Below are 60,948 nucleotides of genomic sequence, written 5' to 3' on the forward strand. Positions count from 1 at the left end.
GCAATTAGAGTTAGAGCAGATCACACATTTTTCCAACAAATCATTTTGTTGTTGTTTTTGCTGAAAAATGCAATTCCTTAAAACCAAAAGCGTTCATGAAACAGGGTGGGTTTTGAAGAATCTCCTGACTTGAAAATTTTTTTGGCTAAAAAGGTTAAAAATCATCAAGTCCAGAAGGTGGCGCTCTCTACCATGCTCCGTCAAACAGTCTGGTGATGAGACTTTTGTTATTAACCTGAAAAAACAACAACCCGCCATGCTGATCTCAAAGCCCTGAATCAACATTCAATAACAGATTTAAAAGTAGCCATCCTTCAACAAAAAAACTTCAATTACAGACTTCAAAGAGAAACTACAGAACTACAATTCCTTTGCAAATTTAACATCATTAATTTTGGCTTCAATAGGGACTGGCTGACTCACTACAAAAGCAATTTTCCCTCTCTTGGTATTGACACCTCATCAATTACTGGGGGTGGACCACATCCACCCTGACTAAATTGGCTTTGTCAACACTGGTTCTCCACTTGTAAGGTAACTCCCTTTTCTTCATGTGCCAGTATAGTTATGCCTGTATCTGTAATTTTCACTCCATGCATCTGAAGAGGTGGTTTTTTACTCACAAAAGTTTATGCCCAAATAAATCTGTTAGTCTTTAAGTCATTACCAGAGTCCTCGTTGTTTTTGTGGATACAGACTAACACAGCTACCCCTCTGATACTTGAATCAACTCAGTCTCTCCACACATGAGATGTTTGACGACCAAGCCAAGTTGTAAGGAACAAACAAGCATTGAACAAACCAACACAAAGCAGTAAAAATTAAGCTGAGCACATGCAATATAAAAAAAACACCACATACACACACAGAAACTCACCAGTTTTAATGGGAATACCAGTATCAAAACAACATTATATAACTGCAAAAACAGAGCTCATCACATAAAATCCTGGCCCTCTGTAGCCTCGGGTCGATCCATCAGACACGCTGCTACAAAAATTATCTGTTGCCCTCTGATCACATCCAGTCCCTCTTCAAATCCCCTCACTGGTTCCCCTCAGCCAAGGCCCTGCTCAGTCTCATGCCAGGTCTCAGATACCAACCCTCATTTAAGCTAGGCCACGTTACTATGGCTGGGTATTACGGTACAACATACAGGCCCCAATTGGGCTAAGGGTTCCACCAACTCCTACTAACAGGCAGTTCCTGCCCTGAGGAGCTTACAGTCTAAGCAGATAAGACAGACAAATAGTGGCAGGGAAAAGAGAGGAGAAGCAACCCGCCCAGCGTGAATCCAGCAGGCCAGTGGCAGAGCTAAGACCACAACCCAGCTCTCCTAACTCCCAGGCCACTGCCATAGGCATTAGACCACATTGCCACTCAACTAAATAAACGCCCCCTTCATTCCTTCCTCTCAGCTCTGTCCATGCCTTTTTCCCATGCAGCCGTTTCCTTTCTACTCTCCCCTGGCCCTGGGTCTCTCTCCTATATTGGGCCCTCCATGCTTCCTCCTTACAGCACTTCCTTGAAACATGCTTCTCCTGTGAACCCGACGCAAGAAAATAAAAATTCCAGAGGAGCCTAGCAAGACAGGTGCTAACCCTTCTCTCTCAGTCACCTGCTTTTTGTTGCATACCCCTGTGCATACCCCTGTCTGTGCCTTTTAAGAGCTGAGCATCCCGGACGGACAGAGAGTCTGGGTGGGTCGCTGTGAAGCTCTTGTAATGCACAACTAGTTGGAATGGGACACAGAATAAAGAAGGGCACTGAGTGATCACTGAATATCACATAATACCAGGAGTCAAAAGGAACCAGGAAATAGCCTGATTGGAAGAATGGAGTAGTTAAAAGCCCCATCAGAGCTGAAACTCTCTGGAAATATGGAAAATGTGCAAACAGTGTGATCACTGAACACCACTATTCCCCCTCCCCCAACTTATATCTGATCTCAAAGTACATTACAAAGGAGGAGGTATCATTAACCTCATTTTACAGATGGGGAAACTGAGGCACAGAGGGATGACGTGACTTGCCCAAGGCCACCCAGCAGGCAGAGACAGGGAGAGACTGCAGCTTTGCTGAATCTGAGTCCAGTGAGCAATCCACAAGGCCACACTGGTCCTTCTCTCCATGTGCAGCTGATAGTGGTATTAGGGCCTAGCATTGTAAAAATCTTGAGAAACAGAAAGTTGTCTTCAGACCACTTCTCCATAAAGCACCCACCTGACTTAGCGGAGCTATGTCAAATAATAAGTAAAATAGGACACATTATTTATATTACAATAGTGCCCAGAAGCCTGAGTTAGATATTAAGGCCCCATTATGCTAGACACTGTACATACATGTAATGACAAGACAGTCCCTGTCCAGAGAGTTTACAATCTAATTGTAAGACAAGAGACGATAGACAGATGGGGGAGTACAAGGTAACAATGAGACAGTTATAAATAATGTAATAGGAACTAATGGGCTAGATCTAATAATAACATCCACATATCGCAAAGGACATCAGTATGATTATCTCATTTTACAGATGGGGAAACTGAGGCACAGAGTTATTAGGCTTCATTACCTAGAATAGAGAAGTTAGATTAAAACATAGAATACTCTTGCTGGCAGGTTGGAATGTAACACTACTTATTTCTTAGAATTCATAATGATAACACATGTAAGAACTCAAAAAGAGAGAGAGACAAAGCAGGCTGCTCTCTAAAAACTGAGCTGCACAACTCATCCCAGCTTACTCTAGACTGGCTGTCTACTAACTGACCACTTCTAGGCCAAAGCAGGGGCCTGCTTTCCTACAAAGCCCCCTAGCCTGAGAGCAGGACCAGGAACCCCCCTGAAATTTAAAATGACAAACCTCGAATTTTAAAATAGGGAAGCAGATTTTACCCTGGACTTTCTCTGCCCTGTGCTGATTGGCTGCTTATGCCAATCCTCATCCAGAGTCTCTTCTCCTCAGATTCACTCCACACCTGTCCCCCTGACCCATTGCTCCCCAGCCCTGTCCCCTCAACTTCCTTGCCTTCAGTGTCCCCTCTCCCTCTAAAATAACCCGACCAGAAATATATCTTTAAAGTCATGGCACTACATGCCATTTACTGCCACCACATTGATCACTTCTGCAGGTGTGTTCTACCCCTCTCTCTTCCCTGTGTGTGGCTGGTCTATTTAGATTGTAAGTGCTGCAGGGCAAGGATTGTATATTATTCTGTTTCAGAGTAGCAGCCGTGTTAGTCTGTATTCGCAAAAAGAAAAGGAGTACTTGTGGCAACTTAGAGACTAACAAATTTATTTGAGCATAAGCTTTCGTGAGCTACTGCTCACTTCATCGGATGCATTCAGTGCACAACAGGGCCTCATTCTTGGCTGGCCCTTAGGCATTACAGTAATAAATATGATTAGCAATAACAACATAAAATGGGTCTCATTATATTTACCTACCGCGTGGGAGCTGAGGAGCTAAGTTCATTAATGTTTATAAAGTGTTTTTTTAGATCCTTTGTAGAAGATACATAGGGATCCTTTCTATTGACTTCAGTGGGCTTTGGATCAGGCTCTACAGAAATGTACAAAATGTTATTCTATAGAGTAATAACACACGGAGGAAAGAACTGCTCAGCCTCTCAGTTTGGTACATCTGTCAGTTCATGTACCCAGTTCTCTGGTTTGCACTCACTCACTGGCTCAAGCCTGGTGTCAAAGGTTTCTTTTTCAGCGTACACATTTCTGGGTAATGATTTTCCAGCTCAAAGAATCTTTTGATGATAAATGTGGCAATTCTTGGCCATTATAAACTGCCCTTTGCAAATTCAGTATTCACTGTCCTTATTTAAGCACTGACTTTGTTGTTTGTTGATCTCTCCAGACTGAGCAGAATAAACCCACAGAAAGGCCTTCACAGAATGTCATTTATATTTTGGGACCAAGGCCCACTGTATTCATGATTATATGAGATCCCATCTTGCTTCTTGGAAGAGCAGAGATGTTACAATTTACAAATTCTGACTTCAGTAGTTATATTTTGTCTATGGTTCCCCACGTGAGAGCCAACTGGAGAGACCACTGCCCTTCCTAAAAGCCCCCACAATTAGTGGATCATTTCAATTAATTCTTTTTGGGCCCAGCCTATTCATAAGGCCTGGTCATCGTTTTGTTTTAAACCTGCAAGAGCAATCTATTCACAAGAGTATTTTGCATCATCAAGAGTGGCTCTTCACTGCTGTGCAAAATCTTTCCAGAGAAGCAACAGACCTTGATGCTGTTCACGACGTTGGGAAAACTGGCTGGTTTGGGGCAGGACTGTTCTTGTTGTGTCTCTACTCTTGCAGTACCACAGGGCAGCCGGAGTGATGGCAGGCTTTGAAGGCCTTGCAAGACATGCCCACTTTTGAACTTCTGCTTGGTGCACTCTGCTCAAAACTGGGCACTGAACTAACCTGGTGCCTATTCCTGCGGCATATGGCAATAAATCCAAGAGAGGGAGATCGCTTCTTTGGGCAGCTCAGCAAGCTAGCTATCAAAGAATCAAAGTGAATTTTAAATGCTGCTTGCTGCAATTTCTAGTTAGTTGCAATTCGGTGAGCTATTAAGAGTTACACAACCAGTGAACCCAGCAGGTGGAACTCTGCCCTTGATAAGCTTGAGCAGCTCTGAGCAGCCCATCATCTCTGCTCTCACCCTGGCCTCCCCTCCCCTGACCCTTCCATTTCTCACTCACCCAGCTTCTCTCCTCTAAGCTTCTCACCCTCAAATCTCAACTTCCCCCGACACTTAAACTATAAGGCCAGAAGGAACCATCGTGATCATCTAGTCTGACCTCCTGCACATTGCAGGCCACAGACCTCACCCACCCACTCCTGCTACAGCCCCTAACCTCTGGCTGAGTTACTGGAGCCCTCAAATCCTGATTTAAAGACTTCAGGTTACAGAGAATCCGCCATTTACTCTGGTTCAAACCAGCAAGTGACCCGTGCCCCACGCTGCAGAGAAAGACGAACACTTGTGTTATTTCTGGAGGCTAGACAAAGAGCAGTTTTCCCAAGTGCCATAGCTTGTCCTTAGCAGATCACTTCCCGCACAAGTACACAGCCAGGTAAGTCTTGTATGCAGACCTGAGAAGAAGGATGGTCGTGTGTGTCATGTATTTCTGTACCACATAAGGACTGGCTACAAAGCTTGCTTACACACACCAGATGTGTTCATCATAAGATCTTTTAATGCTCTGCTAGGTACAGCTGAGGTTCATTTAAATAAGGTATCTTACACACAGTGCCAGTTAGTGGCTGAATGGTACAATACAGTTTAGCACTCCCTTACAATGGGTTTAAGACACTAGACTGGGACTCAGGAGATGTGGGTTTAAGTCCTGAGTTAGCCACAAATTTCTTGTGCAGCCATGGGCAGGTCACTCCATCTCTTTGTGCCTCATGTCCCAATCTGTAAAATGGAGATAATGATATTGATCGCCTTTGTAAAGCAGTTTGAGATATACTGATGAAAAGGGCTATATAAGAGCTGGGTGTTATCTGTAAAATGGGGATAATATTTCTTCCTTTTCTCCCACAATCTGTCTGTCTTGCCTAGACTGCAAGTTCTTCTGGGCAGGAACTATCTCGTTTGTACGCTAGATACACTACAGCAGCACAGCTACAGTGTGGCAGTTGAACTGCTGTGGAGTAGGCGATTACTACATGATGGAAGGAAGAGGTTCTTCTGTCGCTGTAGTAAATCCACCTCTCTGATTCTTCCGTCAACCTAGCGGTGTCTATTCTGGGGCTTATGTCGGCTTAATTACATTGCTCAGGGCATGAACCCTAACTTTGTACTCTATACCAGCCCTTACTATGTCTATATATAATACAGAGCACTATAGAGGTTCTGATTCCGAGTGGATCCTTAAGTTGGTACTTGTTTCAGAGTAGCAGCTGTGTTAGTCTGTATTCGCAAAAAAGAAAAGGAGGACTTGTGGCACCTTAGAGACTAACAAATTTATTTGAGCATAAGCTTTCGTGAGCTACAGCTCACTTCCTTGCTACTGTAAACAATGGCCAGCGGTTTATTCCCTCCTCATAATCTTTTTAAGACTCTTTCTTTGCTTTGTATGGCAGAGAAAATATCTGTCACCCTCTGGATCAGCCTGTTCTCGGTGCTTTTGTTCCTCCAATAATAAGCCACCTCTCTTCCATATGCAATTCGGTACACAGCATGTACTCTAGCCACCAGCCTCTAGAGTGGCTGAGTGTATGGCTCTGATGCTCAGACTGATACATGGCTGCAAAATGCTTTAATAAAACAGCACGTTTTGGTGAAAATGTTCCAACCAGCTCTGCTGAAATCTGGATTAGCCCCAGTGTTTTTCTAAGTAAAAAGACTTTCTGAGGGGGAAACAGCCTCACAAGGACTGGTGGGAGCCATGCTCCACTCTGCTCATTGATGCCAGCTGTCTGAGTCGTGGTGACCCTGTTCTCACCACTTACTTTTAATATTTAATTGGAGTCCTGCTGGGGGACTTTGCCCACCTAAGTTCCTAGCACCAAAGCGAGTGGACAGGAATAAGGAATCAGCTGCATGGTATCAAGGAACATCAAGGAACAAATTATATGGCAGAGTCATATCCCGGGCTCAGACCAGCATTCTAGCAAGTAAGTGACTTAACTCTGAATTCTCCCGAGAACTATTATTCTGTGCTGTGATGGATTGCAGAAAGCTGAATGCACTCAGCCTAGAAATTACTGTGTACTCTTGTCAGCCGGGGGGTGCAATGCTCATATGGGAAATGTTTAGGGTGTTCTAGAAAGGTAAGTAAAGTAGGAGTAATGGGTTGAAATTAAGAAAAGGGAAATATCAGCTGAATCTCAGGAAACATGTCCCTGATGGTGGGATCCAGCTGTAGAATAATCTTCTAAAGGACCAACACTGTGAGTCATTTAAAACTAGACACAATGCTCTGCAGCAGTATACAATATGGCCTAACCCCAGACTGGCCCACAGCAGATGGGACTAGATGATCTGTTAAGTCTTTTCCTTCTCTAATGTCTATGATTTTTAATTGAAACATCCTTGCCTGTGAAACAGAAAATGTCGTGGCCAAAGGTTTCAAAAGTGACCAGTGCTTTGGGTGCCCCAGTCCTTGGGGGCCCAGTTTGAGGGGGACAGATTTTCAGAAAGTGCTGCGCCACCAAAATCAGGTCCTTTAACGAGTCTTCAGTTGGGCACCCAAAATCACTAGTTTCTTTTGAAAATCTTGGCCAGGCTATTCTTTTGTAGAATGCAAATGGCTACTGAAATACAGTTTGCAAACAAAGTGGGGAGTTTTAATGTGAAAATCTAATGTAGGAATGGTTTCAGTTTTTCCACAGTCTCGTATTGTGAATTTTCATTGTAAATAAATAACTTACACACAACTGCAGCCAGTTATTGTTTCTGAGAGGGCAATGTCTAGAGGACCCATTCAAAAACCAGGGCCCAGAAGGTTCAGTACATATTGAAATATCAGTTTAATGATCTATAGACCAGTGCCTGATACTTTTGCTACTTATTCTTGGGGCTTGAATACAGCCATATCTAGTTAACAGACATTAAACTAGATAGACATATTTATGGCAGCAGAGGTATACAAATGCTAAATATCACCTCCTCCATTTACCACCTCAGTTAAGGAGAGGCAGTTGGAAGTTCACATAACACTGGCAGTAAAGGATCCATTGGTACTAGACCAAATTGTGCCCTCAGATACAGACACAAAACTTCCATTAAAGTAGTTTATTTTTGTAATGATAAAGAACTCTCTGTCTCTGGTATGTCTTCATTAGGGGCTCTCTACCCTACTTTGGCAGAGGGATGGACATGAAGATCCAATAGGGTTCCAGTAGCGAGAGACTGAAAAGACCTAACTCCTGCATCAGACTTAAATTTGATGTAAAGAGCACCTTTGAGCTGGATTTTACTTTTTAAAAGTTAATGTCGCAAAGAATGAAAAAAGCAAGACTGTCCTAGTTTAATCAATGTTGCCTCTAGCCCTTGCCGTGCCTAGCACACTAGTAGGTACTGTACAAATACTATATTTTTTATTAGTAACATTTCCCAAAATTTGAAAAACCTTTCCCAAAAGGTTTCAAGAGAGACAGACATAAAGGGGAAAATCCTGGTTCCACTGAAGTCAATGGAGTTTTGCCACTGACTTCAATATGGCCAGGACCAGAATTTCAACCCAAATATCTCCTGGTGGAGAAAACTCCAAGGGTGAGTTATTTTTACTTTCTCCCTGTAATTTACTTTGTAATTTACAAGCAGGCAGCCCGGATAGAGTATGCACAATATCCCAGCCTTTGCCAGCTCTTTCCCTTCTCTGTCAATTCCCTGCTCCCTTTAATCTGATTTAAAGTGTAGCTGTTTCTAGCAACTCTAAACACCAGCGGTTGGATGAGGATTCACACTTCGGGGTGCATAGCCAAGTTGGGCAGAGGAACTTTTGTATTTTCCTCCTCATTTCCATGCATCTATAGCCCCCTCAGTCTGTGCACTGAGGCCCCAGTTCAGAAAATCATCCTTCACCCAGGCAGAATTTAAGCAGGCGGAATTAATTTGAAGCATGTGCTTAAGTCATGCTGACCTGCTTTCCTGAATCAGAACTGTAAGCCTGTGATGGGGTGTACAAACCCCATTCTGGGGAAGAGGGGGTTAAGGAGTAGATCTGGTCACAGGAAGCTCCACCCAGCGGCGCCTGGTGGGAGTGCTCTCGCTGGAGGTGGGTTTAAAAGGCGCAGCACACTCAGTCAGGGTGGTCATGCAAGCAAGGAGCCCTGCACCACCCTCCACTCAAAGCCACTAGCCACTGCAGAAGAGACAGTGGAGTAGCTCTTCGTGAGTGGGGAAGGGAATCTCTTAACCCTCACCTGGGGGGATGCTGTAAGCCAGGCCTGCAGTGGGCCTCAGGAGAGGCCAGGACATGGTAGAAAGTAGCCAAGGGAGTAGGCTGGGTGATACCTTAGCCCAGGTCACATACCTGAACTGCCTGCCCCAGGCTCTGGGTTGGAACCTGCAGGAGTGAGAGGGCCCAGGTTCCCCTACCATCAACTCCCTGGACTTGAACCACTGAGCACTACTGCCAACTATGGCTAGCCAGTGCTCTGACCACTAGCGGACTGGGTCTAACAAGATGGTCCCCATCACAAGCTGCACATACCGTGGTAGTATCAGAGAGCACTTGATTTTTCCTATGATGTTTCTGCCCTGTGACTGGGGTCCCGGGGGGAGTTAGCTGAGGTCGCTCAATTAGGGTGAACTGCAAAGAATGAGGCAGACAATCCCCCAAAACTGGTGGATAGTCCAATACTTAGATATACCAAGCCAGCATTAAACAGATTCTTTATTACCCCACTGGTTACTCAGAAGTCAACAACACAGTTCCCTTAAAGTAACCAAGCCTTAGGCTTCCACCTAGTTACCCAAGTCAGATATGATGAGGATTAATGAAAATCTTATTCATCATAGAAAAATGTTCTAATCCCAAAGGATCAGACACATTAAACCAGATTAATGAATATTCCATATCTTACCCAAATACACGCTTACAGCCAATTCTTATTAACTAAACTAAAAAAGACAAGAGAGAGAGCATGGTTAAAAGATCAATATACATACAGACATGAGTTCAGTTCTTGAGCTTGAGATTCATAGCAGAGATGGTGAGTTTTGTAGTTGCAAAGAATTCTTTTAGAATTTAGTCCATAGGTTATAGTCCAATGTCCAATATCATATTCAGGGTGTTCGATCTTAAGACTGGGATCTCAATCCTTATAGTTTAGGCTTCCCCTGTATGAAACCTTAAGCAGATCTGAGATGACAGGATCAGGACCCAAGGATCTCTTTTACAGTTTTGCTTGACCACACAGTCCTAGCTAAACAACAGGCTTTTGATGTAACCCTCTGTTTTCTAAACCTCACGGTAATTAACTACATGGATTAACATAAGATAATTTATCCATTAAGCAGTCTATCACAAACTTCAAAGAGATATATAGACAATGACATTATTTCACCCAAGATTCATCTAAATGTTAATATTCCCTTTTGATCTCTGAATCAATAGCTATGGAGACAGACAGAAACTGTCTGTTTACATGGCTAACATTTAACAAGATTAATAAGTAAACACATAATTAGTATCACCTTTAATTTTTAACAATATAGGTTTGCATTTCAAGGTTCTAGCCTATCTAACATTGAATGGCCCTAATTACCATTCACATACTTTCTAACATGTCTTTAAAGGTCGGCTTTGGGTAAGTTAGCCTGCAAGTTGTTTAATCCTTTCTGGCCGTGTGTTATACTTTGTATATGATTCGTTGCAATTATATAATAGTGGTAGCAACAATGGTTTGCATGATTATATTTTAATTAGATAACATTACAGGCCCCATCAGATGCCAGAGTTTCTATAGAGCCCCATGTTTGACCTTCCGCTGCCTCCATTCAATCCCTCTGACATAAGGAGTTTGCAGAGGTGTCATGGAAGGTAGAGCTTGGCCCACACAATATACACTGCTGCACGGTATAAATGGACTGGAGAGACTTTCAAAGGCTTTCCCCAGACTCACAGTGCATTGAGTTTGCTTCTTTTCTCTGCTGCCAGCAGGTAGAGAGTTGGAGCAGGTACGGAGAGCATGGAAAGGGATGACAAGCCAAGACAGCCTCAGTCCTTTCTCGCGGCCTTTGGCTCTCCAGGGAGCAGGTCAGCCCATCGAGCAGTGGCTCTAAGAAGAAACTCTGTCTCAGCATTAGTGGCCAGGTAAGCAGCTGACTTCCAAATGCCACTAACCATTCCGTATTATTGACGTATTGAGATCCGGACTAAATGCGGCAAAAAACCTCCAGTCCACCCTCAGGGAGCTCTTGGCAAACTCTTAAACACACAGTTCATATGCAGCAGACTAACCAACAGGGCCAGTTACAACCTATCAAGCCCTAACTGGACACGAGGGCCTCCTACCTCTCTCCCCTGCTGTACTGTCATAGCTAAGGTCAGCGGGGCATGTGAGCTGGGTATCCTCATGAGGTGGCAGCTAACAGGGCATGTTCTGTGAGGACTCTGGGATTCTGGCACTTGCTCCGTGCCTTGATCTGAAATAGCCCGGTTTGGTGACTTTCCAGGCACACTGCAAAAGCCCCTTGGTGGAGAGGGTTTTTGGAGAGGATTAACCATGCGCTTCCCACAAAGAGGAAGGGTGTCTAGGTGACTGGCAGGCCGAGGTCCTGTTAAAATGATCACCATGATGCTGCTGGGATTGTACTAACAATATGCCAGGGCAGCTAGAGCCTTGGACAGGCATCTGTTTATTATTTCAAAATTAAATAAATCCTACAATAACACTTGCCCACTCGGAGCACAACCTCAGCAGCAACACAAACCCATTGTAATAAGCCAACCCCACCCTAGAGAACCACCAGCAGAGTCCCCACTCAATTAGCAAGGGGCGTGTGTCCCGGAGACCCCCCTGCCTTCACCTCAGACAGTGGAGCAGAGGGTTGTCTCTTAAATGATAGGACGTTGAACTAAATCAGACCAGGACCTTCTCTTTGAAGGTTCATTTTAAGATCTCTGGTGTCTACTATAAGTTTTCAGAGTCAGACTCTGCCTTCTGACATGCATGGGCAACTCCCAGTGAAGTCAAGCGCATCCCTGAGACTGAAATCAGGTCCCCTGGTTCATCTCGTGCAGCCTTCACCACAAAAGTGTTCCTCCACCCTCTTTCTACAAGGCTCTGTCTGCACATTTTCCTGCAAGATTTCTCCATTTCTCCAGGGGCATTGTATTAGTTCTTCACATTGGTGTGTGCTTGAGCTATTGAAAGTGCTCTCCTAAGGAGGATGGTGCATTCTCCTGATGCTAGTTCTCTTCTCTGCTGCAGTTTCACTGAAATCAGTAGATTATCAGTACCTACCTGCTAGAGCTTGATGACATTTTTCCACTGAAACTTTTTTTCACCACACACAAAAAAAAAATGCAGATTTGGCAACTCTGAAACATTTCACAAATTCATATGGATGTCACCAGATTGCTTTGGTAGAGGGGGAAAAAAGCCAAACCTAAATAACGTTCCAAAAAAAAAAACACACTTCATTTCAACATTTTTTAAATGAAACATTCTGACTTTTCAATTAAAAATTTCCTTTCACTGTATTTAATGTTTTAAAATGCTCAAACTCAAAACAAAGCATTATGTTTTGGGTCAAACAAAACATGTTCTCTGACCACTGATTTTTTTTCCAGTTTTTCGATTTGCTGAAAATTTCAAAAACTTTTGTTTTCAGCTCAACCCGAAACAATTACAAAAAAATTCAGAATTGCCTGAGAACCAAACAAATCCATTATTCTCACAGATCTACTACCTGGTACCTTCAGCGATAGGTGTCCATCCTTTCTCAATGTTCCTGGGAGCATTTAGTCACACACACCCTTAGGAGAATCAGAGCAGAAGCCAGAGAAAGAAGGAGAAGAGACTAAAGAGAGTGAAAACTGTGAGGAAAGACTATACGTTATTTGGCTAACAGGTACAGAGAAAACTACACTGAGGAGTAGCTGGCGAGCTGCAGTTCTCTGCCCTATTGTTCTACTGTTTGTGTGTTCCTGGACACCACAGCCTTAGTAAGCTAACAATGATCTGCTGCCATTAGTATTTGGATTACAGGAAATCAAAACACATTGACTATTACATTTATCTTGCTTATAATGTACATATAGATGTGCAGTATTTAATTTTAGGATGTCAACAGGGAGATGCCGTAACTGAGAAAATGAAGGTGCTCAATCTATTTAGCACATTGAAGAGAAGCTCAAGAGGTGACTTGATGCAGTCTATGAGTGAGAAGACGTCTGGTAGTAGATGACTCTAATTTAGCAGACAAAGGCATAGCAAGCGCCAGTGGCTGGAAAGTGAAGTTAATTACAACTGGAAACTAGGCTTAATTTTTTTAACAGCCAGGGTAGTTAGCCATTGGGAAAGCTTATTGAGGGGTGGCGTGGATTCACCATCTCTTCAAATCTTTAAATCAAGACTGGATCTCTTTCCAAAAGATGTGCTCTATCTAGTTCAACCACAAGTTGCTTTGTTCATTGCAGGAATCCCTAGGGGAAGTTGTCTGGCCTCTGTTATATATGAGGTTAGACTAGATGATCACAGTGGCTCCTCCTGCCTGTAAAACCTATGAGATCCCATTTCTCCGTACCTCAAATATCAAAATCTCCAAGTCATCCCTGTGATGTTTCCCGTGGTACTCAGAGTTGTGAGGCACCTTGCTACCACCTGCCCTTAGCATGAGGAAGCCTTGTCTGTGCCTGCCAGGGGTCAGTTCCCTCTCACCACCAGCCTAGAGGTAACACAGGCACTGCCTTCTGAGCCTAAGCAGGTTCCACTGTCCCTCTGCAGGTAAGGCACACTCCAACCTCCAAGCCCTTCAAACATCCCCCCTGAGTGTCCAGCCTGTGTTCCACTGGGCACTCGCAGAATTCACAGATCCACTGTTCCCAAAGGAATAGTGTCTCCCAGCTTACCGCGCCACCCAACTCACTGCACTTAGATTTGTTTACAGGGAAAACAAGTCAAAGTTTGTTTAACAAAGTCTAGAGATTCTAGAAGTAGCATGCAAAAGATTTGGAAATAGAGGCTTACATGTAAAGTAAAATCATACCCCGCTTTCTAGAGCCTAAACTTAAGACATCCTCCTGTCTCACAAAAGTTAGCTCACCCAAAGTTTTTCTCACGGGGTTAAACAGCCAGACCAGCTGTGATCATCCATTCATAAGATAAGCCAGCTGGCAGCTTGTCCCCTACATGAAGGATATCTGGGTGTACCTCTGCACTCTCAGATATAGTTCCAGCAATCCATTGTGTTCACTTGTAAACAGGGTACCCCTTGCTGCTTGTTTTTACTGGAAAGACTCTTCCCTGGAGACTTCACAAGCTCATGATTAGCGTTTGCTCAGTCTTTAAATAGGTGTTCATTGTGAAGTATAGGTTTCAGAGTAGCAGCCGTGTTAGTCTGTATTCGCAAAAAGAAAAGGAGTACTTGTGGCACCTTAGAGACTAACAAATGTATTAGAGCATAAGCTTTCGTGAGCTACAGCTCACTTCATCGGATGCATTTGGTGGAAAAAACAGAGGAGAGATTTATATACACACACACAGAGAACATGAAACAATGGGTTTATCATACACACTGTAAGGAGAGTGATCACTTAAGATAAGCCATCACCAACAGCAGGGGGGGGAAAGGAGGAAAACCTTTCATGGTGACAAGCAGGTAGGCTAATTCCAGCAGTTAACAAGAATATCAGAGGAACAGTGGGGGGTGGGGTGGGAGGGAGAAATACCATGGGGAAATAGTTTTACTTTGTGTAATGACTCATCCATTCCCAGTCTCTATTCAAGCCTAAGTTAATTGTATCCAGTTTGCAAATTAATTCCAATTCAGCAGTCTCTCGTTGGAGTCTGTTTTTGAAGCTTTTTTGTTGAAGTATAGCCACTCTTAGGTCTGTGATCGAGTGACCAGAGAGATTGAAGTGTTCTCCAACTGGTTTTTGAATGTTATAATTCTTGACGTCTGATTTGTGTCCATTCATTCTTTTACGTAGAGACTGTCCAGTTTGGCCAATGTACATGGCAGAGGGGCATTGCTGGCACATGATGGCATATATCACATTGGTAGATGCGCAGGTGAACGAGCCTCTGATAGTGTGGCTGATGTGATTAGGCCCTATGATGGTATCCCCTGAATAGTTATGTGGACAGAGTTGGCAACGGGCTTTGTTGCAAGGATAGGTTCCTGGGTTAGTGGTTCTGTTGTGTGGTGTGTGGTTGCTGGTGAGTATTTGCTTCAGATTGGGGGGCTGTCTGTAAGCAAGGACTGGTCTGTCTCCCAAGATCTGAGAGAGCGATGGCTCGTCCTTCAGGATAGGTTGTAGATCCTTGATGATGCGTTGGAGGGGTTTTAGTTGGGGGCTGAAGGTGATGGCTAGTGGCGTTCTGTTGTTTTCTTTGTTGGGCCTGTCCTGTAGTAGGTGACTTCTGGGTACTCTTCTGGCTCTGTCAATCTGTTTCTTCACTTCAGCAGGTGGGTACTGTAGTTGTAGGAATGCATGATAGAGATCTTGTAGGTGTTTGTCTCTGTCTGAGGGGTTGGAGCAAATGCGGTTATATCGTAGCGCTTGGCTGTAGACAATGGATCGAGTGGTATGATCTGGATGAAAGCTAGAGGCATGTAGGTAGGAATAGCGGTCAGTAGGTTTCCGATATAGGGTGGTGTTTATGTGACCATCGCTTATTAGCACCGTAGTGTCCAGGAAGTGGATCTCTTGTGTGGACTGGTCCAGGCTGAGGTTGATGGTGGGATGGAAATTGTTGAAATCATGGTGGAATTCCTCAAGAGCTTCTTTTCCATGGGTCCAGATGATGAAGATGTCATCAATGTAGCGCAAGTAGAGTAGGGGCATTAGGGAACGAGAGCTGAGGAAGCGTTGTTCTAAGTCAGCCATAAAAATGTTGGCATACTGTGGGGCCATGCGGGTACCCATCGCAGTGCCGCTGATTTGAAGGTATACATTGTCACCAAATGTGAAATAGTTATGGGTCAGGACAAAGTCACAAAGTTCTGCCACCAGGTTAGCCGTGACAGTATCGGGGATACTGTTCCTGACGGCTTGTAGTCCATCTTTGTGTGGAATGTTGGTGTAGAGGGCTTCTACATCCATAGTGGCTAGGATGGTGTTTTTAGGAAGATCACCAATAACCGCATTTGCTCCAACCCCTCAGACAGAGACAAACACCTACAAGATCTCTATCATGCATTCCTACAACGACAGTACCCACCTGCTGAAGTGAAGAAACAGATTGACAGAGCCAGAAGAGTACCCAGAAGTCACCTACTACAGGACAGGCCCAACAAAGAAAACAACAGAACGCCACTAGCCATCACCTTCAGCCCCCAACTAAAACCCCTCCAACGCATCATCAAGGATCTACAACCTATCCTGAAGGACGAGCCATCGCTCTCTCAGATCTTGGGAGACAGACCAGTCCTTGCTTACAGACAGCCCCCCAATCTGAAGCAAATACTCACCAGCAACCACACACCACACAACAGAACCACTAACCCAGGAACCTATCCTTGCAACAAAGCCCGTTGCCAACTCTGTCCACATATCTATTCAGGGGATACCATCATAGGGCCTAATCACATCAGCCACACTATCAGAGGCTCGTTCACCTGCGCATCTACCAATGTGATATATGCCATCATGTGCCAGCAATGCCCCTCTGCCATGTACATTGGCCAAACTGGACAGTCTCTACGTAAAAGAATGAATGGACACAAATCAGACGTCAAGAATTATAACATTCAAAAACCAGTTGGAGAACACTTCAATCTCTCTGGTCACTCGATCACAGACCTAAGAGTGGCTATACTTCAACAAAAAAGCTTCAAAAACAGACTCCAACGAGAGACTGCTGAATTGGAATTAATTTGCAAACTGGATACAATTAACTTAGGCTTGAATAGAGACTGGGAATGGATGAGTCATTACACAAAGTAAAACTATTTCCCCATGGTATTTCTCCCTCCCACCCCACCCCCCACTGTTCCTCTGATATTCTTGTTAACTGCTGGAATTAGCCTACCTGCTTGTCACCATGAAAGGTTTTCCTCCTTCCCCCCCCTGCTGTTGGTGATGGCTTATCTTAAGTGATCACTCTCCTTACAGTGTGTATGATAAACCCATTGTTTCATGTTCTCTGTGTGTGTATATATAAATCTCTCCTCTGTTTTTTCCACCAAATGCATCCGATGAAGTGAGCTGTAGCTCACGAAAGCTTATGCTCTAATAAATTTGTTAGTCTCTAAGGTGCCACAAGTACTCCTTTTCTTTTTGCGAATACAGACTAACACGGCTGCTACTCTGAAACCTGTCATTATTTCCCCATGGTATTTCTCCCTCCCACCCCACCCCCCACTGTTCCTCTGATATTCTTGTTAACTGCTGGAATTAGCCTACCTGCTTGTCACCATGAAAGGTTTTCCTCCTTCCCCCCCCCCCCCGCTGTTGGTGATGGCTTATCTTAAGTGATCACTCTCCTTACAGTGTGTATGATAAACCCATTGTTTCATGTTCTCTGTGTGTGTGTATATAAATCTCTCCTCTGTTTTTTCCACCAAATGCATCCGATGAAGTGAGCTGTAGCTCACGAAAGCTTATGCTCTAATAAATTTGTTAGTCTCTAAGGTGCCACAAGTACTCCTTTTCTTATTGTGAAGTATGTAGTACTCAGTTTACATATTGCCAGGCAGGTATATAAGCATCTCCCAACTGAAAGAAACTGGTTTATCACCTTTTGGTGCTCAGCCCCAACTCAGACCTTAAGAACATATAGATACACGACTCCTTATGAATTATCTGCACATACATTTCACAGTGATTGTGATGACCAGTGTGACACAAGCTTTCAGTAGAGACTTTACATGATACCCGTTGAGGAATTATTATGTCAATACCAGACCCGGGGATCCCTATAACTCTATGCACCCCTCTGCCTTTTGGCACCAGGAGGTTGCTGGGTCGCAATCCCAAATTCAGACCCATCCCTTTATCCAAAATTCATATCAAAGCCAGAATTAGTTTTTCATGAAACCTGAGTTTCGAAGGTTTCAGAGCCCCTCTGCCCCACCAAGACCTTTGAAAAACTGGGAATTTCCTGTATAAGAAAAAAAATGTATTCAATGCAGTGTATAGAAAGGAAGTAAAGTGCCACATTCTGTCTTTTGTGTAGGTATCAGAACATACTGGATTGTGAAAGTGCCTCAAAGCAAGACAACTGCAAGGTGAGCTACAGGCAAACTGGTTACTATACGAGGGATAGAATAGAGTACAGGCTGACACAGTGTATTGTCCCAATGAGTGAAAATCAAGCAGTTCATAGGAGCTGGCTAGTGCCCTTCTCACGAGGGTTCAGTTCAGTCACATCATTGGTATGGCCACAGAGAATCAGACACAGGAAAGGGCACATTCGGTACATCTACACCTGAAATGCTACAGCGGCACAACTGCAACACTGTAGTGTTTCTAGTGTAGATGCTTACCGTAGCGTCACTGTAGTAAATCCTGCTCTCCAAAAAGCAATAGGTAGCTCGATGGAAGAAGTCTTCTGTTGATCTGGTGGTATCTAACCCCGGGCTTAGATTGGCTTAATTATATCACACCAGTAGTGAAATTTTTCAGTCTTAAGTGATGTAGTTAAGTCAGCCTAATTTTCTAGTGTAGACCAGCCCCTATTATTCTCTATCTATAACATTTTTAAAGTTTCCTTTAATAAAATTCAGTTGATTTTTATTTAATATATAACAGGCTTTAGGACCTTGCAGAATCCTAAAACTATTAGCAGAATTTCCCACTGGCTAGACTACTGCTTATCATGCTGTGATGAGTATGGTCTCATTGTTGACTTGTACTCCCCCATCTGCCTGTATCTACCTATTGTGTCTCATCTTATACTTAGATTGCAAGCTCCTTTGATCTGTGTTTGTACAGCACAGGGGGACCCTGATCCATGATTGGGGCCTCTAGGAGCCAGGAATACAAATAATAAACCCGCACCAGGGAAACCATTCAACTCCCATTGAAGCAAGAGAGAGATTTAACTAACCTATTTTCACATGACTAAATTCAAGATTTGAACCCATGTGTGAAGAGGTTAGTTGCTGATCTTGCAAACTGATCCATGCAGGAAGACCCCATTGAAATCTGTGGGGCTCTGTGCAGGTGCAATGGTTGGCCTACGCAGACCAGCTTCCAGAAATGGATGCCTAGCATCTTAACCCAATACACCAACTTGGCCAATACCTGTGTGTATCTTTATTTGTTTAGTAACTTAAAAAGGAACAAGAACTAAAAGCTTCCCTTCCCTGCTCCCATCAGTCAGCACAATGCACTGGTATTTCTGCATTAGGATGCAAGCAAAGTGTATTTGAACTCAATATTAAACAAACATTTCTGAAATTAATTATACTAATTGTTATTATCAAGCATTTAAACAGTACTGTAGAGATAGAGTCTCACATCAGCCTTATAGCTTTGTAATTTGATTGACTTCAGTGCTGCCATTCTTGATTGACACCAGTGGAAGAGGGAACAGAATGTGGTCCAAACACAGCGCTTTACAGAACGCAGAATAAGACAGTCCTTCCCACAAAAAAACAGACTCTAGCATAGACAAGACAAAACATGGGACCACAGGTCTGGAAAGAGTGAGCCATGTGCAGATCAGCATCGCTAGGGTTTATGGAAGGAGTGGTTTCTAGAGAGGAGCAATCAGAAGATAGGAGGAGAATGATTGATGGAAGACTGTTCCAAGCCTAGTAACATGACAGAAGATATGAAATTGAGAGTGGGTGATGGGGATCAGGACTGGGAGTAGAGTATTACAACCACAGTGCACTCCCTATGGAGATAGCTATGTGGGAGGTAGAGTAAGTCTATTTTGATGCAATTTTTAGATCATGGTGAGAAATGTTCTACACCAGGCTTTGGGGGGGAAACTTGCCTCACCTCAAGGCCACGTCAACGATGGGTTGAGGAGCAAATCCATGGAGAACCTCACCTTCCATCAAACCAACAGCACAGCAATGAACTCCAGGAGACTTCAGACCAGCTTCAACACCGGTAAAGCTGCTGCCACTTCACAGCTTACGGCTTTCCCTTTTGCTACACAGCAGACAGCATCTTTCAGTGGCAGCTTTAGGGAGAGTGAAATGGAGTCCAGCATAGTGACAACCACCCAGCCTCTGACCCAGGGGGCTAAATCCTGGACTGAATTGTCCATCTCGTCATCCCAGAGCAATAGCAGGAGGCAACAATGGAGTGCTGCAACCTCCACAGGGAAGGATTTAGCCAGAAAGGTTGGTGAATTTTCTTCTTCCAAACCTCCCAAGAAATGTATTTCCCTTTGGGATTCAGGACAGAACCCAGCTACCTTTGAACTAGGTGATGAAATGCCAGTTGTTGTCAATGGGATAGGGATGCACTACTGTAGAATGGTGAGCAGAACTGAGGAAAGGAGATCAGGTTTCAGGAGGGACAGATATTGGTGTGAGACTAGATGCTCAGAAAAATAAGTCTAGGGCTTGCTCCCGGGCATGGCTAGGAGACAAAGAGCGGAGCCTAATGCATGCAACAGTGGCTTCTCTGCATGTTCACCAACACCATCTCTCTTATAACTCACAGTGCTTGCGGTGCGAAACAAGCACACTAGCAGCTTCCCAAACACACACCATGTTTCCTATGGACCAGTTTTTGCCACCTGTACTTATGTGCTCCATGAGCTGCCCCACTGGGTTCAATGGAACTACTTCTGGAGTAGGGTACTACTTCATGGGAGTAAGAGTGGCAGAATCTGGCCCTTCATTAGTAATTGGTGGTGTGTGTAAAGGGAAATTTATTAGATTTTAGCACCAATTCATGTGACCAGTGAATAACACTGAAGAGAGCCAGGAAACAGCCACTGGAGAGAACAAACTCATTTCCACTTGTAGTTTAAACTAAATTTGAACCCTATTCTGCAGAGTGTACAAATCCACTGTGGGACAAAGTCCCCTCCTCCACAGCCTCCTAATCTAAACACACACCCTTCTGACCCTGAAACACAGTTCAGCCTAGGCCATCCAGGTCTCAGTGATTTCAAACGGGCTGTTACCAGGAACAAGGGGCATGTGCCCCAGCATCTACTAAGGACACTGAAAATCCTTGGGTGACCCAGAAAACACAGTCACACAAACGCACTCAGAGTACCCCCATGACAGTCACAGAATTGAGGCCATACTGGATCTCATTGTGCATGCCCTTTCTGAGACCAACCAACAAAGACAGGAGAGCTGCTTGCCCTGTTTTCTACAGCTCTTGGCAGCAGAGACAGTGATGGAATCAACTGTAAATCAAAAAGTCTTGGAAGAAAGGAGTTAATGCGCCTTGACACTTTGGAGGAGGGGGTGGGGATGAAGCACAAACCCGTAAGCCCTATGAAGAGAGTCAAACAAGATACTACTGCTAGTCATTAGCATCAAGGTAGATGACTTGCCATAGTACTACTGGATAAGGCCCTTTTGAGACCCCATCTGGAACAGCATGTAGTACCGCCTTAGTGATCGCGATTCCACAGAGAGGAGAGGATTTCCTGGCTGAGGAGGCAACAAAGGACAACAAAAGATAATTCCAGGCATAAGAAATCTACATGCTGTAGGGACAGGTTAAAGAAAGGGATGGGCTTACCTCGGTCAGAAAGATGAGACAATGAGGTGATCTTAAAAAAAGCTAGCAAAACATTGCCCAGGACTTCGGGTTGATAGGCAAAGAAACCTTTCTGGAAATGGCTAAAAAAATAAGGGATACAATCACTAAGGGCCAGATTTTGATCTCTTTACTTGCATGGAGTAGTACTTTACTCTCTATATATGCTATTGAAACCAATGGGACTACTCCTGGAGTGATTTATTACTTCGTGTGACTACGGGGGGCGTAACTGAGGCCAAAATTAAGAGTAAACTGGGGATTTATTTGGTGACCTGAGTTACCCTGGGGGTTAAGTGGCTCTGGCGCATACTTAGGTGAAGCTATAACAATGGAGTGGAATCCTTAGTGCTGGTTAGAAGTGCCTGGAATCAAGACACTGTCAGCTCTCTGGGGCTGGTGCACTCTCCTAATCATAAAACAATTTGGGCTTGACGAAGGCACGCCAAAGTGTAATATGCAGCGGTTCTATCAGAACCATAATGGAACAATATACCCTATGGTCTAATGGTCTGATAGCCTTCCATACATGCCAGTGCCTAGCAAGGTTCTTAAAATCTGTTTGTGGACATGTAACTGTTCAGCTAGCAGCTCAGACTGTTCTCATTCTCATACAGGAAGTGAAGCTCTCCGGGAAAAGTAAGACGCCCATCTCTAAAGTGCCAGATACAGCCTATGATTCAGCCGTGGGCAAGCGCTGTGAGTCTCTGATTTATTTTGGTTCCTGGGTGATCTCAGCTATCTGCTGCCATGTCTCTGATTGCGCCGATCACAAAAGAGGGGTCATCCCCAGCTCTTGTGCAAACCCACTGATATAAGTTAAATCAACCCAGGTTGACCAAGGTCATTCTTGCCAGTATCAGTGGCAGCTTAGATGGCAAGGAGAAGTAGCTTGATGGGTCTGTCTTCCCTAGGGAGATACGAACCCAGTACAGAGTCACTCTCCAGGAGCCAAAAGAAGAGGGCAAATTATCTAGTAAAAAAGACATACTGCAAGTGACTCAAAGCAAATCAAATGTAAATCTATCGTTTCACTGACTTAGCACAGATGTGTCACAGCGAGGTTTTTTTAGCCTGAAAGCATTAGACATTATTATAGTCCGAGTTTAGAAATTGGGAAACTGAGGCACATTACTGTAAAGTGACTTGCTCATGACTGCACTGAGCCCATGAGAGCAGGGGTTGGAATGCAGGCCAGTGCTCAGTCCACTGGATCATGTTGACTCTCTCTATACTGGTTAGTCTCTAGGCTAATGGTTAAAAATAGGTGATATCAAATTAGTCCATGTTTAGCCTGGCTGGGTTTGCACTGCATTCGAGGTGAAATAATTTTTCCATGCTACTCAGTGAGCTATGCGGTTTATTTTGTACATAACTTATGATTGAACTACGGTACTCTTGGCTTGATTCCATTTCAGACATTGCATAGGTGATGAATCAGACCCAGTCATTATTGGCTTAAGATAGTATATAGTAAGTGATCCCCGTGCTGTGATCTCATTAGAGCCTAGCCATTGCTTTTGTACCATCTTTAGGAAAGTACTCAATAGTACAGTTATTTGGGGAAAAAAGCAGCTCAGGAGAACATGGAGGTATCTGGTTCCCATGAGCTTTTTAAACAGAAAGGTGGTGGGAATCATCACCAGACCTTGCTAAATAAGTATTGAGATCTTTGGGATACCATTAAAGTTAGCTTCATCATTCATTTTACAATGCCAAGTATAGGAACAAAGCTCATCATCTGGCTGATGAATGATGATACACTATCTATCTTAGGCCCAGTCCAATACTTCTCCTATCAGGAAGCAAATGATGAGTCCTACTTTTGCTTGGTTGGTGGTGGGGTAGGACAAGGGGCAGAGCAGAAACAGCAGATGATATTGGTTAATAAACCCTTGAATTTTTGGCAGTCCCTATTAAAATGTTCTGGGAGGGGTCTGGGTACACAGCTACAGTGCGTGCCCAGAGAGGAGCATTCTTGTTCCGCAGCCAGGCCACCACTCTCATAGTATGTGGTTATCTGTAGCGTGCTGTGCCAGTTGGGCCTGCAGTGCCATGTTTTCATCATGGAACTGGATGGATTGCCTGCACAGAGCTTGGTTCTCTATTGGGAGCTGCGACACTTGGGCTTGCAGCACGAGGAGCTCCTCCTGGGGGTGGTTAACCGTTGAGGCATCTCCAGTATCTTCTGGGGCATGCTGGGCAGGGAACGGCCAGCTGCCTCCATGCTCTTCCAGGGTAGGCCTTAATCACAGGTTAGGGTGGTATGGGCAAACTATTAAGAACCTGACAAGGGCAGTCAGGACCAAGAGTTAGAGTAGGGCCAAACCTAAGGTGAGAGTAGCAGAGAAGTTTGTAATCAAGTTCCAGGCTGTGGTAGATATTAAGAATCAGAGTCCAAGTCAGGTTTCAGATCCAAATCAAGCCAGGAGTTCAAGAGCAGAATACAGGAATGGTCATGGCAGCTGCAGGAGATCCACACAGTTGTCTGGATGCTTCCTGGAATGCCCCTTAGATTTATATAGGATGGGGATCCAGTCAGAAGCCAGGAGGCTGCTCTCTGTCAGACCCCTTGAGGCGGGACTTCCTGTGGTCTGTGTCTATTGCAGGTCATGGGTCGTGGAGCACAAGCTGGTTACTGCTGGGCCTTCTACTCGGTGACTGAACAATCCATGTCTGCCTTCTATACCTCAGCTGGGGATGCTTTCAACATTACCAGTAGGTTGTAATGTGGGCCTTGTGCCAAGACTAAGGAGCAGACACATTGGTGAAATACAGCAATCTAGCTATGGGAAGATAAAGTCTATTGGATAGTTTGGAGCTGCATGAAGTTAAATTAGCCACTGAATCTGATACATAATCATCTGGGAGATTTAGATGTTCATGGCATTGTTTGAGATGTTTCCGCTGATCAGCATTTCACTGTCAAATAGATTCACACCCATGCAAACAAACACATACCAAATGCACAAAAGGCATCATGGGGGGGTAGGACCAGGGGCAGAGCAGATTACAAAGCAAATGCACCAGTTGTTGCATTACTCTGCAGACCATCTCTTAGTTTTGTCTTAGACTCCAGTAGCGCATTTAACACTTGGCGAGATCATGTAGTAAACCTCAGCATCATGAGATGACCCTGCCATCACTAGCCAGAAACCAGGCGCTCCAAGGGCTGTTGTGAATGCTCTAGGAGTATGAGTATAGTGAAGGGAGTAAGTGCCAAGGAAGAAGAATGATTCAAAATGGCATAATTAGGAATAATGGGATTAAACAGAGCAATGGAAAATTTAGACTAACTATAAAGAAATATTTCCTAACAGTGAAGTCTGCGGGATCATGGAATAGCCTCCTAAAGGAAATGATGGAAAGCCAGTTGCTGGTGTCATTTAAAATTAAAGTGGGCTATGCACTGGAGACTACACTGCAGTTGTGGAGCTGGAACAATCTAGGTTAAAGAAGATTTAAGAATTCAAATCTTCTCCTGGTGGAACCTTGACTACTGGAAAGAAGAGACAGAGCAGTCAGCAGAGGCACCCAATGCATTGGCTTTTCCGTGTCTGTGCGTTTCACTCCTCTAATGGACAGAATACACTTATATGTATTTTTTACATTATTCAGTTATTTTTTTGGGGGGTGGGAGTTAACTGAAAGGCAAAGTAGGATGTGGCATCAGTTCAGTGCAACAACACTTAAATTGGTGTCTAATGTGACTACAAATTACAGCATGTTCTGAGCAACTGCAATATATATAATTTCTCCTCTTTTCTACTCCATTTTGTATTCATTTAAGAATGTATCTACCGGGACTTTTCAAAACTCAAAGTGGGGAGAGAGAAAGTAAGAGAGTGTATATAGCTAGATTATATATTTCTTTCCCTGGCGTAAGGTTCACACATCCTCAGTACAGTAGGAACGGACCATAAAATATCCAACAATCACTTTATTTTTATATTTGTTAGTTTACCACTAGCTTGTGAAAGCATTTCTGTTAAGGTACCTGGCCTTCTGATCAAGTATCAGGGGACAGCCATGTTAGTCTGTATCCACAGAAACATCTGGTGGCACCTTAAAGACTAACAGATTTATTTGGGCATAAGCTTTCATAGGTAAAAAATCCACTTCTTCAGATGCATGGAGTGAAAATTACAGATGCAGGCATTATTATACTGACACATGTCCTTCTGATAGTCTCTCTGATGTGAGCACTTACCCTGCCATCTAGTGGTAGTGTGGTTTCTTCCCTGTACTCCAAATCCTTGGACTGGACCTTCGCAATTATACAAATCACCTGGCAGAGATTTCTGTTGTTCAGTAGTGGAGTGCAGGGGGGCTGAGGGAAGTAGTTGCTCTTTAGGAGGGAATATCTCATCTCTTACTCCCTTGGCTGTCTGGCAGAACTGAGGAAACTGTTCTCCACCTTGAGGGAGGTGAGCACTGTGTCACTCTGCAGCAAATTAAGGAGCAATATTGCTGGGCTCTGCAGATGTTGCCAAGGCGTCTTTAGCAAGGAGGATAGTGACTGTGATATGAGGCGCTGAAGTGTGGGGAGTGGAAAGGAGAGAAAAATAAGAGAGACTTCTCTGGGCTCTAACAGGTCAGCACCTAGCACATTGGGATCCTGGTCTAGACTAGGACTCCTAGACTCCAAGGTAGGAGGAAGAAGAAGAAGAAGGAGGAGGAGGAGGATATGGGCCAGATCACCAGCTGGTATGCCTCAGCAGCACTCCACTGAAATCAGTTAAGCTACATTAATTTACACCTGCTGAGGATAAAAGCAAAGAATCCTTACTTGTATTACAAACGTCTCTTTAAATGTAATACACTTCTGATACTTGCAATAGCACAGGTTATTAAAATAGAAATCATTTTGAAAAACTCATGTCCCTTTCACCATTTTTCCTGTGTTTACTCTGTGCACATCTCTTTCCTTGGAGAATGATAAACAGGTTGGTTTTTACAGAGGTAGCTGGTCTGTTTCTAGTCAATTTCACTCTCGGATTCTCATGCAGGATGCTTCAATATTGGGATGGCAAACTCTGCTCTTTTGTTTAAACAAAAGCTTTATTCTTATGCAATTGAAACAAAAAGCAATCATGAAAACATTTCTATTGCATTTCTGTTTCTGGTTATAAACCTGGTGTTTTTGCACCAATGCTGACCTCTACGAGTCTTTTTCAGTCTGAATATTAGCTTTGTGGATGGATAGATTGAAGCTTGGCACCATTTCTGTTAAGGAAACTGTTGCATCATTTCTATTGCTTGAAGAAAATATGTATTTTTAAAAGCCATTTCATATACATATAAGTTGCCTGATCTGATGATCGATTGTGCAAAAATTTCAGAGGTTTTTGTCGATTGAGTCATATTGTTCTCTTCCCAGTGAAAGTCAATATATGCGCTGAATGTTGCTGTACATGGATTGGGACACTGTACTTAGTAAAGGCCAGATTGCGATACCTTTACTCACTTACTCTACAAATACAACTGGACTACTAATGCTGTGAGGTACTGTTTAGTCATGTGTAAGGGTATCAAACTCTGGCCCTAATATAGCAGAACAGAAACCTTGGCCAGAGCCCTGGAATGCAGGCAGCTAATTAAATGAGAAGGGCAAGGATTTGTGACTCTCCTTTATACAAGTAGGGCTATGCATGTGTCCCAGCAAACACAATTACTTTCCCAACATGACAACAGACAACTGAATGCAAAATCTATTGTAACTAGCCAACAGAGCTGGCTTTCAGTGGTTTGTGTCTCTCACTGTGTCCCAGTTAGCAAAGAACCTAGGTGTTTTAAAATAGGGGATCCAGCTACCTAGCTAAGATATAATGCTGTCTTGTGGCAAAGAAGCAAGGGAGAGTGTAACAGGGTCTTCCCTAAACCCAGCAGACCCTGCCTCTTTTTCAGTTTCCCAACTCTCATCTGAGCTGGCAGGAGGCCAACTCCCCAGCCATTTTGTTAATGAAGCTCCCATCACTGCCAGTATTTCATTCTCTTTTCCCAGTGATTCCCTCATTGTTCAAACACAAGCATGGATCAGTAGGAATCAAGGCAGGTAAACCAGGCCCTGCCCCCTAGTTCGCCTGAGGTTTTGACCACTGCCTACGCAGCTGGTATCCCAGTCAGATCTTTTACCTAGCGTTCCATGACCAGGATCTCCTGTAGGAACCTCCCTACTTCCTGCAGCTCTCTGCTTAAGTGAGCTGCCTGTTGGCTTTGTATCTTACCAGCTGGAAGGCAGCTGACAAGTGGCAGGTAAGGGCTATGCCCAACACCCTGACTCACCAACTCTTATGGCAGCTACTTTGATTTAGATGTCTCAGGAATGAGGCTGGAGTCCTCTTCAGAGATGAGCAGTTTCAGAACCATTCCGTTAACAAACTGCCTTGTTTGTTTTGAATTAATGACTTTTTGTTACTGTGTTTGTGTCTATATAAATAACATGCGATTTTCAGGTTCTGATTTCCCAATTGATGAGACACACTTTTTTTTTTAGCAATTTTGTAAGTTGTGTGTTGTTTAAAGTGCTATTGTGACTTTTTGTTTTAAAATTGATGGTGGTATATTATAGTCACCTAGTAATTGTGGTCTATTATTTGAATGCATTAAAATACTCTGAGCAGAGCTGTATGAAGTTAGCTGAAAAACATCAATTTACGTTCAACTTTAACTTAAGATGATCCAGTATTTAAATCCATGTGAAAATCTCTGGATTTTTAAACTGTTTTTGTTTTACTTGTAATTATTCTTCTTCTTTCTCAGAATATTAGATTCTTTTCTGTGTATTTAAAACTAATTGTATAATAATAGCTCTTAAATTATGCATTGGGCAGGGACTGAATTAACGATTTATGCCCCACCTGTCAAAAAAGTCACAAGCTGCAACTGGTAGACACTCTTAAGATGGGATCTCAGCCAAGCTGCTACCGGCTGCTGTCTTCTCCGGCAATGTGGTGCCGCCCCACCCGCACCCTGTTGTGCTCTGCCCTTGACCTGGTGCCTTTTCAATGCTCACTGCCTTTTCCTCTTCCCCATCCGTACGAAATTAATAGCTCCGCCGTGTGTCCTCGGTGTTCCCAAGCTAGCCTGTCACTCCGTTTGCTGACTCTTGCTTGTTATAGAGCTTATGAATAATCTAGTTAGCTGAGCTGGTAAACATATGACAACCCCTGCCATTTCCATTCCTGAGGGTCAGAATCTGGCTGGTAATCAATGAAATGTATATTGCATGCTTACTCAGATCCCTGGCCTTTCCCTTCTCAGTGTTTGAGATACCCCGTGGGGGGATATTTTATATGAGACTCTACTACTGCATAATAGTGCCTTACTCAGTGCCATGCATGGAGTGCAGTGTTTTGTTGACATGGGAGATTAATGACTGTGGTCTCTGCACGATAGTTTCTCCAGGACTTTTTTTTTTTTTCAGGTAGTTAGATTTCAATCAGTTCTGAGCGATCTTAACTTTCTTCCCTGATTCTAGTCTATCGAGGGAAACCAAAGAGCAGTTACTGGAGGGGGCTGTTCTTGTGAGACACAGGTCTGAACCCAAACCACTGGATGTCAGCAAGCGGCTAATAAGTTGTGGCCTAATTGTGTATTTAAGGTGCTGGGAGTGGTGAGGATTTGAGCCACTCCAGGAACCACAATGGGAAAGGAGAAATATACAGTATCGTAGGGCAGAGATACCCAATGATTGTAAAAAAGGATTGAGCAACATGCATTGAAAAAGTAGCATTCTCAAGCTATTTGGCTATTGCCACAAGGAAAATAGGGTGCCCACTGGGGACCAAAGTCTGCCCTCACTACAATTCCCACTGAATTCTTATCCTTATTTATGTTACGCTAGTGCCTGCAGGCCCCTACTGATAGCAGGGCCCCACTGTGCAAGGTGCTGTACAAACACATAGCAAGACACAGTCATGGCCTCAAAGACTTTACCATCTAAATAGTGAAGTAAGACGAAAGAAGTCTGGGGAACTGAGGGCCATAGGATTGAAGTGGCTTCCCCAGTGCCACACAGGAAATCTATGACAGAGCTGGGAATGGCAGCCATCTTGATTTCCAATCCGCTGTCTTAAGTGCAAGACCTTCATAGCCTCTATCTCGTCCAAACTTGTCCTTCATCTCTAGCTGGTGGTGGCCTTTCTACCTACGTTTCAAGTGGCCACATTATACGAGCAGTCTCTTCTAGAGCAAGCCTACACTTTCTTACAATTCCTCAGCAGGTAAGTTAGATCAACTTAGACGCCTATAAGACATCAGCAGAATGGGTGAAACTAGATCAAAAAGGAATTTGAATATAAAGGGACTAAACTAGTGCAAGATCTAACTTATACATCATCTCTGAATCTGGCTGACAGGCGTAATTTGAAGGTGGACTGAGACTTGAAGGCACTCAGACCTGCACAGGATTAGCTCCTGTATTTTTCACTCAGGCCAACAGTTCAAAAGAAAGCATGAAACCCACACAGAACATCTAGGTACAGTTTGCTAAGGGAGGAAAATTCCCCGCTGACCTCAGCTAGTGATCAGTTGTGATCTGAGGTATGAAGTCTGTCCACTCTTTTTGTCTAGGCTAATGATAGGTGCTATTGTTGTTTATATGTAGCACCCTTCTCCACAGTCTAAGAAGAAGAAAGGAAAAAATAAAAGGCAAAAAATATAAACTAAATAAAAAGAAATGCTTTTTAATCAGTGGAACTCATTGTCACATGATATTATGTAATGTAGTGGACTGCCCAGCTGGCCTTATATTATGTTCCTCTGCCATATCCCCTCTTGCTATTCTCTTTTCTAAACCAAAGAGTTCTAGAAAAAATACACATCCATTTAAAAGCTAATTAGGAATCAGCTTATGTTAATTAATACTTGTTGCCATTGCCAGCTTTTAACATAGTAAAAATCTTGTGACAGTCACAAGGTGCCAATGCCATGGCCCAAGGACCCTTGAAAATGATTCAGGAAAGTGCCTCTTCTCCAATGCACAATATTTGGAAGCTTACACATCCCTTTACTGAATTACAGTGGGGCACTGCTGAATGAATAAGTCTATCGGCATTGCAAGCTGTTAGCGCCAGCGACAACTCAAGACTCCCCCCGCCATAGCTGCAGGAACTCTTGATTGACTCAGCCTGATGGAACAGCAACTTCCGTATTCCCTAAAAATAAACCATTTGGCTCATCCTCTCAACTTAGCCCAGCACACTATGATAAAATCAGCTGTCAGAGACCCGTCAGAGGCAGAGAACAGGATCAAGGGACACAGATTGGTGCAGGGCTTCTCCATAGGATACACTAAGTGCTGCTTTGTTGTGAATTTCAAAAGCAACCACTTCTGCTGGGATTTTCTACCAAAAAGACACAACTGGCTGGAACTCTCTGTAAGTAATCTTTTGCTTGGTGAGATTCTAGTGAAGATTTGCATGTGTTATGTGAACAATGTACCATTGCAAAAGGCCCAGTCCTGAAGTTCAGTGGGTGCTGAGGGCACTCAGCCCCTCACAGTATGAAACTCCAAGTGAGTTTGCTGCCATTGGAAAGCAATGAATTTTGTCAGCCTGGAACCTAGTAAATCCAGATCTCTGGGGTCTCTTTTCCTAGGGAGGTTATTGGGTCTGTACCATGGGTTCTATTTTCTGTCTAGTGCAGCAAAATGTTGACTTGAGCATTATGGGATGCTTGAAATGGAGAGAGGGCTTTTAACATGGTGACAAAACCATTCCTCCCTTCCCCCATAATGAAGCAGCCAAGGTTGTCACTATTTCTAGCTTCAGTGCAGCCATTTTAAATTCACTGGGCAAGTTTCTCAATTTCAGTTACTTTAATAGAGTTACATCAGTTTATACTAAGGGGCTGTCCCATTGTGGCAGTCAGATCAGGTGTAGAATCTATGCGAGGTCCATGCATTCTGTACATCAGCTAGCCAGATGGCGGTGGTGATAGATAGATTAGATAGATGATGATATTCCAAGAGGTAACACCGCATGTGACTTACTAATTTGCATCTATGTGGCATTTGAAGACTGATCAGGATGAAACAGGTCCCACTTCAATTTACACTCTTCAGGAGCAAGTGGCAGCATAGATTTTGCTAAGGATAGAATCTGATTCCCCCCTCTATGCTCCCACACATCAAACAATGAAGAAAGCATTTGTGTGTCCCTATTCAGGGATCATTCAAGGGGCCAGCTCTTGAGAGGTGCACAGCTCCTGTCTGAAGTCAATGGGAGCAGCAGTTGCTCAGTACCCCTCAGGATCAGGCTTATAGGTTATAACTTTTGGAAATCCTTTTCTCACTTCTATTCACTTGTCCAGCCCAGTAAGCGCCTTTGGACAAGCCCATAGATCTGTCAGATTCTTTGTACCTTCAGTCTCTCTCCTGCACGGCTGCATCTCTTTGCTTATTTGTTTAATGGGCACCAAAACTGCAGCTCTAAGGTGCAGGTGTTGTCTAATGGGTGGAGCAGGGCCCTAAGAGTCAGGAATCCTAGGGGCTATTTTTGATTCTGCCACTGACTAACTGCATGACCTTGGACAAGTCCCTTAACCTCTTTGCTCCAGACCCTCAGTTGGTGTAAAATGGCATAGTTCCACAAACGTCAGTGGATTTACATCAGCCAAAGACCTGGCCCTGTGTGTCTCTAAAAGAGGTGTACTACTTTTTATCCTGTGGTCAAGCAGGGTTAAATCGTCAGGTGCTATTGACATGCAAAATACGCTCTTCATTTGTTTATTCTCTTATTTCTTTCTGGGATTTACTCACTGGCATTCTGCCAACTCCTGCAAGGACAACAGAGCTGATCTTTCCCCTCCCAGTCATTGGATAAAAACAGCTTCAACAGCTCCTTTTTAGTAGAAAAATGAGAGAGAGAGATTCCATCTGCTAAACAGCTACTTAAAGGGAAACAAAATGAGAAGAAGCTCCCTCGGTCCAACACCAAGTGGTAGATGGTTCGCTAGTCTAAGTGAGAGTAAAGAGAACCTTAGCCTGTGGGTGGGAAATGTTATGATACACATTCAGGCCCATAAGTGCCTTGAACTATTAGTTATTTCTAAGGCAAGGAAACAAACGAAGCTCAAGATGATTCCCTGAGCACATTCCTGAAAAGCTCAGGGCTCATCTACTCACAGAAGTTGTACCCCTGTAACTATCCCAGGATAGCTAAAGCAGTAAAACTGCCCCTAGTGCGGGCACAGGCACATCACTCTAAAGGTGTTTTATATTGGTACAGCTTACTTCTATGTGGGACTAGGAATAACCTCTACCAGTATTAGGCACCTTTATACCAGTATAACATGTCCACTCGAGGGGTTGTAATGGCATAAATGTAATCAGTAACACATCACACCGCTAATGGACATAGCTATACCAGTACTAAACCTGCGTACAGACAACATCTGAGAGACACAGAGATGTCTGGAAAGTAGCAAAATATGATTATAATTAAGCATCCAACAATACCCATAGGAGATTTCGGGCTAATGTTGATTTCATTCCGCTGATTTTGTCCTTTAGCTCATCCTCTCAAAGATGTCATAGATGAAATCCCCACAGAGAATTCCATAGTGTCAGCTACTAACCAGTAACTCATTCAGTGGTGACTCAATGTTACTAAGAACCACCCCCACACCACACACACACACACACTTACTTCCTGGTCTCTAGAGAGCTCATTGCCTGGCACAGCTCAGATCCTCTTTATTCCATCCCTACCCCAAGGAATGGATTTCCCAGAAGAATTTTTCTCTTTTCCAGGCAGGAGCTCTCAAAACTGCACTGAGAGCAGCTGGCTTTTGAGAAAGGAGATACATTCTGGAAGCTATACGTTTGTATAGGCAGCAATAGATCTTTGTGTATGCACCTTCAGATCTCTATGCTTGAGCCCTTTGCGACAACTGCTTTGAGGAATTGGCCAGCTCATGATGCCTCGGTTAAAGGACAGAATTCCCTTCACATCATGTTTAATTGTAAGCTCTGTGGGGCAGGGGCCATGTCTTTGTATAGCGCCTAGCATAATGATGCACGAAAATGAGTGGTTCTGTGGTGCTAAAGTAATATAAATAAATAACAAATAATAAATCAGATTTTGTCTGTGGACTTGAAATGGTGACACAAACTTAACGCTGTTATCAGAACTGGATGCAAACACATCCCCTGAACTGGGGAGAAGTTTGGGGCCCGGATCAAAGAATGTGCCTTTCGCTATTCTAGAACACCAACATGAAAAAGTAGGATTTCTCTCTTCTGCTCTTTTATAGGCAGTCCTCTTCCCCCCTTCTCCATTCACACCCCCCCCCCACCTCCAGTCCTAGCTAACAGTTTGCTTCTCTTGGGAAGAATGGGAAATGCTAGTGGAATACAAGGGCTATGCTTGTTTGGTTTTTGCAGATATTGTTGGGATTTTTTCAAATAGGGTTAGTTTTTTCAGAGCAGACATAAGTGCTGGAACTAGGAGTGCTGCTGCACCCCCTGGCTTGAAGTGGATCCCATTATATACAGGGTTTACAATTTGATCCAATGGCTCTCAGCACTCCCACTACAAAAATTGTTCCAACACCCGTGAGAGCAGAAGATAGATCTCTTGCCCATTATTGACTAAGAACAGTCTGTAGTTTCATGGGTGCATATGATAATTTACCACCGCTAAATTAATAGAAAATATGGGAAAGCTTTAAAACAATTACTTATGACTTAATTGGTGACAGGCATGCAATAGCAGAGCATAAATCTCTAGTCAGCTAACCTGTAAGGTCAACAGCATTGCAAACACTGTTTCAAGGCAGGTTTCAGAGTAGCAGCCGTGTTAGTCTGTATTCGCAAAAAAGAAAAGGAGGACTTGTGGCACCTTAGAGACTAACAAATTTATTTGAGCATAAGCTTTTGTGAGCTACAGCTCACTTCATCATGAAAGCTTATGCTCAAATAAATTTGTTAGTCTCTAAGGTGCCACAAGTCCTCCTTTTCTTTTCTGTTTCAAGGCATGCAGTCAGACCCCTTTTTATGGGGCATAGATATTTACTTGCCTTTATGTACTGTGATTCCTTCTGCATCCCAGAAACATCCAGTACATGCAGCAAAAGGAGACACATACAGAGCTCAGACCTGTCCTGACATTCTCAGGATGTCACTTCATGGTGATTAGAACAGAGCTGCCTTAAAAGGCATGGCATTCCTGGCACTAAAGGCAAGCCTTCTCCGCATTAAGATTTGAAACCAATGGCCAACTCTGTACTACTGTTCCGAGTGCTGTTGTCAGAAGCAAAGATATTGCTACGAGCCTGTCAGCTGTAGTTTGGCCACACACAGGGTGGAAAAACCTTTAGGAATCAACTCTTTGCTCAGCTTCAGGTCACACCAATGAGTCAAAAAGCACCGTAGAAGGAGACTATAGGGCTTGTCTACACTTACTAGGGGATCGACACATGGCAGTCGATGCATCAGCGGTTGATTTAGCAGGTCTAGTGAAGACCCACTAAATCGACTATAGATCGCTCCCCCATCGACTCCTGTACTCCACCTGAATGAGGAGTGCAAGGGGAGTTGTTGGGAGAGCATCGCATTGTGTGTACCCCATGGTAAGTGGATCTAAGTACATCAACTTCAGCTAAGTTATTCATGTAGCTGAAGTTGTGTAACTTAGATCAATCTCCCCCTGTAGTGTAGACAAGGCCTAAGAGAATAAGTTATCAAAAAAGTCACATCTAAATAAAGATCAGTTTTCCACTGGAAGAATGATCCTGTGGATGTAGCACTGGATTGGGGCTCAGGAGAGAGGAATTCAGTTCCTAACTCTGTCACAGACTTTCTGTGTGACCTTGGGAACATCACTTAACCTCTTTTATAACCTGGAGATAATATTCCTTTGTCCATCTTACTGTTGAGATTGTGAGCTCTTTGGGATGGGAACTGACTCTCCCTGTAGGTAAATACAGCACCAACCACAATGAGGCCCTGATCTTGGTTGCAGGGTTTCAGAGCTAAAAACAACAACAACGATAATAGTTAATAATTGGTAGTTAGATATTAAAGAGATGTGTATGGTAGAAAAGTAGAACAAAAGAGGCAATTTAAATAACAGTAAGAGGATCCATTTGTGATCACATTTTAGACTAAAGTCCATAAAGGGTTAAGAAATGATTAATATACGTTACAAGAGTGCTACAGACAAGAGTAGCTCTTGTGATAGGCTACTAAGCACATCAGAAGTGTTATAAATGGTTATAAGGTATGGTTATGAGCAACCTATTGACCTGATGGAATCTATAATAATTTATTAAACATTGAATAAAACATCTGCTAATCATTTATTTCAACCCTTTACAAATGGAAGCTGACTACAACGCGTGACCCCATTGGTAAAACAATTGTGAATCTGCAGCCATAGTTTCATCCGTCTAGTCAATTAAAATTCAGAATGCCTGGAAGGCTTACCTGGGCGTGGCTTAAAGCCCTCTCTAAGCATGGATCTTTCTAACCAGTTGCCCCCTTGCCAGCACCCCCCGCCCTTCTCCAGTCAGCAATACCACTAGCAGCTGTTACTTGGGGAAGCGTCTTTGCATTTTTTGCACCCCAGGAATAGTGTCTCTGCATTCCATCGAGCCTGAATTTTTACAAAGACCAAAAATAACAGCCCAGTGCTTCAAAGTGTCAGTCCAGGGCTGCGTTTTACTGAGTCACCTCGGGACCTCTTTAAATGGCGTGGGAGTATTAAATTGTGAGATGCCACCTGCAAAGAACTGTCAGATTCAAGTTATATGGCCAGGATTTTTCAGGAGTGACTAATGACTTGGTTGCCTCAGTTCTAAGGTACCCAACTTGAGACACCTTAAAAGGGACGAGGAGTCTGGTGGCACCTTAAAGACTAACAGATTTATTTGGTGTTTTTTACCCACGAAAGCTTATGCCCAAATAAATCTGTTAGTCTTTAAGGTGCCACTGGACTCCTCATTGCTTTTGTGAATACAGTGTTACTAGCTCACTTACTTTTATTGTGGGTCTCATGATAATTAGTGTTTTCCTTAAAGCCCCAGTGGCTGGAGTCATGTGAATACATGAGCATCTCAGCTTTCTTTTTTGTTTAAAGGTACATTTCTAGCCTTCATAGCTATGGAGAAAAGGTTGGAAATGTGACTCAGGTGCATGTAAAGGGTCAAAAACCAGAAAGGAAAAAAAACCCAAGATGTATTTTTTAAAAAAACACCTTGTGATTTTTAGGCCAATTTCATGATTTTTTGGGAACAGACTCATCATTTTTGACTATTTGTGATTGGCAATAATGAACTATCCCATGCTGGCCCATCCCTAGAAAGAGCCCTGCTTGAATTTCAGATTCCAACTGGACTTTGCAAAACTGGCAGTTAGAGGGAAACAGGCAGTTTGCAAACCAGCAAAAACCTGATCCAGAAGGCATGGAGCAAGAGAGAGAGAATAAATAGGAAGCCTCTGGATATCAGTGTTCCCAAATCTTTCCTTCCAGCAGCCTCACTTTAAGCAGCTATTTCCTGCCCTCCCCAAACGCTGCCCTTTCTTCTCACATTGGCAAAATCAGCACATGGCCTTTGAATGATTTTTCTCATGTGTCCCAAATGCTCAACCTTCAAGTTGGAGTTGGGCAGACAAGTCAGAAATAGCTGAAAGGCACTTTTATCCACTGCTGAGCTGCCTGAACAAAACCTGCCTCTGCCCCCACCTTCACACCAATAGAAGGTCTATAGCATTTTCCACTACTTCCAGGGGTGTATCCCCAGAATCACTTCCCCTTTCAGCCCAGCTGTGGGAACTCCTGGTCCTCAGAAAGTGAGAGTGATTTAGACTGCCTGGTCAGTCCTCTGAGCTTCCCCTGCCCTCCCCCATCTGCTTCCCACATAGTTAGTATTCACCGCAGTGACAAAAGGGCTCCTACAGAGCTGCTGTAGCTGGATCATTCCATGAGGAATGTGGACCCAGCACGAGGCTGAACAAGGCTCATCGGCCTTTGCTCAAAGTGATGGGATCAAGGAACTGACAGCAGCACAATGGGCTGTCACAGCACAGAATGGAGGAAGAGATTTGAACTTGTTCCCATTGATTTAACAGGGCCAATGAGCACCTAGTCTCCCAGATTAAGCTGCCACACTGGCTTCTTCTCCAGCTATTATTAGTGCTTACCCAGCTATGAGAATTCCACAAGACCCAGCCACATGAGTGGCGCTCGCATTTAGCAGGCCTTTTGTCAGGGGACTGATTATCTCCCCGTGAAGCAGGGGGAAGGGCGTGATTCAGCACAACTGACTTTCAATGCTAGCGACAGGTACATGATCCATTAAAACTGGGGTGAAGGCAAATTGCGATTCTGATGCACAAACACTGAGGGCTGGGGTCACTGATCGGCGCTGGCTCCATCTCATGGAGGCTGATGGTGAGTTTCCCAGGTTTCGCTAATGCACAGGGTGGGTGACCTGGCGATGTTCGTGGAGATGGAGGTGGGGGCAGTGGCAAAGAACACTGCAGAACACCCCTCCAGCCAGCCACACAAACACACTACTGAGGAGTCTGAAGCAGCTCCTTAATTGGGTGCACCCCGCAGAGGACCTAGCAGCTGGGTGACTCCAAGCCCATCCCATGCAGCAAAGAATAGCTGGGATTCTAGAGATTCTATGCAACAAAACCAGCCAGCTTGGAATATGTCAAAGACCATACAACCATGTGGGTTACGCTCAGTCACTAAACTGCTTAATCCACAGAGTTATCCCGCCGCTCGAGGTATTGACAAACAGAGCGGGCAAATGGTAGAAAACATACCGTGGATGTTGGCAGGTAGAGGAAAGAGAGCTCTTTGTCAGCTCTGACTTCCACAGACCTGTGAAAGGGCAGGCTGCTCTTCATAACCACTGCACATTCAGTTTAGTGAGGCACAGTGCACATCTGCAAGTGATTCATGGTACACGAGTGACTGGCACAAACAGGGCTCCGAAAAGCCCACTGGAAAGAGTAGCCACCTATTTCCCCATGGCTGGGGAAAGACCATACAAGGCAAGGTCTCCAGTGGCTATAATCAGCCACACTTTCAGAGCAAGAAGAGGAAGCTATTTTGCCTGGCATTGCTGGCTTGCGTAGATGTGAGTTTACTGAGCTGAGAGCTCAGCTTCACACTTCACATCACGAGATGGTTCTTCTTTGTTTTGTAAAAACAAATTGCAAACACATTAGCCCACACGGCAGAGCTCAGATCCCATTACGCCATCCCACTGTACAGTAACAGGCAGGGAAATACAGAATCACCACTACTGGGATGGCCAAGGTGGGGTTCATATGGTGGGACAAAGGGTGTTTGCTTAGCAGCTGTGTTTGTTCAGTGCAGATGATTTCAGGAGCAAAGCTGATGACATGCTGTTGGCTGACCATCTCAGCTGGACTGGATGCTGAACTTGCAGCTTCTGGTTTTTACTAGGTGATTCAGTCGTTCAGTAATTCACTGGGGACAGTGGTGCTAGCCGGTCTATGAAAAGTCCTAGCAAGAAAGATGATGGACACTAACAGGTGGGTGGCATTGTTTCCCTACAGCACATAATGGTTTAATGGCAGGAGAAGCCAATCAGGGTTGCTGGCTTATTTAAAGACAGGTTTTTTTCTCAGTGGCAAAAGAATTTTGTTTTCCTTTACTGGGATTCTGGCTGTTGGAGCTAACATAGTTATTGTAGAAAGAAAAAGAAAGAAAGAATTTTGTATTGAGTTTTGCATCATCATTACCTTCTTTCTATGTAGCTTTGACGCTTTCTTCATCTTATAGTGTTACCTTCAATAGAAGGCAGTGTGCTCTGGTGGTTTTAGCTACAGTGTCGAGTGGTTAAATGCTTGTTTGTGTTTACAATTTAGGGCTTATCACTACACCCCCCCATGAAGTCTAATAACTGATCAATTAATATGAATTAATATGATGCATAATTTCCCAAGCAGGGAAAAGTGTAGGTTTCTCAGGTTCTGTGTTATGCTGCTTTCCAAGATCCTTGTAACATTGGGAGACTCTGAGTCTCGCTTTAGAGACTGAGCACCCGGCTAAAACGTGCTTTAAACACAGGCTTGACAACAGAAATATACAACGAGTCAAACTCTACCCGGGTGTAATTTAACTGATTTCAATGGAGTCACACTAGGGATGAATTTGGTCCTCTCTTCTGTACTTTGCGGGGCAGAGTCTCACCAGCTGTAAATCAGGATCGCTTCGTTAACACGAATGAGTCTACACTAATTTACACAGCTGAGATTCTGGCGGAAGGCGTGTGTTTTAAGGTAAAGATGATTGGAAAAGTGACAGACTAATGGCCACTAGCTGGCGCTGGGTGTAGCTCAGACAGGCACTGTGCAAGCTAACCACTGATACACTTTGCTGATACTCAGCAGGCCTGCAGCACCCCCTGCGATTGCACTTCTGGGCCACTGCAGACTTCTACCCACTGCATCTCAGCTCGTGCCTGCAGCTTTCCTGGGCCTCGACTGCCACTCCAGGCCTCTGTTGAACTGAGCCTGCTAGCTGGCCCAAGCTGAAGGTTACGGCTAACAGAACTAGATGACTACCCAGAGGTGGTTGCCAGGGTACTGAAACTGTCGCCGCTTCCCAGATTCAATTTATAAATACTCTATGACATTCCCGCTCCATTGGAGCCAATGGGCATTTTGATATGGTCTACAATGGGAACCAAATCAGAGCTAGATCCTACAATCTTTACTCAGGCAAAATTCCCAGTGAAATCATCAACAGCAGATTTTCCAGATCAGGACTGCAGGGTGCAGCGGTCACAGAAGCACATTTTAATCAGCCAGCCAGTGAGGGTGGCTGTCGTGATCAGAGTATCAGCTTTTAAATCCCTAGAGTCCCTAGGGCCACAGCAGGGTCTGTTTTATTTATTTATGTCAGCGTCTGCCCAGTGCAACTGGGACAGCTGTAATAAATAAAATAAATTCTAGCAGGATCAGCCTGGCCCTTCATCGAGGGAAGGTAGAAAATTGAGTCCCGTACAGTTTACTAGAGCTTTCTGATGAGATGTTGCGATCCAGGGTCTCAAACATTTTAACCAGACCCAAGAGATTCCATGGCAGTTTTTGTGATCAGTAAGGGTTTTCCCCAGAGGTGGCCACATTGCAGTTGGATGATATGTTTATAGTTTGTGAAGCGCTTTGGGATTCCAGTTGCTGTCTGAATGTCAAATAATTAGACCCCGTATAAAATGCTGTTTAATAATTGCAGACAGTTTATAGCCTGGCTTTCTGGTTACCAGAATGAATTGTTGTTCCTCAGCTGTGTGGGCCATTATCTATAATTAGCAATTTAGTGAGTGACTGCTGTGCCCGTGTTGTCCTGCAAAGCTGTGGGTCATTGCATACTTTCCATGCTTTCAGAGCACACAGCTCATGCTGCTGTTTTTAACTCCCTATATCTAAGGCATGTGATTTTCGGGATGGTGATAAGCAAAGAGCAGGTTTGCAAATCCCAAGCACTGTAGAAGAAAAAGAAAGAAAATGACAGGGAGAGACTTGACTGAAAGTCGCATATATAACTGTTTCAGAGTAGCAGCCGTGTTAGTCTGTATTCGCAAAAAGAAAAGGAGTACTTGTGGCACCTTAGAGACTAACAAATTTATTAGAGCATAAGCTTTCGTGAGCTACAGCTCACTTCATTGGATCCAGTGAGCTGTAGCTCACGAAAGCTTATACTCAAATAAATTTGTTAGTCTCTAAGGTGCCACAAGTACTCCTTTTCTATATATAACTGTGTTCATCATCCAAAGAGCAGCCCTTTGGTCTTTCATTCAGTGGATCCAAATGCTTGCGGCACTCAGGAAAAGAATTTTGCCTTATGCTAGCAATGGAGTCATTCATTTCTGCTAGGCATATGATTTAATCTACTATAAATCTCAATTAGGTGGTAAAAAAAATGTTATATCCATAAATTCTCTGGGACAAGGACTATCACTTTGTTCCGTGTTTACACAGCACCTAGCACAATGCTGTCTTGGTCCATTTCTGTGGCTCATAGGCACTATGAGAATACACATAATAAATAGTACTCTGCAGTATCACCAAAATACAAACCTAGGATCAGGTCTGCTGAAACAATTTATGTAGTGGGGGTACTGAAAGCCATTGAACCAAACTGTAAATGCTGTGTATGACGAAGACCACTTCAAGCCAGGGAATGTAGCTGCACCCCCAGAACCCTTAGTTCCAGCACCTATGTCCAAGGTAACTAATGTAAACAGCACATCCCTGGATGGCTTCAGGATATAGAATATTTATGCAGCTCCATAATATTAATTTCTAAAGTGCCTGGACCCACTAGCTGTAGGCCGTATACCTGAATGTCACGCGGCATTATCAGCCCCGCTATTTTTATCTTTTTAATAGTCTGTTTGAATTTATCATTTTAAATTCAGAGATTTCATACATATGTAACTCACTCACCTCCTGGGTATGGTGTTCTGTTCCATCTAGTGGCACCGAGACCACTTAGAGAGAGATTGAGTCTGCTATACAGCCTGAGCTAGGGGCCACGTGGCTTTTAGCTCATGCAGTAGAGGCTCATGCACTAAGCTTCAGAGGTCCCAGGTTTGATCCCGCCCACCGACAAACAGTATGTTGGTGTTACACATATATAGACTGTGTTTCTTTGCAAGGGGAGGGGCTGGAGGGAGTGATGAAAATTAAGCTCCACCCCCAGTCCTAAACCCTGCTTGCACACCTAGGTCAGGTCTACCCTCCAGAGTTAGGTCAATGTAAGGCAGCTTACATCAACTTAACTCTGTAAGCGTCCACACTACAGCATTGCTCCTGCCTACATAAATCCCCCACTACACCAACCTAATAACTCCACCTCCACGAGAGGTGTAGTGCGTAGGTCTGTGCAGACACTGCATTGCCTGTGAGTCCAACTGCCCGGCTGGGGGCTCCTCTGTAGTGCCTTCTCTTTGTTGAGCTAAATGGAGATTGAACTCCTTGAGTTTATCACTGTAAGACATGTTTTCTAATCCTTTAAGTATTCTTCTGGATCTTTTGTTGATCCTCCCCTTCCCGTTCTCAAATATGGATGTGGCAAATACGACAACGGCTTGCATAGAAAAGTAATAATTAGATAGCTCCACGTATTTGGAATATTCTGCTGGTGGTATCTATTTCTTCTCCTCTTCTTATGCACCAGTGAGCCCAGCAGATCCAACAAGGCTCATTCCTCATTGTTTCCAGCTGCTTCCCAGGTACCCAACCTCCTTTCTGCATTGAAAAGCCTGGGCATTTGTAGAAGCAACTGGAAGCAAGGAGGAACACCCAGCACCATGTGACCTACCACCTCTCAATGGACTGCCAAGAAGTGTCACCAATAATCGCAGGGTGAGACACACCATTCTAGTGTGTGTGTATCAGTGTCACCAGGTCTCACAATTTTATCGTGAGTCTCATGCTACTTGATGTTTTACCTAAAGCCCAATCCCCTGGGGTCATATTATTGTGTGAGATTCTCAGTGTTCCATTAGTTTTGAAAAGTGCATTTCTAGCACTGATATGAGCAGAGAAAAGCTTGACAATGTGAAATCTGAGGATCAAAATCAAGAAGGCAAAAAAAAATGACCCTCCAATTTATTATTTTCAATGGATCATTATTTTAAGCCAATTGTGTGGTTCTTGGGAACCTGACTCAATGTGTGGGGCCGGCAATGCTGCATAATGAACCAAAAGGATTATTATTATTACTTATTCAGCACTGTCAATATGCGTACAGTGGTCACCTGTAAAATCCAAAGCAACCTTTACTGCACTGCAGTAGTTGGATTTATTGTGGTGTTTCCTATACAGTAGTTCAAGTAGAAAACACTGTAAATACTGCAGTAAATTCCAGTGCAACAAACACTGGGTTTTCTTTAAGAGGCACGCCACATACAAACAAGTTGCTGTGGTCCTCTCTTGTACTGAGAGGGGAAATAAAATCTTGACTAGCAAGGAGAGAAAACACATATATCCATATGCATTCGTATGTGGACATAGCTGTACATATGCAAGCGATGGGCTGTGATGGCATTTGTGATATTTTGGCGTGCATTTGGGATATCTGCCTTCCTTACTCATGACAAAGCAAAATAGAAATACATTGGCTGGATTAGGGAGTGCTGGATCTCTTTTGGCATGGTCCAATCGGCCACAACAGGCATATTCATTTCAATATCCATCTCTCTATTAGGGTCTCACCCTGATCTCATCTCAGTCAGTGGCAAAGCTCTCAATGACTTCAGTATCAGGCCCTTAGCTACAAACACATGCACTGGTTGGGTAACAGTGAGCAGGGGGGAGCTAGCTGGAAAAGGAAAGTGGGCAAGCGGGCAAGCAACAGACTGTGGTCTTCTCCATAAGGCAATGTTGGAATTATGTTTGCAAATGCTTGGGGTGGGTCCTGGCAGCTCAAGGAGGAGAGCAGATATATATCATAAGGGAGGGAGGATGGTCTTGTGGTTAGGGCATTAGGCTAAGATCCAAATTCAATTCCCAGCTGTGCCACTGACTTCCCACATGACCTTGGGAAAATCAATTAACCACTCTGTGCCTCAATTCCCTATCTGTAAAATGGGGATTATAATATTTCCCTACCTCACAGGGGAGTTGTGAAGCTAACTACTTGTGAGGGGCACAGGTAGCATAACAATGGGGCCATGAGAAGGGGGTGTTGATTAAAGTTTCAAGTAAATAAGAGTTTCATTTCCCCCCACCCTCTCATTTCTGGCAGTTGCATTCCTGCATCAAGGTGGCATTGCCTTAGCTCTATGAGGTCTGGGTCCTAGCCTTACAGAAATGCAGCTTTGCTGATAAGACAACAGAATGAGGAGACTGTTTGAAAATATGTCTCTTGCTGCTCACAGATGGCAGCCAGGATGTGGTCTCTCCTTCCAGCACATCATATGGAACAGGCAGGACCTGGAACTAGATGGCCCAATGCTCCAGTCCAGTATGGCAGTTCCAACATCCCCTAATTTCCGTCTGATCTCTTAGTTCTCCCCAACCCATATCTCACAAGTTAATTTCCGTCCCCTTGAGAGTTTGGAATATTTCAATGTCTTTTCATAATCCCAGAGGAATCACAGTTAAGAAGGAACCTTGTGATCAGCAGGGCTCCCCATCTGCCACACATTTCACCCTGGGCTGCTTCCCTATCCAATCCCAGAACATGCAAACAGATCAATGACTTGTCCTTGGAGCAGGGTCCCCTAGCCTCAGTGACTGACCACCCAGTTCCCCCCGCCACTCGAGACCTGAACAATTAGGACAGGAGTTGCTGAAGGGACTGGGTGGAGAGTTGCTGAGGCTCCTGTCAGGAGTCAGTCACTTGCATGTTGTGACACATGTCAGACACCATGCAGTCACTTGTCTCGCTTGTGCATAAGGCCAGCCCTCTTTGCTGCCTCTGTACGCTGGCGTATACCTAACATACACCTCTGTCCCTGTTTCAGATGAGAGGACACAGTCAGTTTTAGACAACACTAGACGCATACTGCACCAAGGACACGGGAAACCCTCCTCCCCCTCCGTGAAGGAGCGGTCAGCTCTCTATCTGTCTGAGACAGCTGCTCACGCAGGCAGCCTCCCAAAGTCTGTAAGTATATAATGCTTTTCATTCCTGGCCCTCGTATGAGTCACCAAAAGCATCTCAGCAATGTCTGTTCCAGCAACTGGCCATAATGAGGGGAAAGAATATGTTTGTTTTATATAGATTTGGAAGAATATGGAATTAATCCTCCAAAAATCACCATCTTTCTCTTGCCAAGGAGCTGTAAAACATATTAATTTACCATAGATAGATAGATAGATAGATAGATATACATGTAAGCCCCTGGTAGAAAGGTTGTGTGTTATATTATACATGCATGTACATGTATATTGTATAAACATTATATACATGCAGACACTCATATATATATTGTGTGTATACACACACACACACACTATTCTATATCCTCTATATTTAATAACCATCTTCAAGTACAGTGCCTATGTTAAGCATCTACAGTATTCTTGCAGCTTCAGTGGCCTGTCATTTTGTTCACTTCCATCCCTACATTCTTGAGCAGTGTTGCTGCGTGCTGTTAAATTGCTTCTGTATTACACCCCAGAGATGACTGCATTTCAGCAACAAATAAAGTCATCCTCAGCCTTGCTGGTCCGATCCCACTTGCACTACAGTAAATAGCAAAAGTCCAATAGACTTCAAAAGGGCAGGATCAGGCCCTGTAGGATACACATAGTAATTTGTCATATGCATTGGGGCTTTCAAAAGGTGCCAGACCCTAGGGTCTGATCCTAACTGAGGCTGAACACCCGCAGTTCCCGTTGACCTCAAGGGATGTTGTGGATGCTCGGGACCTTTCAGGGTCAGGCCCTACCTAAATCCTAATGGATAAATCAATTTCAGGCTGGAAGGGAAAGATTTTCTATGACATTTACTTGGATCCTCTTTCCATGAAACACCTATATAAAACCACATCAATTCATCCTGTGCCGGCAGTGCAGCAGCACACACAAAGTTGGTGCACTCTTACACAGCACGAGGGGAAGTTATCCATTCAGGCTTCGTCTACATTTGAGCTGGGAGATGTGACGCCTGGCTCATGCAGTTAATCCTCTGCTGACTCTGCTCAAGCTAGCACCTAAAGTAGCAGCGTAGCTGGGATGGCACGGGCGGCTTCTCGGCCTCACCACCTGAATACAAACCCACCCAGGCCCCCTGGGACCTACAGGGGCGGCTAGCCCAAGCTGCTGCCTCTGCTACCACAGCTATGCTATGGTGCTATATCTACCAAAGCTGGGAATCCCAGCTCAAATGGGGATGTATCCACAGCCGTGTTAAGCCCTAGCGCAATCGTCCGTACTGAGCGGCAGGAAGTCTGAAGCTCTATTCACGTCCGTTCCCTTACTAACAAATGGGCAGGGTACTAAAATGGGGCAGATAAAGAATGGGTACAGCTGAGAACAATGGTTTAAATATGAGCTTTCTCAAGTAGCTTAGCTACCTGGTCCACGCTTAGGGCTCACTCCTGCTCCTAAATCAGAGTACAGAATTATTGTAGCCCCACCACAATGCTCTCATCCATGCAGGTTCCGATTCCCATACGCTCCCCGTCCTTTGTACTTATGTATGTAACACTCCATGCCTCTCCTGTGAATCAACGTGTCCACTTACCGGTCCACTAGGGCATTCTTGGTTTTCAATTATAATGCCTTCTTCTGGGTTTTGTGTTGGAAAACATAATTCTGAAATAATAAAAAAGGTCTAATGGAAGAACTAGTATGTTACACACACAGAGAGAGAGAGAGAGAGAGAGAGAGAGAGAGCGCACATGTGAATGTGTGCAGTTCTATATAATTATGTTTTATTTCTCTTTCAGAATACCACAAAGGAAAGCACTGCTCATCATCTTGACAGCCAGAAAGCAAGCAAGGTAGGACCTGCTAAGAATACGTGTGTTGTCTAACCAAGTCTTTGTAAACTGGTGTCTAGTGTGATTTAACTAGCTGTGCTTGACAATGAGGAGCGCTCTCATGCAGAATATGGAGGTCTGACATCTCAACTACCCAGCCATATTTAGAACTTGTTTATGGGATTCAAAATCGCCTTACATAAAAAGAGTCCAGGAATTTAGAAATAATGTCAGCTCATATGAAGCTGCAGTGTTTTGCAACTTGCCACGAAATATACTCATTTTGGTCTTTTGTTACTAAGGTTCAATGCATTTTTTTAAAATGGAAGTATTTGTGTGTTTAACAGAGTGACATAACATTGCAAATAACCGATCTTGAGTGAAAAAATACACAAAGTTTAATGGCATGCAAACGTTTCTGCTTGTGTTAAAAGATGGACTGCTAAAATAAGGGTCTCTCCTAGGTAATGATTATTAGCATCAGCTACCTCCCATTGGTAGATAGATTATAGTATATATAGTAAATCTCCTATAGTATAGATGCTGTGCATTCAACATAGCATTATGCCATACCACAATCAAACTTCACAAGCTAAAATACTAGGGAGCAAAGTCAGTGTATAAGCAGACAAAATTCTAATGTCACAGAGATGCAACTCCCATTCACTTCAATATCAATGTTTCCATGTAACCGAGAGCAGAATTTGGCCCAATAGGTCTGGAGGGAATCTAGTGGCGTAACTTACACCTTCTCCTGGCCCCTCAAAGTGTGTATGTTACACCTGCTTAGATTTCCTTTCCCCTCCTTATGTATCACCTCTGAATTTGACCCACCAAGTCTAATTGCATCTTAACTGGTTTAATTCTCATCCTGAGGAGTCAGAAGAGAGGTGAGGACCTCATAAGGAAAAGCAACGAGGAGGAGGGTTTAAGGCAGGGGAAGTTAAAGGGGACCACACACTACTTTATTATACACCTTTGTACATTTTCTTCTGGCTCCATGCTGTGTAAGTTACTCTCCCTTACAGATCACAAGTGTGCATGAGGGGCTCTCACTTACACCAACTCTCATCTTGGCCAAATACCTATGTCATTCCAAGTTAAACATCACTCATCATAGGTCTCCGATCTGCATTATGTTTTCCAAGCATATTAACTATCGTCGTTTCACCTGGAGCTATGGGACACCTGGTCAAGCCACAGTAGAGGAAATCATTAATCCAGTGAAGTTTTTCTTCGTTCTGGAGGTGTAGGTTTGCACAGGTTATAACAAAAGGCTTTGGCATAGATAGAGAAAGACTAGCTCTGATTAAGACCCATCATTCTGACTACTTCATGCAGCGTTCCATCCACCCAAATATATAGATGGTCTTCACTCATCATCATAGTCACTGAGTTCTGCCTTCTCACTGGGTCTTCCCCCATCTGATTACCAGGAGGCGGTAGGTCCATCGGCTTCCTTCTGAATCCCTAACTGGGTCTTCATTCCCCAGACCCACTGCAGTACCGCACACCTGGGAGAGATCTAAGCAGGGCATTGCTCCCTGCTATTCAGACGTGGACCCATTAATATTATTCTGATGCTCATCCTCTCTTGCTAACACTATCTAGATCAGGTCTCCTTGTTGCTCTCTAGCTGACTTTAGACGTGGAGATTCCAGACTATAACTGCTAGAAATGTGTGGATTAGAGACCTTGATTTAAACTGCCTGGCTGTGGAAACAGATTTAACACCCTAACCCCAAGCCTGGAGAGAGTTTGCTGTGGCGTGATGCTTTTGGGTGCTGTGTGCAGCTGAATCTAAGGTATGGAATTCATATTCACTAGGTGCATGGGTTTTTCTCACTTGTTTGCTGTTCTCACTACTAACCGGGCTAGTGGGGAAAGATAATGCTGATGTTTAAAACTGTTTCCCCAAAGATGGCAGAGCTTCAGAACCAGACGTCATCTAAAGTGAATGGCAAGAAAATGGAAGAGGACTTACCTCCCCCGCCCCCTCCCCTGCAAGATTCCTTCCAGGCCTCTACTTCCCTGGTTGGGAGCCAGGATTCAAACCCACAGCCACCCCCTAAGGGATCCTTCTCAAAGTTCTACCAGCAGCGCCAGGTGAATGAGCTGAAGAGGCTCTACAGGCACATGCACCCTGAGCTGAGGAAGAACCTGGAGGAAGCTGTGACTGAGGACCTGGCGGAAATGCTCAGCACGGAAGATCCCAGTGCCCAGGCCTCAGTGAATCTGGATGCCGTGCTCCCGGGGGAGGTTCAGTCCATGCGCTGGATCTTTGAAAACTGGACGCTAGACTCTATTGGGGAGCATCAAGCCACCAAGACGTTGGCGGAGGAGGAACCCATCCCAAGTGGGGATGTGAAAAGCACCTCCAGGAAGTTTGAAAGCCAGTCGTTAAATGGAGACAGGCTGTCTGCGTTGACCAAAGTGCCCACGACAGTCCACACCAAAGGGGACGTGCATACAGCCCGGTGGCTGTTCGAAACCCAGCCGCTGGACTCATTAAACAAAATGTATTCAGATGAAACAGACGTGCAGGAGGCAGTTCTCAAGGAGCCTGTTCAAAAAGGGGACGTGAAAGGTGCCAAGCAACTCTTTGAAACCTACTCCCTGGAAGCGCTGGGCCACTACAGCTCAGTGGAGGAGCAAAGTATCCTGCAGCTCAAATCAGAAATCCAGGAGCTAAAGGGCAATGTCAAGAAAACCATCAAGCTGTTCCAGACAGAGCCACTCTGTGCCATCAGAGACAAAACTGGCAACATCCACGAGATCAAATCTGTCTGCAGAGAAGAAATACAGAGCAATGCAGTCAGGACCGCTCGCTGGTTGTTTGAGACTCAGCCACTGGATACCATCAACAAGGACACGTCCAAAGTGAAAATTATCCGGGGGATTTCATTAGAAGAGGCAGGAAGGGGGGATGTCAGTGGAGCAAGGTGGATGTTTGAAACTCAGCCACTTGATGCGATCAAAGAATTGACAGTGGAGGAAAAGGATTTCAGGGCTTCCATGGATTTCGTTGATGGGGCAGATGTCAGTAAGCAGCGTCTACTTTTTGAGACCCAGCCTCTCGACTCTCTGAAAGGAGAAGTCTCAGACAGCAGCCCAGCCAAAGAAGAAGTCATCGGCGGTGACGTGAAATCTACACTCTGGCTGTTTGAAACCCAACCAATGGAAACCCTAAAAGATAATTTTGAAGTGGGTCATTTAAAGAGGGTGGGGATTTTGGAAGAGGAGAGGGGGGATGTGAAACAAAGAAAGCATGTCTTTGAGACCTGTCCCCTCGGCAGCATCTCGAAGGCATCCTCTGAAGACCCCCTCTCAGCCCCTAATGTACAAGAGGTAATGAAGGGGGATGTAAAATCTTTCAAAAACCTGTTTGAGACTCTCCCATTAGACAGCATTAAACAGTCTGATGCGGAGCCCATCACCAAACAAGAAGAGGAGATACCAGCTGGGAACGTCAAAGCCAACCAGGTCCTGTTTGAGACAATACCTTTGTATGCCATCAAAGACAGCTTCGGAAACTTCCACAAGGTCACCTCTGTAAGCAGAGAGCAGGTCATGAGCGGCGATGTCAAGAACTACAAATGGATGTTTGAAACCAAACCTTTGGACCAGTTTGATGACAGCACCGAGAAGGTGGATATAATCAGAGGGATCACAAAGCAGGAAGTGATAGCTGGTGATGTCAGAACAGCAAAATGGCTCTTTGAAACCCAGACCATTGATGTCATCCATCATCAAGCCAACCAAGGAGAAGAGCACTCCTCGGTGAAAAGAGAAGTTACCCAGCAGGGTGATGTGAAGACCTGCAGGTGGCTGTTTGAGACACAGCCAGTTGACACCCTGTATGAGAAGGTGGAGAAAAAGCAGGAAGGGGAAAGCTCTGTACCACAGGCTGACGTTAAGTCGTACACGTGGATGTTTGAGACCCAGCCCCTGGACTCCCTGAAAGGCCAGGAGGAGCAGTATTTGCAGGTCAGCAAAGCATACTGCCAAGATGACTTACAAGGAGTCGACGTCAAAACTGTCAGACATCTGTTTGAGACTGAACCACTGGTTACCAATGCCTCCAGCGAGACTGACTCAAAGAAAATGGTCAGGTACTCCAGCCACGTGGAGATACAGTCCGGTGAAGTGTCTCGGGTGAAGGAGTTCTTTGAAACCAAACCCTTGGATGTACTGGGTAAATTGGTTGCAGCCACAAAAGAGAATGGCGTCCCTGCAGATGGGAACATCGAAGCTGGATCAGTACACAAGTTCACCTGGCTCTTTGAGAACTTCCCCATGGCTACTTTAAAGAACAACACTGAGGGCATCCAAGAAATCCCCCCAGAGAAGGATATCGAGGGGGGGGACATCATAGGCAAGAGGTTCATTTTTGAGACCTACTCCCTAGACCAGATTCATGACAAGGTGGATGAGACAGAGATCAAGAGGATCCAGGAGGAGACAATGAGCAAAGCCAGCATCAAGTCCTGCACCATGCTCTTTGAGAGCCAGCCCCTATATGTGATCCAGGACAAGGAGGGGGAATACCATGAGGTCACCTCACTAAAGAAGGAAGAAATAATGAAAGGCGACTTGAAAGGTGCCCGGTGGCTCTTCGAAACCAAACCTCTGGATCAGATCAAGAAGGAGGAGGAGGTGTTCGTGATCAGGGCTGTCACCCAAGAGGACATCAAGAAAGGGGATGTCCAGTCTGCCCGATGGAGGTTTGAGACGGAGCCTCTCGATTCCTTTCCTGGGGGGAAGAGGTCTCTGACCAGGACTGTGGATGATGTACAGAAAGGGGATGTCCAGACCAACAAGCAGCTTTTCGAGTCTCAGCGGGTGAGCCAGAAGAAATATGTGAGGATGGTCAGCGTCAGCGACGTCCAGCAGGGCAATGTGAGGACGTCCACCTGGCTTTTTGAGAACCAGCCCATTGATTCCCTGAAGGGAGAGTCTGAAGCGAGCTCCAGCATGACCACTGTGCAGAGAGAAGACAGCCAGAAAGGGGATGTGAAGCGCTGCACGTGGCTGTTTGAAACCCAGCCCATGGATAGTCTCAAGGACCCCGAGGGGTCTGCCAGCACCAATGCCCCGGAGGTGGTCCCTCGTGCTGATGTGAAGAGCACAACGTGGCTGTTTGAAACCACCCCTCTGGATAAACTCAGCTCTTCTAAACACAGAACCAAAATTGAGGTGAAAGAGAGGACCGTGAAGGAGACTTTGGAAGGCCTCTGCGCCTGCCAGGCCATCCAGCATGACGGGATCCTCATAGAAGCCAACGACATAGGGAGCGTGAGGATGGTGAAGTACCAGTTCAGCAGGCAAACTATTCCAGAGATCCAAAAGGAAGAGATTGTGGGAGGCAATTTGCAAAGGATCATGCTGCAACTACTGCACAGGACCAATGTGGAGGCCCAAGGGATGCTGGTGGAGGAGGACGAGGCAGGCAAGATCAAAGTCAGCCCACTGCAGCTACTGGACCCAAGCGAAGCTGATAAAAGCAAAGAGGAGTTGAGGGATGACGTCGCTAAGGCTCTCCAAAGTCTCCTTAGCCAAGATGCCTCCATCAAAAAGGGAATGGTCATGCAAGAGACAGAAGTGGGGTCGGTGAAGATGACCATCTACTCCCTCCTGCACCACTCCGTCCAGCAGGAAGTTGTCAAGGGGGATGTGAAGTCAACCATAGGGAACCTGCTGGCTTCCTCGCAAGAGCAGAGGATGATGGCAACCATCAGACGGGAGGACAACGAGAAGGGGAATGTCCAGCTGTACACCAGCTGCATCGAGAAGGGAGACCTGGACTACCTAAAGAACCTTCAGCGGGAGTCCGAGATAGAGTCCCTCATCTCCTCTCAAGCAGAACAGGAGCCAGCAGAATTCATCCAGCGGGATGTGCAAGGGGTTAATATGCACGCCTTGCAACAGGAAGAGCCAGCAGATAAAGTGACTGAAGATGTGGGGCAAGGGGGCATTAAGGGGGCTAAGAGAGTGCTCATGTGTGAAGGTGTAAGCAAGGAGAACATGTTAGAAAGAAAGGCAGTGCATGCAGGTGACACAGACTCCACTGTGCAGTGTCTTGGACAAACCCTGAGCCGGCCCACAGAAGTGGGAAAGGAAGATATTGTGTGTGGGGATATTCAGGCGACCACACAGTCACTGAAAAAGGCTAAGAATGTCAGCAAGAAGGCAGAGAGAGAGGAGAGAATCTCTAGAGATGTGAAGGAAGTGAAGATTGCACCACAGGGAGCAGCCTCCACTAAAGTGGCGGCTCAGAAAGATGACATGGCCAGAAGCCAGCATTCAGTGGCAGGGGAAACCAGCCAGATGACAAAAAACATGGAGGAGAAGGCTCTTGGAAGTGATCTTCAAGCCGCAATGCAGAGTCTGAGGCTGGCCACAGCTGAGGCAAAAAGCATTCAGCACCAAGTCCAGAGCAAGCTCCACAAGAGCACGGAGGAAATCCATCTAGCCTCTAAGCAGCAGGCACCCAGCATTTCGGGGACAGTGACCATGCAATCAACTGTTCACCAACAGGAATGTGCACCCCCCAAGCAGCATCAAGCCAGCGCCACCATCAGAGTCCAGGAGGAGGACTCATCCAAGTCCCACGCAAGTGCATCTCAGAAGAGCATGACGTCACACAAAAAGGTCAGTACTTCTGAGGAAGTACAGGGAGGACAGCATTTGTGCCAGGAAAGCCAAGGTGTGCCTAGTGCAGATGTTAGCGTTAAGGATGGTCTGTATACTGCCAAGCCAGTGAAACCCTTTGTAAACCCTTTTATTGAGTCTGATTACAAAGAGCAATCAGTGCAAGAAGAAAGAGAGCAAGATGTTATGCTCAGAGGGGATGTAAAGACAGCTATCAGAGCACTGCAAAGTGCTGCAACAGAACAGAAACAAGTAGAGAAGGAGGATGTTGTTCGAGGTAACTTAAAGGCCACTCTTCAGTCGCTGGAGAAGTCTAATGTTAATGTCTCCAAAGGGGATTTTAAAGCTGCTATGATATACAGAAATGCAGGGCTGTCATATTCCATATGTAAAAAGGAAAACGAGACTCAATCAATTAGTAACCAGACAGCTGTAGTGGCTTCAGGGTCCCAGTCTGATAATGACTTTCCTCCTCCTCCCCCAGTTGCTGTGATGAAAACTAAGTGTTGTCCACCCATGACACAAGCAAGAGAAGCTGCCCCTTCCCAACCAAGCAAAAAAAATGAAGCCCTGGGATGTTCTGCACCCATGCACAACGCTCTCCCTAAGACCCTCACTCGCACCTCCACCAAAGCCAATGATCAGAGGCCTTCCGAGAAACCAGCGATTCTCCCCAAACCAGAAATTACTGCCCCACCAAGGAGGAAACCCATTCCACCTCCAAAACCTGAGCGCTTCCTGCAGGAGAAACCTTCATGCCCTGCTAGCAACAATAAAGGGAGGTTGACAAAGCTAGTCCCACCCCCACTGCCTCCTAAACCTCCAGGCCTGAGCGAGCTAAACAGAGCAAAATCCCCACCCATGAATCAGGCAAAGGACTCGTGTTGCTCTGATGCCTTAGCACAAATGGGATGTGGGGACTGTCAGTCAAAGTGCTGTACCCCTCAATCACCAGTGGCCAATGCTGTTACAGTAAAGAACCAGAACTCTGAGAAGAAAGCACCAAAAGACATCATCAAAACACCTCTTCAGAAAGCAGAGGAAAGGTACAAGGCAATCAAGGAAGAACAGGGCAAGCAAGAGTCAGTAGACTCTAAGACATCAAAGCCACTTAAAAATCAAGTGGCTGTCTCTGAAACAGAACAGGTGATGACCAAAGAGAATTCAGCAGCTCCAAGGAACTGCTGTCCAGCTGAGGAAATTCAGGGACACAGACTTTCATCTGGCCAAGAGAACAGCTGCACATTAACATCAAAACAAGAATGGCTGGATGGATATCAGATAGATCTTACTAACCCTGAGAGTGAAAATAAGCCAAGTACCTCTCCTAAGAATCAAGCTACCCTTTTGAGAAAAGGATCTGCCACAGCACTAAATGCCTCACCTAAGACAGAAAATGCAAGCATGTCTAGTACCGATGGGTCATGGGATAATCAGAGCACCACCCAGAAAACAAATCAGAGAAGACGAGAAGACCCTTCAGCATCTTCCCATCAGCATTCCAGGGACCTCTTTAAGGAGCAGCAGCAGGTAAACAGTAGGCAAGGGGGACATCTTGAAGTGAAGAGGGAGCACTTTGCACAGAAGCCAGTGGTGGTAATGCGAGAAAAGCCCTGCAGAGAAACGGAGGATGAACGTCGCAAGAGGCTGTCTTTCCACAAGGAGGAGATCATGAAGGGCAGCGTCAAGGAGGCTATGGAGATCTTTGAGAACCTGCGAAGGCAGGAGGAGCTGCAAGAGATCCTGACCCGAGTGAAGGAGTTTGAGGAGGAGACATTTAAGGTGGATGTGAAAGCCCTGAAGAGCTTCTTTGAGAATGTCCCAGAATGGGTGGTGCATCAGAAGGCTCACCAAGGAATGCAGCAGCACAAGGCCGAGAAGGCCGAGCAAACGGCGAAGGAAGACTCTGACAGCGTCTCCTCTGTGGAGCTGGCTTTTGAAGACCTGGAGAGGGCGAGTGCTGAGATCATACACCTAAAGGAGCAGACGTTAGCTAGGTTGCTGGACATTGAGGAAGCCATTAGGAAAGCTCTCTATTCTGTTTCTAATCTAAAGTCAGAATCAGACATAGCTGGGCTCTCTGGGCTCTTCAAGGAGTCTCTGGGGAACGCCCAGAGCCCTACAACCAGCAACAATATCCGCAAGATCAGCATTGTCTCCAGCAAAGCCAAGCAAGAGAAAGCAGCACAAGGGATGCAGAACGCAGCATCTGTGGGAAGTGCAAATGGGTCCGAAAAGATGGAGACGCCCAAAGGAGAGTTAGAAGTCCCCTGCATCATTCAGCAGCGAGTAAATTCTCCATCGTCTCCTTCTTATATCTCCATTGAGTCTGCTGCCAGAAAGCCTGCCGAATCACCCAAGATGGCATATTCCCCTTGGGATGCCCCCTTACAAGATTATCCCGACATGCCAGGAAAAAGGGACACATTCACTCAGAACATCTTTAACTCATTAACTCGCAAATCAGTGGAGTCCGGTGGATGCAATCCAGCTCCCTTGGAGAATGAACAGGAGCCCATCCAGATGAAGATAGGATCAAACTCAATTAGGCAACATTATCTCAGCCACCCCGAGTGTCCGCTTAGTGGCAACAGTGGCAAGGAGGGGTGCGCACCGGACTCATCCAAAGGCAGCTGCCATGGTGCAATCAAAGGAGGCTTTTCTGACTACAAAGCTCCCCTGAACATCTCTAGCCCACAGAATCCAAGGAGGCAGAAAAGCATATTAGAACTGCAGACAGGTCCGGATGGATCCAAGCTTTACGGAGCCACCAGAACCGTGACCGAGCAGTACGAGGAGGTGGATGAGTTCGGAAACAAGATCATCACTTCGTCCACCACCGTCACCAAGCAATCAGAGACCCAAACCTCCTCCACATGCAATGTGGTCTCTCCTCCCCGGTATGAGATAACCACTTCGCCCCTCCTTCGGAGATACCTAAACAGTCCTGGTGAAGACTTTCACTCCAACGGCAGCTTCCAGGAAACAGGGGTGGTCTTTGTCACTTTTGGCAACTCCAAGCCAAAGAAATAGAAGGCTTTGAATAATGGGGGATGCTAACCAGGTAAAGAAGAAACAATGAATTCATCAATTTAACCATGTGACATACAAGAACTCCATCAGGCCTTGTGATGCTTTTAGAATATTCTCCTAGTGTTTGGCGTACAAATACAATTCAGGGCCAGCACTTGTAGTAAACAACATCCTTCACCTCACTAACCCGACAGACTTGGAGTTACCCCACATCCGAAGATCTGAGTCTTCGATAGCAGCCCAAGCAAGAAAATAAACAAATGGGTGTTTTAGATGGTTTCTTCGCCTCTGAATAGTGCTTGTGGGTGTGTCCAGGACATCTCTGAACACAGGCAGGAAAAAAGGACAACTAGAGCCAGCCAAAAGAACTAGCCTATCTGGGTATTTTGGAAACAGACTCATTTATCCTACCTTGTCCATCTCTTTCTGATATCAGTGCAGACCTCATCTCTCTCTCTGTCACACACACACACTCATGGGTGTGCTGGAACAGTTTTCACTTAGCTATTAAAAGAAAGAACATCTTCAAATTGCTTTTGGGGCATGGGAGAAGGGGGGAAGAGAGATACTTAGCAGAAACCAGTACGTAGCAAGTATTCGGTACTACCTAAAATGGTATAAATCAGGAGTTCCAGAATATTTATCAGTGTCATTCTCCCTAAGGTGGACATGAAGAAAGATGCTCTAGTTAAGATTGTATCAAGTTCAACTAAAGAAATAGATGGCTATTGCTTTCCTGTCTTTCTTTCTTAGACCTGTAATTTATTATTCATTATATACAAAATATTTTATTTTACTGTCCATGTATTCTTATGTTTAATGTTTAAATCCACTTTGAAACTTTGTAAAGAAATTTTCTTTTTATTATGAACTTGTTTTGTACATTCTCAATTCAAGATATTAGATATTGTGTGCCCCCCCCATTTTTTTTTTAATTTTTATTGCTGCATTTTGAAGGTAAACATCGCCTCTGAAAATACACTGGTCTGGTTCTTTTGTTTTGCCACGTGTTTGACTGAGTTCAAAGTATTTAGAATGCCTCTGCTGATGAAGTAGTTGAGTCTTTCAGTGTCACCATCAAGCTTTATCAATGGAAGCTAAAAAGAAAACAGAGCTAGAACTGGTAGAAAAAAACCCTGAATTTTCCAACACAAATGTATTTCCAACCAAAAAAAAAAATCCACTCCACATTTTTGCTCTTTTACATATTCTTTTGAAAATTCAGAATTAAAAGAAAAATTCTATGTATTTTGACCAGCTATAAAAACATGAGCAAAGAACATGTCTAACGTTTGATGAGTTGATTGGAGTTACTTAGGGCTACCTTGTGATTTGGTCATACAAAAGAGCAAGAACACCTCTTCGCTGCCGAGTTCATTTGGGTGATTGGCATCGGGTTCTGAGCCAAGCCTGGTGTGAGCAGTCACACTACAAAGCCACATCCCCGTTAGTGTGTCCTTACTGGTGCTGCGCTCACTCACATGCCTCACTAGGACTTCTGGGGGCATCGCCCATGGCTTTCAGAGCTACAGTGAATTGAGCTGCTCTGTGATTCTTTTCCAGTGACTTATAGGTGAACTTGTCTGTTTTTCTGGGCACAGTTGTGGGAAGGCATTGGAGGACTATCAGCACTGGAGTGGTTTAGCCTATGTCCTCACTGCAAAATATGTGGGTTATCTGCCTGAGTGTAAGCAGCACTTGGGTTTTAGCCTATATCCCAGATGAGCAAGCTAGCCCAGGTGTAAAGCACCACCAAACTCAGGCCAAAGGGGTTTGTATGTGGATTGCAACTGGATTAGGGACAACACCTATGTAAGAACCTTCTGTGCAGGCTGCTCAAAGCTTGAGTTAATAGGCCTTCTCTGGAGCGGCAGGCTCCAGCCCCATTACTCACTGTCCAACACCAAGGTGTAGCAGTTCACTGCTAGTACAGGCCAGGAGCAAATTACTCCCTGTCCACCAGAGCACGGAGGAAGCAAAGCTGTTGTGACTCAATGGGGTGTCTGTGCCCCTCAGGGCTACATGTGGGGCAGTGCAGCTGGTGACCTCTGCTCGGGCTCTGCCTAAAGACCCAATCTAGCCCTTCCTCTGGAAAGGAGAAGAGTTAGTGGGGATTTTTCTCAAGCTGTGTGAGATCATGGAGGATCTATTAAAAAACTAACCCAGCAGTACGGCATAGTGGTTAGGGCCCTCTGGATTCTTTTCCCAGCAATGTGAGTGGGCATGTTGGGTGACCTTGGGCAAGTCACTTTGCTGCTCAGTGCCTCTGTTTCCCCTTCTGTAAAATGGGGCTAATGACACTGATTTATTTTGTAAAGCACTTTGAGATCTACTCATGAAAAGCACAGTATAACAGCTGGGAATTATTAATTATTATTGTTGTTGTTATTATTCTTTCTACCAATTCCCCTTTGAGATAGAAGGGGTTCTGACACTTACACTGATGATTAACAAGAAGAAAAAAAATGAAAGAAAATATCTATTCCTGCCACGTGTAGTTAATGTATGGAACCTGCTGCCTCAAGATACCCAAGGGAGTTAAAGTGGCTAGATTAAAAGGGCAGGGTTATTCTATGCTTGCCTAGCACTAGGTGAACTGAGATAAGGAGAAAGGTAATCAGACTTCACACTTCGGGACATAAGCTGATCAACTGTGGGGAAGCTAGGAAGAAACCTTGTCTCCCATATACAGTGTTGCATGCATTGGTCAGCTATGTTATGGCTGGTTTATTCCTTCCTTTGAAACATATGGCATTGGTCCCTGCAGAAGTTAGGATGTCACATTGGGTGGACCAAACGATCAGATACAGAATGGAAACTCATGGAAGATACATTAAGAAGGAACACAGGAGCTCATCCAGTGAGCTGATATGGTCATGTGGTGGGGATCTGAGTTCACTCCTCACTCCTTGCGGAGCAGGGTCTGAGACGGCTAAGCTTTGGAAGGAAAGAGCACCTCACATATAACTCTAGGGTGACTCTTCCAGGTGACATATGTAGAAGCCTGATAGGCTCATCAAGGCTCTGGCTGGAGCCTTTCTTGGAGCATAGGAGGACCCTTTGAAATGGAAAAACAAGTATAAGCCAAGAAGAAACAGCTCCACCCCTTAGAAAGAATGCACACACACCCAAGAGTGATTTTTAACTGAATGCAACAATGAAGTGAGCTGTAGCTCACAAAAGCTTATGCTCAAATAAATTTGTTAGTCTCTAAGGTGCCACAAGTACTCCTTTTCTTTTTAACAGTGGGAAGATAAGGGATTTGGCTTTGGGCCATGTTAAATTAAAGTTGATGGTGAAACATCCAGGAGGCAAAGTAAGAAAGATAAGAGGCAATAGGGCAGTTTCAATTCTGGCCAGAACCCAGAAGAACAGAGATGCACAAAACAATAAAGAAATGGGCAAAAGCACCTAGGGTCTAGGCAAGACACTATCCATTGAGTGTACCTGGTCTTGGGGGATAAAAAGATATCCAAGCATTTTAGCTCCTCCAGCATTGTTTTGTTCAGGATCAATTCTGTAAACAGGACTAAGGGGGGTTATTTTGATTTTTTGGAGTTGCTGTAGAAAATGTTTCCACACTGCTTTACTTATTCCTCCTTGACACCAATATTAATTTGTTTCAAGTTCCCTATGCATCTGGTTTATTTTATTTAATTTTAAAGACAGCTGCAAAGCTGCTTAAGTAAACTGCATATTGCTTGCATGGGCTGTGTATTCTGGTTCCACAGGAACTCAGATAAACCCAAATATCTTGCACTGCCAGCACTTAATAAATAATAATCTTATTGTTTGTGTTGCTGTTTTTTATGGGCTTTTCCAGTGCCTCAGTGAGCCATTTATGAGGCTGAAGTAATTTGAGAGGTCTTCCTTTCATGCTATTTCCATCACCCAGGAATTGAAATATGACGAGATAGATGTTGCATTATTTCAGCTCTGTATGTGGCCTCTTGAAGCGTGAAAAGAGCCAAAGTAAAACAAATGCAAATACCTGCAACACAAATACAAGTTGAAAAATCAACATATTCTCACTCCCTCACCACCATTTGAGACCCTACAACAACAAACCAGTAGAGTGTTTTTCCTCTCAAATTCCAAGCAAGTTTGTATACTGCTTTCGTACAGTACATTATATTGTCTTTGGAGACAGTACATTATATTGTTCAGAACATAGGCACCAACTTTTGCAGGTGCCGGTGGGTGATCAACCTGCCTCTGCCCCCAGCCCTGCCCTGACTCCACTCCTGCCCCACCCCTCCTGTCCCTGCCCCGCTCCCATTCCAACCCCTTCCCCAAAGTCCCCACCCCAACTCTGCCCCCTCCCTACCCCTATTAGACTCCTTCCCCAAATCCCCGCCCCCACCTCCTCCCCTGAGTGTGCCACATTCCCACTCCTCCCCCCTCCCTCCTGGAGCTTGTTACACCACAAAACAGCTGTTTTGTGGTGGCAAGCACTGGGAGGTATGCGGAGGAGAGGGGACAGGACATGGCGCACTCAG

General features: G+C 44.7%; 1 protein-coding gene across 4 annotated transcripts; it reads left to right on the top strand.

Annotated features, from left to right (window-relative positions):
• Nucleotides 1–6,509: 6,509 nt before the first annotated feature.
• On the top strand, nt 6,510–60,207 carry XIRP1 (xin actin binding repeat containing 1). Of its 4 annotated transcripts, XM_043509712.1 has the most exons (8): nt 6,510–6,647; nt 10,643–10,795; nt 17,829–17,880; nt 19,552–19,953; nt 21,955–22,036; nt 44,801–44,943; nt 46,733–46,786; nt 48,686–60,207. In XM_043509712.1, the coding sequence occupies exons 2-8, from the start codon at nt 10,671–10,673 to the stop codon at nt 56,447–56,449; spliced, it is 8,622 nt and encodes a 2,873-aa protein (XP_043365647.1). In that variant the 5' UTR covers nt 6,510–6,647; nt 10,643–10,670; the 3' UTR covers nt 56,450–60,207. The 4 variants fall into 4 exon arrangements, with proteins under 4 accessions (XP_043365647.1, XP_043365650.1, XP_043365648.1 ...); XM_043509715.1 differs by lacking the exons at nt 6,510–6,647; nt 10,643–10,795; nt 17,829–17,880; nt 19,552–19,953; nt 21,955–22,036 and adding an exon at nt 30,452–30,717; XM_043509714.1 differs by lacking the exons at nt 6,510–6,647; nt 10,643–10,795; nt 17,829–17,880; nt 19,552–19,953; nt 21,955–22,036 and adding an exon at nt 37,616–37,734.
• Nucleotides 60,208–60,948: the final 741 nt, after the last annotated feature.

This window comes from Dermochelys coriacea, chromosome 2 (genome assembly GCF_009764565.3).
Source record: "Dermochelys coriacea isolate rDerCor1 chromosome 2, rDerCor1.pri.v4, whole genome shotgun sequence".
Taxonomy (NCBI): domain Eukaryota; kingdom Metazoa; phylum Chordata; order Testudines; family Dermochelyidae; genus Dermochelys; species Dermochelys coriacea.

Bases quoted from the DNA above. Each gene is read 5' to 3' on its own strand.
- XIRP1 (XM_043509712.1), top strand. From the start codon at position 10,671: ATGGAAAGGGATGACAAGCCAAGACAGCCTCAGTCCTTTCTCGCGGCC. The intron at 17,881-19,551 runs GTGAGCTACAGG...TGCAATTTTTAG, and splicing joins CAAAGCAAGACAACTGCAAG to ATCATGGTGAGAAATGTTCT. The intron at 19,954-21,954 runs GTTGGTGAATTT...ATTCTCATACAG, and splicing joins GGAAGGATTTAGCCAGAAAG to GAAGTGAAGCTCTCCGGGAA.